The sequence below is a fragment of the Notamacropus eugenii genome, chromosome 3 (assembly GCF_028372415.1).
Source record: "Notamacropus eugenii isolate mMacEug1 chromosome 3, mMacEug1.pri_v2, whole genome shotgun sequence".
In the NCBI taxonomy this organism is placed as follows: Eukaryota; Metazoa; Chordata; class Mammalia; order Diprotodontia; family Macropodidae; genus Notamacropus; species Notamacropus eugenii.
Window position 1 is genome coordinate 275,684,200 of NC_092874.1, and position 72,089 is coordinate 275,756,288.

The 72,089-nt window shown below is 39.9% G+C and overlaps 1 long non-coding RNA gene across 3 annotated transcripts; it reads left to right on the forward strand.

Annotated features, from left to right (window-relative positions):
* Positions 1 to 17,374: 17,374 nt before the first annotated feature.
* On the forward strand, positions 17,375 to 41,817 carry LOC140534491 (uncharacterized). Of its 3 annotated transcripts, XR_011977344.1 has the most exons (5): positions 17,380 to 17,461; positions 24,896 to 25,045; positions 27,644 to 27,705; positions 40,325 to 40,560; positions 41,604 to 41,817. It is a non-coding gene; the product is annotated as an uncharacterized lncRNA (long non-coding RNA). The 3 variants fall into 3 exon arrangements; XR_011977345.1 differs by lacking the exon at positions 27,644 to 27,705; XR_011977343.1 differs by lacking the exons at positions 24,896 to 25,045; positions 27,644 to 27,705 and having other exon boundaries at positions 17,375 to 17,461.
* The last annotated feature ends 30,272 nt before the right edge of the window (positions 41,818 to 72,089 follow it).

The window sequence follows — 72,089 nt, forward strand, 5'->3', positions numbered from 1 at the left end:
TTTTGTCCTCCTCTGAGTTTGGGTTTGGATCTTCCCTGTTGCCATAGTAACTTTCTATGGTCAGGGCTATTTTCTGGTTTTCTACTCATTTTTAAAAGTTGAACTCAGCTCCTGGGGTTCAGGGGGCACTGTCCCAAGCTTCTTGCACTGGATGCTAGAGGTCTGGTCACTAACTTTCTTCACTGGGGCATCTGGGGCTGGCAGTTTGCCTGTTGTGCTACAGCTATGGACCTCACAGTTGGCCTGCTCTGTCACTGATGTGCTGAGCTGGGACTGTTAGACCTCAGCTCTGTGCTCTTAATCTTTGCTGTGGCCAAGATACTCCCACTGGCTTGTCCCTGACACCACTTGCCTTTTTTCCAAGTAAGACAGACCTTTCCTGAAATCCTTCTATGTTATCTCAGGTTGGAAAATTGCTTCCCTCTGTGTTTTTGTGGATGCTGTCACTCCAGAATTCTTTTTGAGGCTTTATTTAACATTGCTTCCAAGGAAAACTGGGGAGTTGCTCAGGCAACTTCCTGGCATCTTTCTGCCATCTTGTCTCCACCCCTTCCCATTATATTTTCAACGAGCATATTCCTTTAAAGTGATGTTTCCTTTGCTGCTGTATTTACACACATAATTTCATCCCTCTTGCCCTAACAGTTTTCCTCTAAAAGAGAGCAGAGCTTAAGGCTTCCCACTGCAAAGCACTGATTGAACTCTGATAGAAATGTTGGTCCTGGTTCATGGCCAAAAAGAATAAACTTTCAGCTTCTCTCCAACGATTTATTAAAAACAATAACTCATCCAGAGGTGTCTATCAATCAATGCCAAAGCAAATTAAACTCTGCTAGGTATAGCTATAAAATAATGGAACTGATAAAAAAAAAAACATCAGAACTTTTTAAATACATGAGTCATATTTGAAGTCACCATGGGAAGCTATATCCATCAATCAACATATAGTTATCATGCATCTACTATGTGCTAAGCATTACGTGAGGCATCAAGTATATAGACAAGATGAAATATAGTCTCTGTCCTAAAGAAGCTTACATTCTATTCAGTGAAGGCTATGTGTGGGGTTTTTTGAGTGTATATATACATATATATGTATATATATGCAAATATAGGTATGTTCAAAATATCTAAACAATTTTCTCCATCAAAAACAATGAGCTACCACATTTATACTTTAACATCCCAGATGTTAATATGATGCCTGAGTAAATAGAAATGCCACCAAAAGAAAAAAAACACTCAAGAAGGGAACAGCAGCTGAACTAGACCAAAGCATGCATATATAAAAAGGTCCACATTAAAGGTCACACAACTTTGAAAGCATAAAGAGATTAATTCTCAACCTGGTGCTGTGGACAGAACTCTGAATTTGGAATCATGGGACCTGAGTTCCAATCCCACCTTCTATTACTACCTGCTAGACTATAGGCAAATTATTTTTCATAAGACTTAGTCTCTTCATGGGTAAAATTATGGAATTGGACTAGATGGTCTAAGCAATTCCTTCTAATTCTAGAAAAAAATAGGAAATTAAAGAAAATTTTAAAATTAAGGGATAAATCATAGATATTTTTGTGACAAAAAAAAACATGACTGGGGAAATATCAAAAATTACTCAGCCAAATACCTACCTCTAATCTTTACAAAATCCTTATGAGAATACTTTATATACATAGCAATTATCATTGATAATAATAACAACATTTAAAAATCTTTTTGGTAATCTTTCAGGTTTTTTTCTTGCAATTTGTCATTGATAATGTGCTATAGCCTATTTATGCCCACCATATGCCACTTTTTAAGTTACTGGAAAATTTTGATTCCTTAGAAATTTATGGTATCCTATCATTTTGATTTTTGTAAATGCTTCATAATTATTCTTCCTGCTTCAAGCCTCTCCTTACTAAAGTCCATTCTCCACACTTTTCCCAAGATGATATTCCTTAAATGTAGATCTGACTGTGTGTCTCCTCTAATTAACCAATTCCAGTGGTTTCCTATTGCCTCTAAGATCAGACACAAATGTCTCTGTTCTGCCTTTAAAGTGCTAAACAACCTGACCCCAAACCCACATATCCAACTTCATTAGGTCTTACTCCTCCTCCTTGGCTCTGAGATTCAGTGAAACTGTCCTCCATATTCTATACAAATAGCACTCTATCTCCAGAATGTGGACTTTTGCATGGGCCATCTCCCTTGCATGCACTCCATTAGTATCTGTGCCTCAAAAAATCATGTTATTCCTTTAAATTAAAGGTCAGGCACCCTCTGCTTGAAGCCTTTCCTCATCATCCCCACCCCCAACAGCTAGTGCATTCCCTCCCAAAGCTCTTTTTATTTAATTACTTTACATTCATTTATATTTATTCACTTTGTGAGTTCTTTTACCTTTCTTTGTATTCCCAGCACTTAGCAGAGGACTGGCACATAGTAGCCATGTTGCAACAACAACAGCAAAAAAAAGCAAGAAAAATTAAAAAAGCAAAAAAAATTATACTTCAATCTGTACTCAGACTCCATCAGTTCTCTCTCTATAGGTGGATAGCTTTTTTCAAAATTAAGAATTAATTTCTTGGATCCAGTGTCTTAGATCCAAATAGCCAAGTCATTCACTGTTGATACAATGTTGCTGTTACTGTGTACATTGTTCTCTTGATTCTGCTCACTTCACTTTGCATCAGTTCATTTAAGTCTTCTCAGGTTTTTCTGAAACTATCCTGCTCATCATTTCTTATAGCATAATAGTAACCCATCACAATCATATACCACAACTTGTCCAGTCATTTCCCCTCAGTTTCCAGTTCTTTGCCACCACAAGGAGAGCTACTATAAATATTTTTGTACATATAGGTCCCTTTCCTTTTTCTACCTTTTTCTTCTTTATTGAAAAGAGACATTTTTACCCATTTCCATTCCTTCAACACCTCTCCCCTCAAAGATTCCTCAAATAATTCTCCAAAAGTCACCAATATTAGTCCAGCCAACACCTCAGCAAATTCCTTCTTTATCCTGAGAGGTGGTTTGTTCAGACCTGGTGACAATTCATTTTGAGCAATTGTATGCTTTCTTACAAACTCCTTTTTATGTCATGCATTTCAAATCCTGATAATCACCTTTGCTTACAGAGTCATCATGGAGATGCAGGCCTCATAGCCAGGAAGATCTGGCCTGGGGCCAATGCTGGGGGGCACCCTGCTCCCCTCTCACCCAGTTGGGCAACCTTACTGACCTTTAAAGCTTTCTTTGGCACTTGTGGGTTGGGGGATCTGAGACCCTCCCTGCTGGGGATTCTGTCCTGGAGACCTGTTCCCATCCTGTTCTTCCCAGTGCTGCAGCCAGTGCTGGGCTCCACTCCACTCTGTGTACCATGGGATAGACCTTTCCTGTCAGCCTTCCAGGTTATCTTTGGCTGGAAATCTCTTTCACTCTGTTGCTCTGTGGCTTCTGCTGCTCTAGAATTTGTTGAGAGTCATTTTGTACAGGTATTTTATGGGCTGTGGGGGAAGAGTTAGAGTATATGCATCTTTCTACTCTGTCATATTGGCTCCACCCCCCAATTTAATTTCCTTTAGAGAAAAAAAGTAGGTACATCTAAGAACCACAGTGGATAGAGTACTAGTCCTGAAGTCAGGAGGATCTGAGTTCAAATCTGGTTTCAGACCTTTATTAGATGTGTGACCCTGAATAAGTCACTTAGAGAAGAAGAAGAAGAAGAAGAAGAAGAAGAAGAAGAAGAAGAAGAAGAAGAAGAAGAAGAAGAAGAAGAAGGAGGAGGAGGAGGAGGAGGAGGAGGAGGAGGAGGAGGAGGAGGAGGAGGAAGGGGGGAGGAGGAGAAGAAGAAATATAAAGGTGCCATTTTCTCCCATCTTCTCATTTCATCCGGCTCCAAGCACACAGAACCATAGAGGATATTTTTGAACATTTGGTTCCAACCTCACTTCTAAAAGCCTTCATGTAACCATTGCTATTCTTAGCATTTATTGCAAGCCTCAGTTCACTCTGCACTTTAGTTTTGCTAAGTTATCCTCACAGGCCCACACATACAGTATTTTTGTATTGTTCTCAGTTGTTTGCCCTGACTTCTATCTTTTTGATACGTCTTTCTGAAATCTGAGCTCCCGGTTGAGCTCCCTGGGTCATCTCATTGATCCCTTTAGACATTTTCTCCCATTCTCATCCAAATTACTCACTTTCCATTCAGTCCAAATGGATGGAAGAAGTTATGTATATGACTAAAACTGTTCTTTCACTCAGGTCTTTGTTCTAATTTGTAATTTCTCAAAAGTCTTCAAAAATCAAAGTACTGTGCCCACTTAAGTCATTCTTTTTAGATGCAGAAGAAGGAAAAATGGGATGCAGGTCTCTATACAATAACTTTTCCCCTAAAGACAAATAACAGTTCATAGAAGGAAATACTTAATTAGGCAGTATATTTCTATGCCAATGATTCTTGTTATATGTATTCCATTTAACACTGGCTAAATACCAACAAAATGCTTATTTTAACTTAGGCCTTCATAACAATGAATTTTGTCATGGAAGATACATCAAAATGTGATATTACTGTCTAAAGTAATCTCACTGGAGGCCCTGACTCACTGCTTTCTCTCCATAATCATTCTCTTGCTAGCATGGTCACTTTCAGCTAGTCATGTCCCAAGGTCATCTAGTTTACCCAGACCTACTAGGGCATTGGAAGCATCTGGTGGTAATGTGCCTAGCCTTCACTCTCAAAAAGCTGCTTCTGGCTGCCCAGAAAGGAAACCTATCCCTCTGGCTTCCAGAGAAGAACCAAATCTCACTCCTCTGGTTACATTCCTTCCACTAACTTCCAGACTCACAAAGGTCACAGATGTTACTTCACATAAATCAAAAATAAATATCCAATTTTCATATGAAACAACACTCCTGATAAGACCAAGATGTTGTTTTTACACCAGGATGTCAAAGTCCTTTGAATCTGTTGAGACACATGATTAGAGGGACTCTCAAGGATTCACAGAAATGAAGTGGACTCTTTAGGAAAACTCTACTGAGAATCAGTCCTAAAAATAGGATAGGTTAAGCAAATACTTTGAAATCTCTAAGAAATGTCTAACACACAAGACATTTCCAAAGAAGATCATGTTTTCTTTTTAATTTTAACCTCCCAAAGATCCTTTTTAAAATTTATTTTTTATTGATGTCTTTTTTATATTATATTTGTTTCTGAAAATATTCCTTCTGCACTCCCCTACCCAGTGAGCCATCCTTTGTAACAAAGATTTTAAAAGAAGTGGGGGGAGGAGTAACATACTCAATAGCAAAACTAACATACTCCATAGAAGGTAAGCTTCTTCAGGGAAGGGGTTATTCCATTTCCATGTGTGTATTCCCAATGCCTAGCACAGTGCCCAGCCTATAGTGGTGAATTAATAAATCTTTTGTGATTGATCAATTGGCCAACAGTATCTAATACTATTTGTAACATTACGCACCTCAATCTACTATTTCTGCAATGTAGAGGGGAAGGTTCATTTTCTGAGAGCTCAATTTGTTAGATATTATTAGAGAAATTAAATCCAATGGATGTTAGGTTTTATATTTATGCAAAGCTACTGGTATCATCATATTTTTTCATCAGCAATTTCATGTCATGGGAAAAAATGCTTGTTTTTCACTTTGAAAAATTCAAAGGTGAAAAGAAGCTATCTATACATGTGTGTATACATATATATGTGTGCATGTATGTGTATTTTAAAATTTTCTGTATGGGTTCCATTTTACTAGTTGTACAATAAATCCAGTAGAGGATAATCTTATTTTTTTAATTAACATTTCAAAGTCCCACAACATGTAAATGATGAAAAAATGTGCTAAAGCAATAGTATCATTTCCAGGAATCACTTCTGAAGGGATTTTTTGGTCATTTCTATGTAATCTAAGCTAGATTTCTTTTCTTTTTGGAATAAATATACTTATTATTATAATAAGATCATAGTATTCCTGTCAGTGTGATTTAGTGAATAAAGCTGCCAATGTACCACTGGAGTTAAGAATACTGAGTTTATTTCCTTCTTACCCATATTAAATGCAGGAACATGGACAAGGCTCAGGGCCCTAGTCTACTCTCTAGACCAGAAGTTGAAGATGAGGGGGTTTCCACACTACAAGTTTCCATATCATATTTTTCACTCCTATGGATCGTCTCACTAAATAAAACCCTTTCATTTTTTCATTAACTTCTGTTATACCACAATTTCCCTCTTTCTGTAACAGAGAATTTGATTTTTTAACCTAAGTATTACTCTTTGTTCCTTTTACATTTTATTTTATTTTATTTTTCATTTAATAGTTTTTTCCCAATAATATGTAAAGATAGTTTTCAACATTCATTTTTGTCAGATTTTGAGTTCCAAATTTCTCTCCCTCCCCTCCCCTTCCTCCTCATGACAGCAAGTAATGTAATATAGGTTACATATGTATAACCATGTTAAACTATTTCCACATTCTAAGCTGGTTTTCTTTTGGGGATGGGGTTGTTTGTTTTTCCTAAAAGGCAAGAAGATTGTCCCTGAGAAGACTGGCCCATAGCACTAAGGCTGGAGTCATTGACCCAGCTTCCTGGTTGTCTAAAGGCATAAAATGGGCCAGTCCAAGAAAAGTCAGTACCCTTCATACTTGATAGATTTCTCCCTTCCTTTAGAGTCACCCAGTCCTGACTTGTAGACCAGACCCATTGCTGTATGGATAAGAGAAGGGCTGAGCCTACCTGAGTCGGCATGATGGCCTTTGAATAACCTCTCTGTGATGTGGCTAAGTAAGCCTCTTTTTGTTACCTATCCGATGGTCCTACAGGGTCTTATTTTTTCCAGTTTCAACCCAGATCACCTGAATCAGGGCTGGCCTCCAACATCCTCAAAAGTCCCTTCTATCTCTATCTGTATAATCATATGTCCTTCAATGTGAGTTAGAAGACCTAGGTTCCATCCTGGGATTCACCACTTATTAGCTATGTGATCATCCACAAATAATCCATTACCCAAAGCTTCAGTTTCCACATCTGTAAAGTGGGGTGATAAAATCTATATACTTGCTATCTATGGTTTTGCTAGGGTAAAAACTTTGTAAACTGTAGGTATTATGTCAATGTGAATTCATTATGACAATAGAAGGCCAAGTATTCCTTGGCTCCAACCTTAACTAGGTACATTCATTTTATTCTTACTACAAAAGGTGTTCTTAATCCTTTTTTTTTATTTCAGTTCAATTTACCCAATAATCTCTATTTAGATGATCTTGGACATCCCGTTTTACCCCTTTAAATCTAGCTCCCATTCATGGGAACATTTTGTAACATCAATCAATACATCCTCAGACAACAAGTTAGCCTAGAGAGAAAAAAGAAACAAATGTCTGAGTAAACAAAGCATAAGAATAAACATGTGATTAGAGCAGCAAGGACCCTTGTATCATTCCAGTATGTAACAGTTTCTTACCAGTTGTTACACAGTATCCTTCATCTTGACAATTTGTCCACCCCAGACCAACAATGGACCAGCTGGGGAAGAGGGTTCCTTAGACATGAAGAGATGCTAGATGCTACCAGGCATCCTGGTTGCAATTTGGCACCTCCACTAGGGTGTGCTCTGCACTCAATGGGCATCCCCTCCCCAGAGTGCTCATTCTATCTTTCTTACAGGAACCCTAAAAGATATAGGCAATGGATAAATGACAAGTTCACAGATTCTGGCATGAAATCATATATCTGGTGCTTACAACCTGTTCAACCTTGGACAAGTCTCTTAACTTCTCTAGGCATCGGTTTCCTCTTTTCTAAATGAGGGAGGAGCAGGGAGTAGATGGCTTTGAAGTTCCCCTTTATCTCTAAATCCATGATCCTTTGATTCTATAACACACTTTGGGTTTGGGAAGTCAGGGCACTGACCTTCTAGTCTTCCCACACATTTTGAAGAGAATATGGGAAAATTTCTGAATTATGATACAACTGAGGCACAGAAGAATCTAAGAAGAGTCTTGAGATATAGTACACAACCCATCCAAAACGCAAGTGTGACTCTCCAACCCTCATCTCCTCCACCTTCCCCCACTCCCAATATACACACAAAGACCTCGACTGTTCTAGAGTCTAGACCACAGTTTGGAAATCTTAGTGTGTCATTGTCAACTGTCATAATCCAATTATTATCCAGTCCTTCCCTTCTAATGTTCCCTTCCATTCCTGCTGTGATATCCCTCATCTCTTCAATGGACCAGTCAAAAAGCATCTATTAAACATTATACTAAGTATTAAGAATACAAAAAAAAAAAAGGAAAGAAAGAAATGAAAGGCACAAACACAATCCTTGCCACCAAGATGGGCATTCTAATGAGGAAGACAACACACAAACAATTCTGTACATACAAAATTAAAATAAGGTAGATGGGAGAGAATCTTTTTGAAGGAAGGTACTAGCAGTAGGGGTGACCAGGAAAGGCCACCTGCAAATAGTAGGATTTGAGCTGAGTCTTGCAGGTAACCAAGAGGTAGAGGTAAAGAGAGAAGGCATTCCAAACATGGGGATATCCATTACAAAGGCATGGCGATGGGAGATGGAGAGCCATGTACAAGGAACAGCAATAAGGTCAATAACACTGGATTATAGAATACATGGAAGGAAGTGTAACAAAATTGAAAAGGTAGAAAGGGGCCAGGTTGTGGGGGGTCTTAAATGTCCAACACATCATTTTCTATTTGATCCTGAAAAGATAGGGAGACACTGGAATTTTTTGAGTAAAGGAGTGACATGGTCAGATGTGCACATTAGAAAGATCACTTTGACCACTAAGTGGAGAACAGACCATAATAGGAAAATCTTAATGAAAGGATACCACCAGGAAGGCTATTGTTAAAGTCTAAGAGGTGATGAGGGCCTGCATCAGGGCAGCATTTGCAAGTGGAGAAAAGGGAACATAAATGGGAAATGTTAAGAAGGGAGAATCAACAGGACTTGGTGACAGACGAGGATGGAGGATGAGAAAGTGAGGAATCAAGGATGACACCATGGTTAGTAATGCCCTCAACGGTAATAGAGAAGTTTGGATTGTGATAGCCTCCCATCTGATCTCATTGACTTACTCTTCCCTTTTCCTGTTCATTCCCACACACCCTCTGAAACATCACTTTCACTGAGCCATGCCTGAACATTCTGTCATCTGCAAGCCTAGCTATACATTCCCCACCTCTAGTCCATGTAGCTTGATTTACTTCCCTAAAGGAGTACACCTGGCAAATACTTTTCAATGGAATTGTTTTCCTCATCTGTATGATACAATACAGGGAGAATGGTCATAACTACTGAATTCTTGTTGTTAGAGCACAGTTGGGGATGAGAGTAATATAGAAAGATGCTTTATTAGTCTAAGACCACTTAGATTTACAATAAGAAAATTTCCATTCAATATAACAACATGTTTACCGTGTGCAAGGCACTGGGCTAGTCCTTGATGAGACAAAAACAAAACCAAAAAAATGAAATTGTTCCTGCCCCTAGGGATCTTACATTGTACTTGGGGAGGGGGAGAATATTTTCATATTTTGATGGATTTGTAATTGATTAGGGATGTGTACTGCTCCCTGGTTCAAACTGCAACCCCTCCACAACTTTTCATCCTGTGCAACCTTCATCTATGTCCTCCTGGAGATCTTTCATGGCAGATCCACCCAATATGCTGGGGACCTTTCTCTAGACCTCTTGACATTAAATATATACACACACACACACACACACACACACACACACACACACACACACATACATATATACACATATATAAATGTATATATATACACATACATATATCAGTGGAGCATATAGACTGCTCATCATTCTTGAAGTAAAAATAAAAATATATTTTATATAGGTTTGTGACTTGATTGGCACTTTACATATTATCTCTTTTGATCCTCACACCAATCCTGTGAGGTATTATCCCCATTTTACAGATGAGGAAACTGAGACTGAGAGAGGTTATACAACTTGCCCAGGGTCACAAAGGCAGAATTCAAACTCAGATCTTCCTGACTCCAAATCCAGTACTTTTCTTTCTTCCTCACACATCTTTTTGTACCATTTCTGCCCATTTCTTTGTTAGTCCTTTAGAGCAGAGTTGGTTCTTCACATTCAGTGGATAAGTATAAAACACTATAGAGTGTGATGAGGGTGACAAGAGAGATCCAGAGAGTGAGCCAGCAAATTTTGAGGAAAGAGGATGCTTTCAGTTTGGAGAAATCAGGAAAGGTTCCCTTGAGGAGGTGGTAAATGAAGCCAGCCTTGAAAGAAGAGAATTTGGGGAGGTGAAAATGTGAGGAGGGCATGGCGGAAAGGGGGCCAGTTTGGCAAAGACAGCCTATGCTAATGCAGTATGACAAATTCAGGTAACAGTAATCCTCCAGTCCTAATCCTTACCATTTTGTAAGGGCCCCATTCACAGGACTGATGAAATAGGCTATGAACAGTTTAATCAACAATGCTGGGGAGGGGGTAGGAAGGGGGAAAGGCGCAATCCCTCATGAAACAACTCCAAAATGTATGGCCTCAGAGAATATCAACAGGATCATCTTTTGATGGGAATGAGGATACATTTATAGCATAAAGAACTAAAAGTGAACTTAGAGTTAACAGAGAGAACCCTCCCTATTCACAGCCCAGTAATTCCCTCAACAAGGCAGAAATAAATTCTTTTTGATGAGAGCTGATCAAAGCTTTTAGAGCTGTTTCTTTTCACATTTTTTGTTTCACACCCAATTCAACATGAAGCTTTGTCTGATCCTGTCTCAGACACTTTCAACCTGTTTGATCTGGACAAGTTACTTAACTTCTTGTGCCTCAGTGTTCTCATCTGTAAAATATAAAAATTGAGTCTTTAAGACCCCAATAACCCCAAATTTATGACTCTATTATCCTCCCACCTATTAGTACTTTCCCCTCACCCAAAATCATCTTGTATCCATTTTGATCTCCACCTCCATCCTTCCACTCCAGCCCCAGATTGTTAAACTCTAGTAGGACCAAGATTGGGTCATTTTTGATTTTGCTTCTCTAGCCCCTAGCATAATGCTTAACATTAGTAGGAGCTTAATAAAATTTTGTTGATTGACTTATTGACTGGATCACCACTTAGTGCACTGCCCAAGATCAAACCTACCATTTCCATCTAGGCTGAAGCCCTTTTTGTCTTCCTGGTCTGGTGTTCATTTCCCTGTAGTTCTAGTGTTCATTTCCCTGTAGTTCTATCTCCTCTCCCTCCTCTTACCTTTAGCCCGGGTCCTAAACTCCTTTATCTTAAGTAAACTCAAAATGCTGCTGATACATGGGGATATCCACATAGATACCATATCCCTGTGCAAATGTCAATGTGCAAATACCTTCATAAGAAAGTAAGTGGGTATCTGTGTATTGGCCCTCCAGGTCTGATCCATAACTATTTCTCTGGAAATCTTTCATGACAGGTCCACCCAATGTACACATTGTCCCCTCCCCCTTTGAAAATTTTTCAGAGAACAAGGAACAGAGTTGTAGCTTTGTTGGTTGTGTCATAGTCTCCTTCTAATGGCCCCTTCTAATCTTCTCTCCTAGAGCAGATTTCCTGAAGACTGGGTGGGGAGGGGGAGTCAGTCAGACTCAACCTCATGGTAGACCAGCATCAGCAATCTAAGGGCTATTAACCCAGCCAATTGCAAGATGGTAAGAACATAAGAGCAGCCCCCATCATGGGAAGTAAATTCATCTGGGCTTCTGGATTCAGCTCAAACATCCCCTTCCATAAGAGGCCTTTCCTGATACTCCCTGCCTTCTGGGCTAGTGCCTTCCTCTTCCCCCACCAAAGTACTGTATGTATTTTGCAAATATTTTATATTCACCTATAGATTTTTAAGCTGTCTGTCCCATAGAATAGAACCTTGAGAATGAGATCTGTCTCATTTTTTTCTCTAGCACATTGGACAGTGCCTTGGCAGCTAATAAACGTTTCTTGATTGATTCATTGGTATTTCTCAGATGGATCTCATAATTATGCCACAACAGAGAAACTGATGAGACATCATGGAACAGGGGTTAGGGGGTGGAACTTGGAGTGAGGGAGACCTGCATTCAGGTCCTGCCTTTAATACATACTTGCTGTGTGATTCTTGACAAATTACTAAGGCAACTAGCTGCCAATAATGGGTACAGCACCTGATGTGTACATGTCAGGAAGATCAGAGCTCAAATCCTGCCTAAGAGGCAATAGCTATGTCTATATTGTAACCTTTCTGATGCCTTTTTTGTCATCTGTAAAACAGACTCAAAGACCTCATTAGTTTTCCATGGAAACTTTGGACTCTCCCATTAGAAATGGACTTAGATAGGTGAGTTTCTGACTTTTTTGGGTGGCTCCTGGCTTCCACCCATCACTCTTCAGGCATTTTGATACTCTCTCTTTCTGGATCCCCTTTATGAACTATCTTCCTTTACTATCATATAAAGTACTGTCTTTGTATTCCTTGAAACTCAGTATAGTATTGGCACATAGTAAACCCCTTATCATTTATTCAGCCATGTGGGTTGAGGGAGTTCCTTCACACAGAGTTCTCAGTTCCAGTCTCCAGTCCTGTCCCTATGTGGAGAGATGGAATGTGTCATGGTGGCTAGAAAGCTGACTCCAAAGTCATAAAGATTCAGTTTCATACTGGTCATGTGATCATGGGCAAATCACTAAGACAGAGCACCAAACTGGGAAGACCTGAGTTCAAATCCTGTCCCAGACACTTACTAGCTTTGTAGCCTTAGATAAGTCACTTACCCTCACTGAAGCTTTCCTTTAAACCCATTTGATGCTCTCTAACAAAACTTTAAAAATACAATAAAATAGGTTTATTAAGGGCCCCACCTTAGATAGAAAGTTTTGCATTTAACCTCACCAGGCTCATCCTACCTGGCTCTGATTCTCAAGCCCATGTTTGCTTTGGAATCCAGCATTTGGAATAATCAACTTTGACAGACAAGAGGAAACAGCAAAACCTCTGGTGCCTAAAGGGAAAAGGTGTGAACTTCCTTCTTTCTTTTGTCTTTGCATGACAGCAAAGCTCCTCTCATCCTGCACAAGGAAGTGTGTGGTCTGAATCTTCTGGAAGGGAACAAATGATCCCATTCCAATTTGAAAATAAAAATTAAAGAGGAGTCAGCAAGAGGGGAAGGCAGAATCACGAGGATACCTATGTTATCCTAAACATTTAGATGATCAGTCAACATTTATGGAACACCTACCATGTGCCAGGTACTGTTGTTAAATGTTGGCGATACAAAAAGAGTCAAAAAACAGTCCCTATTCTCAAAGAGCTTATAGCCATGCAAACAAATTTATACAAACCAAACTAAACATAGAATAAATAGGCAATAAAAGGCAGCGGAATTAAGAGAGATTGGGGAAGGTTTCCTGTAGAAGGTGGGATTGTAGTTGGGACTTAAAAGAAGCCAGGGAGGTCAATAGCTGAAGCAGAGGAGGGGGAGCTTTCCAGGCATGGGGGATCCAGAGTGGATACAGGGAGCCCATGGTGACTCCTCATTTTTCAGGAGTGGCCTTACAGTTACTAAGGCACTTTCATGATCTGAGATGACCCATATAACAACTTTGTAAGGAAGATAGGGTTAGTACTACTACCTTCATTTTTTAGACAAGGAAAATAAAACCCAAAGAGGTTAAAATCACATAACTAAGGGGCTGCAACAAGTGTCAGAATAAGGATTAGAACTCAGATCTTTTGATTCCCTAGTCTGGGGCTCTATCAGCTACAGGACATTGCCTCAAGCAAAAGGCTCTGGTACCCTTTATTCCCAGACGATCTCCACCCAAGTACTAACAAAGGCAACATAAGCCGCACAGTGGATGGAACCCTAGACCTGGGGACAGAAAGATCTGAGTTCACATCTAACCTCATTCACTTACTGGCTGTCTGAAACCCTGGACAAGTCTGCCTGCCTCAGTTTCCTCATCTGTAAGATGTCTATAATAATAATGCCTTTATCCCAAGGTTGTTGTGAGAAAAAAATGAGATGATATTCAGAAAGTGCTTTACAAACCTTAAAACAATATAAATGCCAGCTATTGTTTATTGTTATTAATCATGTCCCACTCTGCTTAGTTTCTGAGATCAGACAAGACCAAATATATTCAGGGTGATATAACTTTAAACATATTTCTTGTAAATCTGACCGAAGAAAATGTAAACATATCCAAGCCAATTGGGGAAGAGGATGGGGATGGGGGGCTGCAGGTATGATCTTACTTAGCACAAAAAATCTTTCCCACTTTGAAGAACATTAGTCAATAATCCAGTTTTAACAATAAGTATTTTTGTGACTGGTTTACTATTACAGATATGGGGGAAGGGAAGGTGGGAAAGGAATAAGCATTTATTAAACACCTACTGTGTGCTAAGTACTTTACACATATTATCACACTGAGGTACACCACCACCTTAGGTCTCTACCATAAGTTTAAGGTTTAGAATTCCATTTTATTTTATTGTTATTTTATTACTATCCTCAGTTTATGGCTCAATTTAAAAAATCCAAAATTCTCTGGAGTACATTGCTTTCTGATTTCCAAAAAGCAATCAATATGATTCACAGTGCTGATTGTTATATCCATAAAATTCTTCTTAATAGAAGTATTTCATCTTCCAACATTGAAAGAATATCAATAATTTTTTTTAAATTAGAAGTAAGTGTACAAGGAATTTCTATAAGGGCAAGAAGGGAACAAGGACCTACTATGTGTTACCACTGTGCTAAGCACTTTACAAACATTACTTCATTTGATTTGTAAGAAGCCAACAGGATCTAAAAGCTTTAAGCACAAACGTCCCCCAAATCAATTTCTTCCTATGGTTTAAAGTCAATAGCATTAGGAGAATGTAAGAATAAATTAGAGTTGGAAATGATTGAGATTGGTTACATAATTAAGAATGATTTTCAAAGTTAAAATATATTATTTTGAGGCTGTGGGTACATCACAATTAAGTGATTTGAAAGGTTCCTACCATGCCCCCAATGTAACATCCCACAGTTATCTATAATTATGTTGACCATAAGCGTCAGATTTCCTAGAACAGCCTCAATTTCAAGAAAAGAAAATGAATTTTAATAAGGTTTTACAAAAAAAAAAAAATAACCATTGCCAGACCATCTGTCCCAAGTTTTAGCTCAGAAAACACAGCTGCCATATATATGTATAATAAATAATAGCATGGTTGCCAAAATAATTGTATCTCTTCACTGGGAAAAGTTTTGTTTTGTTTTGTTTTCATATCAGAACAGGGGAAGGTTCAACTAGTTTTCAACATTCAAAAATTCAAAAATAATCATTTAGCTATTATTTCCACCTGCATACACACCCCATCAGACCCTTTCATCCCAAATCTCTTGGCCAATAGACTATAGATTGCGTCCCCAACTCAATGCTTCTTCAGCGATAATTTCTGGAAGAACGCTCAAAGCCTGGAAGGTTTGTTGCTGGATCATAAATAAAAAATAAAGGAAGAAATTAAGAAAAAGAAAACCCAATGGTGGTTTAAAAAAGAAAACAATCTTGCCCTGTTGGTCTATTTAGCTTTTGTGCTTGTTCAGATACATTTGCATGGCAAAATGCCAAGAATTGAGGAGTCTCAGGGCAGAAGAATGGTTTAATATAAAGAATCCCATAGGTTTTATAGGAAAGCTCCCTCAAAGGCGATCAGGGAGGATACATGGACTGCTAGTTATATGAACTTTTTTAAAAATTAAATGTTTTATTAAAAACTGAACATGGAACATCAAAATAACCAACTAAACTTGCTTAATAACTACTTGCATTTAAATTAATGCCAACATATAAAACATCATGATGTTTCAGTCATTCTTTCCAGGCAGCCTCAGTTTCCTCAACTATAAAAATGGGGTTAATAATAGTATATTGTTGAGAGGAAAAATGAAATCATAGTTATGAAGCACTTAGCACAGTTCCTGCCACATAGTAGGTGTTACATAAATATTATCCCCTTCCTTTCTCTTTCCTTATCACATACAGCTTTTACAGAAGACATCTGTGTATTTCCCTTATATTCTCTAATAAACTATAAATTCCTTGTAGGTAAGGATCACAGGATAATAACTGTAAAGTGCTTACTTAACACGGTGCCTGGCACATAGTAGGTACTATACAAATGGTTATTCTCTTTTCTTTCCTCCCCCCTTCCAAATCAATCAATCAATAAACATTTATTAAGTGCCTACTATGTGCCAGACATGGAGGTAAGTACTGAGAATACAAAAAGAGGAAAAAGACAGTCCCTGGCCTCAAGAAGCTTACAGTCTAATGATCCTGTAAGTCCTCATCAGGAAGCCCAAAATTACTATCAGTTCAGGAGATGCTCTGGACCTACAAACCTGTCCTGAGCTCCTGGGCCATCGGCATGTTGCTTTGGCTTTGAAAAAGGAGGAAGAGGAGGAGGAGGAGGAGGAGGAAGAAATAATTCAGCAAAACTAACCAACATTTTTAAAAAGCTAACTTTGTATGCAGTGTTCCCACATCTCTAACACCCCACTTTTGTGAAGATGCATTGGACACTACCTTCTCATAGCAATTCTTTGGGGTCAAACTTGGTCACAACATTTCATTTCAATTCCCTGGTTTTTCTGGTTCTGCTTACTTTACCCTGCAACAGTTGTTATAAGTCCCCTTATGCTCAGAAAATATGTATTGACTGCTATTGAGGTACCTGCCTCCCTTCAATGGTTCCACTCAAGTACTTTTATGTAAATACATCAAGAGGCAAAGGATTTATAATTTCATCACCATTCCCAGAGAGTTAATGTGGAAACTCCCTCTGGAACTAAGAACCATGAATTTAGGTAGAAAGATTGATAGACAGATACATATGTAGAGATTTTTGGTATCTATTTATAGATCTATATAGAGATCTATTTATCTAGATGTATAGATATCTTTTGATCTAGATCTATATATAAATCTAGGTATCTCTAGATCTACAAATATCTATATATATAATCTACAAAGATACATAGAAATAGATATCTATATTACAGTCATCTTTAGATATATATGTACATGTATAGATATATGCTTCTTGTATCAATATCTACATATATGCATTTATACCCATTTATATTGGTAACCAAAAGCTTTGAGGCAATAGCTTAGAGATGACTCCTAAGATTTATTCCAGCTCAGACATTCAGTAATCCTAGAGGAAAGGGCTGCTGTGCCCATTTCCAAGTGCAGTCATATTATTCTTCAGACCCTCCATTATTAGGTAACAGTTGAATTCTGTGTCATTTCCTGAAAAAGATCAGGAAGCAGGTAACTCCTTCAGAAAGGAGCTTTACAGACTGGAGACCTTTATGGAGAATTTTGAAGTGATAGACAAAAGAACAAAAATGTAAGTTCTCTGCTATTCAGAACATTATAGCTAAGGATTCCCCCTTTGAATGGCATCCTTTGTCCAGCCATTAACCAGTTCAGTTAGATGAGCTGTGAGTTCAGTGAGTTGTGCTCAGATGGTAAGCCAATGGGTTTTGAACTAAATGCAGTTTTCATTTGGTTTGTGATGTTTGATAGATCAAGATGCAGCTTACGAAAAGAACCATGGCTTAGTGTACTATGTGTATTTGTGACTCACCCTCATAAATGGAAGAAAACACTCCTGGCTACAATGGTTACCTAGGTTTCCAGGATTAGCAGTGATCTGAGCAAAGAGCATTTCCTTGACAGGTGGAGGATAGATCCTTCAATCTGTGGACAAGGCTGTCCTGACTCTCGTGCAAATGTCTTCCTCCTTTTCGGTTTGGATTTTGTGTGTGTGTGTGTGTGTGTGTGTGTGTGTGTGTGTGTGTGAGAGAGAGAGAGAGAGAGAGAAAGAGAGAGAGAGAGAGAGAGAGCAGAAAGAGAAATCAAGTGTGAGTACACTCAAAGAGAATCCTCCCTTGTGTCAAAATAAGGCAACACATTGGCAATATCTGAAAGTCTTATTCTGCCCCTGCTCTGCCCCTCTCTCTGCCAAGAGGCAGGAGATGCACTTTACTACTAGTCCTGCCTCCATCACTTGTACTTCCTATGAGACCTTAGACAAGTCACTGCTCCTCCATAAAATGAATGGAATAAACTAGATGATCTGTAAGGTCCCTTTCCACCCTAGATCTCTGACGCTATTTATCATATTGAATCTTTTACAGTTAAGGTCTTTGAGGAACTGGGATGCAAATGGAAAACAAACAGAGAAATCACTTTAGGAATTTTCTTGGCATGAACATCCCAGGGAGAAGAAGGGAGAAGGGAACACCCTGGATCTTCCCTTCATCCCTCCTATTTCCTGTAGCAGTGGGGTTTTTTTCACTCTTTATGATTCATGGGAATAGCTTTTGAGACACCATCAACACATCCACATACTTCCTCTGACCTTGCTACCCATCAGGAAAAACCATTTTATGTCTCTAAAATGGCAAAGTTGAGACTGGCTACTAAGGGCACTCAGTGCTCTGGTTTCTTAGCTAACCTAGAAGAGTTGACCTTGCCATCACAGCTGGTCCTGAAAAAGAACATTATTCATTCACCTTCGCTATTCAAGGAAAAACGTCTCAGTTGTTCACCCAGGTTTCCATTTTCTATCCGTTATACCTTGGACAAATCACTTAACTTTCAGCCAGTTTCTTGATCTGTCAAATGTTGAGGTCTTTTGGTCTCTTCCTATGATCCCTATGAGTTTTTTCCTGAGTTAACATAAAATCCCAATGTCTTTCCTGTTCTCCTTGGCAGGGGAGGATTTCCCTCAAAAAATTTCATTCAAGAAATGAAAGATTTTGAAGAGATATTGAACTTACTATGTTTGGCCCCAGGAGTCAACAAATCAGTCAACAAGCATTTCTTAAAAGTACCAGGTTCTTATGCTAGGCACTAGAGACATAAATAGAAAAAATAAGATAGTCTTTCATCATTCCCATCCCCACCTCCCACTGGAACATTGTCCTATGGAAAAGGGATTTGACAACTGCTTCTGCAGGTTGCTGAATCCTCTTCCCCAACAGCAACACAGCTATCGAAATCTGGGAAAACAAAATTAGCATGGTCAAATGATTCAACAGCAAAAACATATGATTTTAACATGTGAAACAACATTTTTTAAAAAGGCTTCACCATCTGCTCTGCTGCTGTACTCTAAGGACATTTTGATCTGATTTGAGGGTGAAATTTCCTTTGTATGTTTCCATGTCCATCAAAATATGAGCTGCTTAAGGGAGGGGACCATCTCTGCTTTTCTTTTTGTACACAAAGCTTTACACATAGAGCATAAGAAATACTTTTTCATTCATTCATTTCCTCCTTGCTAACATTTTCCTGGAAGGTGAAGGTTGTGGAAAGGCACATTTCAGTGTGATATAAAAGAAAACTTTCTAACAATTGGAGCCTTCCAAAGTTGAAGGGACTGCCACAGGACACAAAAGGCTCCCCCATCGCTACTCCCCCATCACTACAAGTCATAAAAGAAAAGCAGGATGTACAATATACATGTACAATGTACAATGTACCTCTTGGGTATATCGTAAACGAGCTGTTGGTTCAGCTCTGGGTAAGGATGGATGGTCTCTGAGCTCCCATCCAGCCCTGAGATTCTATATTTCTCTGAATAAGTTAAAAAGAAAAACAGCTTAAGGAACAGAATTGAAAGATGCCTCACTCTCCACTTAAGCTGCCATCTTTCATGGCAACCACCGTTTCCATAATCAGCAGCTGAGTTAAGCATTTTCTGTGGCCCTAATTCAGAGCTAATTGATGTCTAAAGCTCCTACGAAGCATTAAGTTGTCAGCATCCACATATCACACAGTGTATTTTTAGGCTATTAAAATGGATTTACACTCTTTACAATTTAGTATTGTATGAACATTAAAGCATCTTCATCTATGCATAATGAATAAATTGCTTATCAGTTGTGTTTACCACAACTATAATAGCCTAAAATTATTCGGCAACCAAGGTTTTTTGAATTCAGAGGATCATGAAAAATTCAGATTTAGAGATTAAATACTGGAAAGAACAAGTATGTCTCCATGCTGAAGGTCAAAAGCTACACAGAGACTTTATCTAATGAAGACTGGTCAATTATCTGGTCCCCTGCATGGATTGTTCACTCACCAAACAGAAGTCTAATGTGAACTCATCTGGCCCCCAGTTCAAGTCTCACCAGGCTTTCCACACTGCAATAAAACTTCAATAATATAAGTCATTTTGAGTCCTATAAATGAGGATGTCAGGGTCTGAATTATCTCAATGTAGATATCAACAGGCATGAAATCAACTATGTAAGTGCCAAATTTCTATCATGTAGTCTGTACATTGAATGATAAAAAGCCCAGTATAAATATAGAATATGAGTAGCTGTTCTCCTTGCCTGGAGTCTAATATTTATTGTCAAAGTTCCTTGGAGATTTAAGGGTAAAGCTAGTGGTTATAAATAAGAAGGTATCAAGAGCATACAGGTCATGGAGAGCGCTGGTGGCTTCATTAGTCAACAGCAGTCCTTCCTGGGCCTAAATCTGTGATCCAATGACTCATAATTTTTGAGCCTCATTTTCATTTGTAGTTGTACTTAGAAGCTGATTTTTTTTTCTGATCTATCTCTTTCCTAAGTACCTGTGGCATGGGGCATTGGTGAGAACTCAACACCCCAACCTCTACCCTTTTCTTCTTCTTCTTCCTCTATCATAGAATTCTCATCACATTTATATACCACAATGTGTTAGTCACTTCCCAGTTGTTGGGCACCTACTTGGCAACTGTCCTAAAAAGTAATTTCCTTTTTTTTTTTTTTGGACTCTACCAATAATTTCCTGGGTGTAGAGAACTTTGTCCATCAATGTAATTATTGTGCTAGAAAGTTGCCTGGAGACTGAGAGGTGGTGACATGCCCAGGATCACACACAGCCAGTATGTATCAGAAAAGGGATCTGAACTATGTGATATTCTCTATGACTACCTCATAATGCTGCCAAAACAGGATGCTTCCATAGAATAATGCCTGGCACATAGCAAGCACTAAGAAATGTTTGTTGATTGATTGAGCTTTGTATTCATTATCTGATTTGACTTTCATGATCATACTGAGAAATAGACACCCCTGGCATTGCTATCCAGTGAGATAATATATGTAAAGTACTTTGCAAGCCTTAAAGTTCTATGTCAATAGAACTTTAATAAAACACAAAACCAATCTGCTGCTAGTCACAAAGAATGCATCCATCCAGGCAAACACATGTATTTTCTGGCTCAAAGTCAGGTGTTCTTTCTACTAGTCCACAGGGCTTTTATAACTTTAGAATTAGAAAGAAGGAGGCTAAAATGGTTCCTTCCAAGTTCTTCCTTCCACTCTTAACAGTCCTCCCTTCTGACTTTCCCTTTGGTCTCTCTCCAGGTCTCCCCACCATCCTCCACCTACACCTTCAAGTTCAGTGCCATCTTCAGTCCTTACAGTCACTCATCCCACATACCTCACGTAGGAGGCTTTCTCTTTGCCAAGGAGAACCTTTTTTGCATGCACAAGTGCTCCCATTTCATCCTGTCTTCTCCAGCAAATTGTCTCCTACCTCATCTCCACTCTCACCTTCAATCTCTTCTCATCTACTGGCTGCTTCCTCACTGATTATAAACATGCTCACATCTCCTCATCCTCCAAAAAAACCTCATTTGATTCATCCCTCCCTGCTAATTATCATTCTGTATCTCATCCTTTCTGTGGCTAAACTCTTTGAAAATGGCTTACACATTAGGTGCCTCCACTTTCTTTCCTGTCACAGGAAGACTCTTTACAGTCTGGCTTCTAACTTCATCATTCATCCAAAACCATTCTCTGCCAAATCTCAATCTTCATCTTTGGCCTTTTCTCAGTCCTCATTCTCCTTGACCTCCTTGCAGCTTTTGATACTATACATCACCCTCTTCTCCATGATATTTTCCTCTCTCTGGCCTTTTGTGGCACTGCTCTCTCCTGATTCTTCTCCTACCTCTCAGATCTCCACTCCTCAGTGTCCTCTGATGGATTTTTATCAAAGTCACACCTACTAACCTTAAGTATCCCATAGGGCTCTTTTCCTGGGCCCTCTTCTCTTTTCCCTCTGTACTATTTCACTTAATGATCTCACCAACTCCTGTGGATTCACATATCATACCTGCTGCTGATGAGTCCCAGGATCTACCAGGGGTGGGGAACCTGCAGCCTTTAAGGTCAAAATCAGGAGGCACAAGGAATGCTCACCATGACCCAAAGCAAAGATTCTTAACTTGGGGTCTATGAACTTGTTTTTAAAATATGTATTTTGATCAACTGTATTTCAATGCAGTTCATTTCTTTAATATTTCTTCAAAATATATTTTATACACTTTTAAATATTTTGAAAAAATGTTGCTAGGTTTTAGCAGACTGACAAAAAAAGGTTAAGTCATATCATTCACATGACACAGAAAAAAAGTTAAGAACCCTTGACCTAGAGTGAGGTCACCCATCAAGGCTCCAAGCCCAGTGATCAGAAAAGTTGAGTCCAAAGAAAAGATGAAGCTTGGGGTATTAGCTAGTTCACAAGCCCCTACTCTTTGATCTAAAGAGCTTGTTTTCTAGAGCTGAGAATCTGCTGTTGGAGATAAGAGGCCTGGACAATATTTCTAAGAGACCAAGAAAAGAAAGGCTATTGGCTTATCCAAGGCAAAGATGACCTTTCCTAAAAAAGCTATTTTTTAAAAAAGCCTTTGGAGAACACACATCCCCATACTTCTTTAAATAGGTACAGATCTGTCAGCATGGAACATTGCATATTTTGGTTGTATTGGTGAGTTTTGCTAAACATTTTCCCTTACTCATTTTAATCTTTTGTTATAAGGAATATCTCCTTTAAGGGCTAAGAGGAGGATACTAGGGAATGTTGGTTATAAAAAATCATCATATGTCAACAAAATTTTATTTTTAAAAAAGATCTCTGTCTGGGGACTAAGAGAGAGCATGGCAACACCAATTCTTCCCACAAGGTAGAGAGAGGTGAGGGTTATAGATAAGCTGGAAGCTGAAAGTATATAGAGATAATCAGTGATCACAGGTTAATGAAAAATATGGAAGAGACTATATAAGTCACATCTAGCAGAGACTTTATATCCAGCTTAATAGTATTTGTAAGAGACTATGTGTTCGATGGAAACTAGAAAGTGTAGCATGAAGCCATTATCAGGAGATATCACCAGCTTCTCATTATCAGAGACGTAAATTGTCTTTCTTGTGTGTATTCTGTTCTCTGAGTATGTGCCCTAGCTGTATCTGTTTCCTACATATGTCAGTCTAACTCCAGATTATGTATTTTGGAAAGAGTGTCATCATTTTGGGGACAGGGGGAAGGGGAAATGGTTTATTCCTACTTTTATTTAAATAAATAACATTTATTTTATTTACCTAAATAAATAAATTTTCATTTATTTCATTTAAATGCTTTCATTTAAATGTCTCTTTTAAAATGTAATTATATTTAACTTTAATAGGCCACCTGGAAGACACATTAGTGAGGACTCACAGACAATGATTTGAATGAATGTAGACACTCAATCAAAACCAAAATGAAGCAATTTGAAGAACTCTAGGTTCTAGGACTCTTAAAATGAGGTCACTTGTTGAATTCTTCCTACTCAGCTCAATAAATAAAATTGGTGGCAAAAGCCTCTAAAATAAGTGACTATATTATAATTCAGAATCTGCACTAAGGAAAAGGAGAAATCCTAAACATAAGACTTATACATGCAGTGAAATTTATTAAAGTATACTCCATACAGTCAACTAAGGCCTCAAGAGAGCTGGACGTAAGGGGGAATGCTCCGGTTGTCCATAGCTGCATTCTGTTTGGGGTGGCAATTCCCAAGATTACCCCTGTCTTTTACTTTTTGTACAGGATGTGTTCCCATCTCTGACATGTTAGGAATACTCTCCTTTTCAAGGGTTTTTGGACATTAATAAGTAGGTCGTTAAGATTACTTACACTCTCCAATTTCAGACTTATGGCTTATGATCTTTGGGAATGATAACTAGTGGGCAAATAGTCCTTACATGTACTTGGCTGAGGAGGATAAGAATCAAAGGGATGGAATCCCATCCCATCTCCTCACCCGCATCTATATGAGATTAACTAACAAGGCAGATATAAAGAATTTTATCTTATGATACCAGGTACTATAGGGATATTTGTATCCACATGAATGCTAATGTAGGAAGTTATGACTAGGGAGACCTCCCATGGATTTTTGGCATGAGAACCAAAAATAAAAGAACTCATTAAACTACATAGGTACATGGAAAGACTTAGATGAACTGATGCAAAATCAAATAAGCAGAACCCAGAGAACATTGTACAAGTAACAGCGATATCATATGATAAGCAATTGTCAATGACAACTATTCTCAGCAATATAATTAGATCCAAGACAACTTGAAGGACTTATGATGAAAAATGCTCTCCATCTCCAGAGAAAGAGCTGATGGAGTTCAAATGCAGATCAAAGCAGACTTTTCTTTTCTTTATTTTTCTTGGGGTTTTTTTTTGTCTACGTTTTCTTTTAAAATACGACTAAAATGTTTTGCATGATTGCATATATATAAGCTTTATTAAATTACTTGCCTTCTCAATGAGGGGAAGGGGGAAGGGAAGGAGGGAGGGAGAGGATTTGGAACTTAAATTTTTTTAAAAAACAAATATTAAAAATTGTTTTTACATTTTAATTTATATTTTACATTTAATTTATATTTTAATTTCCCTCCAATTTACAATTTATAATTATTTTTTTAAAACTACATAGGTATAAGCCTGCAGTGATGAAAGCCAGAATCTATCCACTAGGACAGACCAAGGAACTATGTCCCTCCTGCTGATGGGAAGCCAGTGTGCTTTCTCAGTGGAATATGCATAGCTCCGAAGCTTCGAGTTTTCAGCAGCCTTTTTGGCCTTCGTGAGTCATTGTAGATCCTGGAAAATGAGCATGCAAGATGTGTGAGATGAGATGACTTTAAGACCAGAAAGCACCACTGCTCTGTAGATAGTGTGTCTGTGATAAATGTTGCACTGAGAAAATGGCCTTGCCTCAGTGAGCTTTGGGGGTCCCCTAACAGCAGTGTATAAAACATATGCTTGGAGCTCAGAAAGAAATGGAATTTGAGGACAAGCATTTCAAAGTACACAAGAATGAAACTACCATATATTCTTTGCAGCACTAGGAGTATCAGAGAAACATGAAGTGATGCTCTGTCACTTCTCCAATAATCAAAGATACCTGTTTCTGGATGGGGATAGTAGTTACAGAAAATGCACTTAGCATGGTACTTAGGACATAGTATGTGCTTAAGAAATGCTTTTTCTTCTATTCTGAGATTGAGATTGTTCAGATTTGAACTGTTTGGGCCCAGTGTGGTGGCAATACCTGTCTTCTCTGCTGCAGGGGTGGCTGAGGTTAGAGGACCACCTGAGTTCAGGAGTTTTGACCTGTAGTAGGACTAAAGCCAATCAGGTGTTGGCACCAAATCTAGCACCATTATGGTGAGCCCCCAGGATATGAGGGCCACCTGCATTGGCCTAAAGAGGGGCAAACCAGCCCACGCTAGAGAAACAGAGTAGCTTAAAACTTCAAAGCCTATCAGTATCAGATTGGAGATGAGGAGAGGGGTAAGTCACTCAGGAATTTTTGCCCTGTATTTAGAGTTGAAACAAGCCCTCTGCCCACCCCCCCTCCAGAAAACCAAAAATCCTCTTCCTTCAATTGTTTTATTCAACGTCCTTTGACAATGTCACTAACCGGACCTAATAAACTTTTGCTACTTTCTAAGGGGAAACTTTGGATCTTTTGTGGCACAGATTTTCCCTTGATTCAAGCAAGTAAATGGCGATTTTTCCATAGAGCTTATAACTTAAAACTATTTTGAAAAACATATTTTTAGAAAAAGACATTGGCCTTCAGGGTAGTAATCAACTGATAAAGGTAGGAGTCTTCCCAAGAGATTCTGCCTCTAACTTCTTGGGTGGCCTGGTCCAGGAGCAGGACCTTAAATTGTCTTCTGAGGATCAAAGGATTAAGTGATGCAAATACATATAATTTATCCCCCTGTGCATTCTATATGTGAATATTAACTCACATTCTACAGGGGAGGTGGAAATAAACCTTCAAAAAGTAAGCATTTGTGATGATTACAACGGTGAGTAAGAGTTAGTAGGTATGTAATAGTTGGAGAACTGGGCAGGGGAGGCCCAACAGGCCTAGTTTCAAGTACCCATTGACACATAACTGCTACATGACCCTAGATAAATCAGTTAACCTTTTAGTACTCTGGGCAACTCCCCAATACTATAAGGTACAGTGTACGTGATAGCATAGTAGATAAAGAACTTGCTTATATTGGTCCAGAGTATTTTCTCACCTGGACTTCCCTATACCACTTTAATCAGAGGTCCAGTCTCCAATCTTATCCTTCACAAAGGTTTTCACTAGATTAAAATGAAGTTATGGCAATTTTTGCATGAAGTTTATAATTTAAAACCATTTTGAAAAACACATTTAATATTTTTTTTAAAACAGGTTATCCAGGAGAGTAGCCAACTGATATATGAGCATGAGCCTTCCCATTAATTTTTGACTCTAACTCATCTCAGCTGTGCCAGGAGTGTGGCTTTGGGTATCTTCTCCTAGAATCAAAGGCCAACTGATAGGGTCTCAGCCTATACGTAGAATTATGTATAAATGTACCATATGTATTTTTCTATAAAGCAGTGTTAATTAATTTTCATTCTCCAAAGAATGAATGGCACATGTATGTAATTACAAAATTTATGACTTAAATGCATAAGTAGCATCACAGAAACCACAAATCAGATGCTATGAAATGAATTGCAGGAGTCACAGCTTAATGGACCAGATGCATGAAGTACCCTGAACCTGGCTTATGTATCTTGTTTGTACATATTTGTTTTCATGTGTCTCTCCTGTGTGATCTCCCCAAGGGCAGGAACATTTTGCCCTTCTTTGTACCCCCCAGTACTTAACACAGTGCTCAGCACATAGTAGGCATTTAATATATGTTTATTGGCTGACAGACTGACACAGGAGGTCTACAGAATGGTGGGCAACTTCATTATGTGGGGAAATTTTGGAGGACAAGAGCAAGATGGGAGGACCTAGGCAGGTTCTGACATGCAATGCTAAAGGAGCAGCCACCCGCATGGATGAGAACGGGAATCTATTAAACAACTGTCAGCATTTGTAGTAAAGGAGGACAAAATACACCCCAAACCATCGAATCTAGAATTGAGAGGAAGAAGACAACCACATTGTTGTGTAATCCAACCTCCCTCGTAGTGTTAAAGTCTTTCTACCAAATCCCTATCAAAGGACTGTCCAGTCTCTGCTTTGATGCCTCCAGGTCATCCATTCCATTGTCCATCCTTCATCTTTTCCCCTTTCGTGGGCCCCAAAACTTCCTCTTTGAAAGTTCCTCCTAATGGCCCTAGTTTTGCCTTATCCATCCACGTAGAACAAACCTGATCAACGTCTCTTTTACAGGGATATTTTCCAGAACGTCCAGGTCAGACAGACCTTTGACTGCGTAAGCCCTTAAATGACAGGTAATTCACGACTTCTGAAAGCAGCCAGTAAGGATGTGGCTGGCTGAGGAGGAGTATCGGATATGGAGTTATAAGACCTTAACAGCCACGTAGAGCAGTGGATAGGGCAATAGACTTGGAGACAGGAAAGACCTGAGTTCAGATCCTGCATCAACTGCTTCTTATCTGTGGACAAGTCGCTTAATTTCTATCTCCATTTCCTCATATGTAAAATAGGGTTGATAGTGCCTACCTCACAGGGATGTTGTAAGCATAAAATACGTAAAGCGCAGTATAATTACTATTATTATCCTGGCTCTGCAACTTAATCCTTGGGTGATTTTGGTCAAATCATTGACTTTTTTTGGTCTCAGTTTCCTCATTTGTAAATAACAATAATTTTTTTAAAAATAGCTAGCATTTATATCATACTTTGAGGATAGCAAAGCACTTTACAAATATTATCTTGTTGAATCCTCCTAACAAGTGTGAGAAATGAATGTTAACTTCATTTAAAGATGAGGAAACTGAGGCAGGCAGAGGTTGAGTTGCTTGCCAAGGGCCACACAGCTAGTAAACGCCTGAGCCCAGATTTAAACTCCAGTTTTCCTGACTCTGGATCCAGCACGCTATCCATAATGGTGCCATCTTGGTTACCTCATTTGTAAAATTAGGAAGTGAACTAAATGACCTCCAAGATTCTTTCCAGCTCTAAATTTATTGATCTGGGATCCATTTTGGAATAGTTTTGTTGATAGATTTAACATTAAACTAAAAATAACAATAGTAATAATACCTAGCATTTCTACAGGACTTTGAGGTTTGCAAAGCTCTTTATAAATAGTATTTCATTTTATCCTCACAACTCTAGAAAGCAGGGACTAGTACTATCTCCACTATACAGATGAGAAAACTGAGGTAAGCAGAGGTTAAGTGACTTGCCAAGGGTCATAAGCTAGTAAGTTTCTGAGGTTGGATTTGAATGTGTCTTTTTTGACTCCAGATGTACTACTTTGAGACAGTTCAAAGGAAATGCAGGATACCCAAATTTAGAGTATCCACCCCAAGTGTTCACACAGACTATTTGTGCAGACCTGTATTGGAGCATTCCAAGCTTGTATTGGCCTGATCGTCCAGAGTCGGACATGTTGAAACTTCACCCTAGCATAGCGATGCCATTCTGGTCCTGTTTGAGAGCAAAGGACAACAACCAACTAGTTTACCCTTTGGGGTTAAGAATTCAAGATTTTGAGTAGGAATTTTCCCCATCCCTCTAGAAGCATCAAGGGAGAGTTAGAATTCAAGGCATACAGGTTAAGTTCAACGTGGAAATGGTTTAGCAAGACCAGTAGAAGCCCAGATGTATCCACAAGGGATTGGCTGTAAATCTCTTTCTTTTTTCACCTTCAAAGTGCAAAGATTTCACAAAGACAGCAGGCCTTGGCCTCCCATATGTCTAACTGCTCCAGGGATTCTAGGAAAATAGACCCTTCATCTGAATAACATTGTCAAGACTCCCAAGACCAGGGCTTTCTTGGCTGCCAAAGTATATTCTCACTCTTTGCAACTTCAGCTCTTTCTCTTGTTTATCATACTTGTTTACTTGGTTACTAAACAAGTTACTGTTTCCCTTGACAGTCTAAATCAATTGCTTCTCTGTCAAGTACCATATAAGTGCGAGCTATTACTGTAGGAGACTACAGCTAGGTGGCACGGTGGAGAGAGTGGCCAGGCCTGGAGTCAGGAAGATAGACTTGAGTTCAAATCCAGCCTCAGACACTTACTTGCTGTGTGACCTTCGGCAGCTCTCAGTTTCCTCACCTGTAAACTGAGCTAGAGAAGGCAATGGCAAATCACTCCAGGATCTTTCCCAAGAAAATCCCAAAATGGGATGGCAAAGAGTCAGACACAACTGAATAACATAGGATATAGAGTCAACAAGAAATAAGTGTCTGCTATGTAACAGATATTCTGCTAAATTCTGAGAATACAACAAAGGAGGGGTAGAAAGATAAAAGACTCCCTGCCCTGAAGATATTCACATTCCAGTGGGGGAAAGCTGTTTCCCTCCAGTTAAATATGTACTACCTATGAAAGAAATCTGAAAGGGAAAGACAATAGCTAGGGGTCCAGGAAAAGCCTTGCCCTGGATTTGGAATCAGAAGATTGGATTCAAATCCTGGCTTTGCCACTTGCTAATTGTGAGACCATGGGGAGATCACTTAAACCCGGTGTCTCAGTTTCTATATTCACAATTTGGGACTAATAATCCTAGCCCTACTTCCTGCCTGGTTTATTCTGATGCTTATTTGTGATAATGAAGTGTGATATATCAGTCTTTTTATATTAATTTTATTTATTTTCAGTGTTCTACAATCACTAGCATATAACTTAGATTTTTTTCCTCTTCCTCCTCACTCCCTCCCTGAGATAGCATACAATTTTATATAGGTTCTACACATACATTCCTATTAGATACATTTTCACTATAGTCGTGTTGTGTAGAAGAGTTAAAATGAATGGGAGAAATCATGTAACAAACCAAAATGTCATACAAAAGAAAATGATCTGCTACATTCTGCGATTGAATTCCATATTTCTTTCTCTGGTTGTGGAAGGCATTTTGCCTTAAAAGACCATTGGGAATTTTTTTAAGTCTTTGCATTGCAATGAAGTTTCAAGTCTACCAGAAAAAACTCTTGCACACTCTGGTCGTTGCTGTGCACAGAGCTCTCCTGGTTCTGCTCCTTTCACTCAGCATCAGTTCATATAAGTCTTTCCAGGCCTCTCTGAAATCTTCTTGTTCATCATTTCTTACAGCACAATAGTATTCCATTACATTCATATACCATAATTTATTCAGCCATTCCCCAATTAATGGGCATTTCCCTGATTTCCAGTTTTGGGCCACCATAAAGAGAGCTGCTACAAATATTTTTGTTCATGTGGGACCCTTTCCCATTTTTATGATCTCTTGGGGATACAGTCCTAGAAGGGCTACTGCTGGGTCAAAGGGTATGCATATTTTTGTAGCCCTTTGGGCATAGTTCCAATTGCTCTCCAGAATGGTTGGATCAGCTCACAGTTCCACCAACAATGAATTAGTGTTCCAACTCTCCCACATCTTCTCCAACATTGATCATTTTCCTGTTTTGTCAGGTTAGCCAATCTGATAGGTGGGATGTGTTACCTTAGAGTTGTTTTGATTTGCATCTCTCTAATCAAGTGATTTAGACCATTTTTTATGACTATATTTATCTTAAATTTCTTCCTCTGAAAACTGCCTGTTCATATCCTTTGACCATTATCAGTCTTTTTTATCAGCAACCTTTCCAAATTCCTGAGTCTCAGCCCCCCCAAGTGTTACTTTAGAATTATCCAAAATATGAGAATATTTATACCATGGGTGTTTTCCAAAGTGTAAGTCCTTCCAAAAGATAACCCTTAACATATTTTGAACACAGCTATGATTTCTTCCCATCCCAAGCCTCTTATCCAAGCTAATCACCCTCTTCCCCTCGCCCCCAATTCCTTTAACTGCTCCTCATATGGCATTATCTAAAGGTTCTTCACCATCCTGGTTGACTTGCTTCTAGACTGATACCCCTACCACACAGGCTTATAATTTTGTAGACATTATGCAAATCTTATGTAGATATTATGACTCTCCCTACTTCCAGCAACATCAAGGTCATAGTAAACCAAAAAAAAAAAAGAAAAGAAATTATCAGGGACTAAGTCACCTTCAGAGTTAGGTGCCCCCTCACCAGGCCCACAGGCTTCTGAACTTGACCACAGAAGCCATCCATTCATTGGTTCCTCTCATTTGAGGGCCACTCAAAGTTGTAAGAGTTCTTATTTCCTCTGTGTCCGATTCATGTCCCCCAAAAAATGTCTCAGACATACAAGACTTGGACATAGAGTATCCAGTGCCTCAAGCAAGGCATTTAATGGAGCTGCTGGACACTATCGCCTGGGCTTCCAGCTGTCCTCACAGCATTTGTTTTCTACCTCCAAGGAGACAACCCTACCCCAGAGGGTTACATTGTCAGCGGCTGTCCAACTGTAATACCTTATTTGGCATGTTCCATCAGCTGCTCATGGACAATGGCCAGAGTTTCTGCTGGATTCCCCAGGAGCAGGGGAAAGGGAACTATCTGAGAAGGCAGCAAACCTGTCCTGTCCATCCTGGGCCCAGGCAGGGGGGAGACCAGGAAGGAGCTCAAAAGAGCAGCAGTCAAGAGTTTTCCAAAGTCCTAGACGAGGCATCTTGAAGTACCGGGCCACAGGGTCCAGGAACAATTGGCTGATGGGCATTGGAGAAGGGGCAGAAGCTAGAGCTCATCCTTAGCCAAGAGATCTGAAGATAATCAGTCAGAAAAGTCAAGAGAAAGCAGAGCTGAAGGGCACAAAGACCCAGAGGCAGAGTTTGAGTACAGTCAAAGCAGTAATTCAGTGAATCCGGGAACAAGGCAGATCAAAGCAGACTCCAAGCAGGGCAAAGAGCCTACAGAAACTTGCTCTACTCAGCTAAGACTATCTGTGGCCTTTTAAGCTGGGGTGCAGGGGGTTAACACTCCCTCCGTCCCCATCTCCCTGATGGGCCTCCGCTGTGGGAGGTGTTGGCTGACCTCCCCATCCTACTAAATAGGAGGCAGCTGTGTTAAGATTGGCAGAAACAATTAACTTATTTTCATTCTTGTCCCCACTTGTAATTATTTTTCTCACAGTTTGTGCTTAACAGGTCCTTTCCACTGGAAGTCTATGATCCCATGAAAGAAACCAAATTGCACTCTCCTTAAAATTCTGTGGTTGAGACTTCTCCTAGATCCAGAATGCTGCCCTCTTCTCTCATTTTCTCATTGATTGCTTTAGAAATTACTTTCTCAGTCTTCCATAGGCTCCCTCACTTACCCAGTGCAAACAGAGATTTTATGTCTTTATAACAATGTCAGTATAATTTATTTCACATTCTGATTCTTCCTGGGGGCAAGAGAGAATAATTCAAAGAACTGGTGAGCCGGTAACATTTTCGAGTTTGTTTTGAAGTCGGGCTTGTGCGAGGACAGCTATGTTTGTTTTTAAATTGAAAAGATGAAAATCTTGACACCTACCCCACCCTTCTCATCCCATTTATAGGGCTTGATATATTTTTTTAAATGCCTTAACTGGGGGGGAGGGGGGGAGGTTGATACGCTGTCTTGCCTATACTAAGTTGAAATAACTGTTGGATGTATGGTAAATAAAACATCCACTTGGAGACTTGAGGTGTTATTGAAGTTACGATGATGGATTTATACTGATCCATGAACACTCTCTCACCTTGCCCCTCTTATGGCCAAGTCATGTGTTGGTAAGATTGTTTGCCAGGGTGAAGAGGGCAGTCTGGGGCCAGATCTGATGGAATCTGATTGGTCTATAAGAGTAAAGCCACCTGTGACCTTGGCCTCATTAATGTCAAAGTTTAAGCAGCTGAAACAGGTCATATATAATAAACTTTTTAACACAACTACACAGTAAAATTTTGGCAGCCAAATCTCAGCATAACTGCCAAAACTTTCCAGTTTTCCTTAACAAATATAACCTATTCCCTAGCATTTTGATCCAACAGAGCTTAACATCTTGTGGACACATCTATAGATATTTTTTGAACAGTCAAAGAGACTTACAAACAACCAAAGTACCTGAAAATCAGCAAATGTCAGTGTTCCAAACGGAAAGAATATTTAATCCTTTTGTAAGAATTCACCTAAGAGAGGAAGGCAGTGGAAAAAGGTTCATTCTTTCAGTGGGAAGACATGGGAACAAATAGCCATTTACTCTTGGTGTGAAATCAGACAAATAAAAGCTCTCTGAGGGCAGGGACTCTGATATTTTTATTTCTGCCTTTCCCTAATATCAATCCAAACTCCTCAGGATCCAGTTAAGATCATAAGATCACATCCAAGACAATTCCAAAAGATCCATGATGAAAAAGACTCTCCACCTCCAGAGAGAAAACTGATGAACTCTGACCATAGATTGAAACATACTGGTTTTTTAAAATTTTCTTTGTATTTCTTGCTTTTTAATTTTTTTTACAACATGACCAACATGGAAGTGTGTTTTATGTGATTTCACATGTATAACTGATATATTTCTTACTTTCTCAATGAGTGGAGGAGGGACAGGGGAAGGGAGAAAATTGGGAGCTAATTTTTTAAAATACATATAAAGAAATATAGAATCCTAGATTTGGAGTTTGAAGGAACTCTAGAGGTCAACTAGGCTAACTTCCTCATTTTAGAGATGAGAAAACTGAGGTCCTAGGAACTGATTCTAAGCTCCCCCCTCAAGAGAAAGGGATTGTTTTAGGTTGGTTTGTTGCATGTAAATCCCCAGCCCAGTGCTTGTGACCTTGCTGGTGCTTAATGAATGTTTGTTGAATCAATGAATATATTCTGTACTGCCCTGGGTTACACAAAGAATAGTCTTGATTTGAACTCAGATCCTGTGACTCAAAATCTAACAATCTTTCCATTATACCAGGTCAGCTTGAAAGTATTTTCTACTCCATAATGCCTCTAATCACTCTATCCCACTGACCTCTCAGTCTTGCTGAATCCCAATACACCTCCCTCTCCAGCCTCTCAGTCGTTAATCTCATGCTTTCTTGTAGTTCCTCAAAAGCAACCCTGTCTCCTGCTGTCATCTGGATAAACTGAAGGGCATGGGCTATCTTGAAATTCTTCTTTTATCTCTCCTCCCACTCTGCCATTGTGACAACCCCCCAGGGAGTACAATAAATACTTACAATCATAGATTTTGATCAAGAATAGGGATCTCAGAGACCATCTCATTCAATTCCATCCCTTTTGTTTACAAATGAGGAAACCAAGGCAAAGAAAGGTGAATTGACTTGTCCAAGGTCACACATTTACACAAGGAAATGGTGGAGCTGGAATTTGAACCCAGCTGTAACTCCAAATCCCATGTTCTTTCTGCTATGCCACTTCTAAATGAAGTTGAAAAATGACTTTTCCAAGTAGATGAACCCCTTTATTAGACTATATGTTGTTTCTGTTTTTGCTGGAAATAATTCTGAGACACATTTTATTCCCCTTCTCTATCCCCCAACTCTATGAAATACTTTGAATAGCTATAGAAACCAAAGGAAATAACAAAACAACCCACAAAAATGTCTTGTTAAACTTGATGTAAATTCATGTGTGATCTCTTTAGGGAGGCAGGATCACACTAAGGTCACTAGAATAGGAAAAAGAAAACAAGTGTCCCTACTTACACCCCCAGCCCAGACCATACTAGCTTGGGTTGAAGGGAGTTTGGCATAAGCCTCCTTTACATATTATAAAAATTATATATTATATGATATCATATGATATATATCTCATATATTATAAGAAGACACTGAAGCGTAGAAAGGATGAGATTTGCTCTTGGTCACCCAGCTAATAAGTATCTGAGGCAAGATTTGAAACCAGGTCTTCCTAATTTCAAGTTCAGCATTCTATCTACTACCCCATGCTGATTCTCAGAAGGATTTTTGTAGAAATGTGGTATGAGCAGAGAGAGGGAAGCGCTTCAAAGCTAAGGTGAGCTCAAGGGAATAAAAATGACCCCAAGAATTTGTCTTAGCCCTGAGTGGAAACTCATTCATTCAAGGATGCAATGGATCTGTCATCATTTGATTGGGGTAGAGGGAGAGAAGGACCCTCCTACAGGATACAGCAGGGCAAGGCAAGAAAGGAGGAAGAAGGAAGTGGCTCAGTGGGCACAGAAATATATATGCGTGTCTGTGTGTGTATTATATGCATTTATGTATAATATATGTGTGTGTGTACATACACACAAATGGAAGGATAGCTAGGTGGTGCTGGCCCTGGAGTCAGAAGACTCACCTCCCTGAGTTCAAGTCTGACCTCAGATACGTACCAGCTGTGTGACCCTGGGAAAGTCACTTACCCCTGTTTGCCAAAGTTTCCTCATTTGTAAAATGAGCTGGACAAGGAAATGGTAAACCACTCCAGTATCTTTGCCAACAAAACCCTCAATAGAGTCACAGAGAGTCAGACAGAACATATATAGAGATATATAACATAGATATCATGTCCCAGAAGTCTTAGTGCAGTTTTAAGTCTTAATAGTTTAAAACTGCACTACCATTATTTTTTGGGATATTCTGTAGGTAAATCTCATATTTTTAATCAATTAATATCATGTTCCCTTGTAACCAAGAAAAACCAGGTAAGACTCTGTATCCTGTCTCCTGCCTGCTCTTTCTGAATCCCCTTGATTCTTATTTAAATTCTTATTATATTTCTTCTATATTATATTTCTTATATTTCTTAAATTCTTATTATATTTCTGTCGTTTATGTTTACCTGATGTGAGCCATAAAAATATGATTGACTTTTCACAAACCCTGCTGTAGGGACTCCCTGGGCTGAGTCCGGAAGGCTACTCCTCTGGACTAATCAAGGCAATCAGTCTTAAAGCACCACGTGCTATGGTCAAGTGAGACCACTGTAAAGATCTCAGCACTGTGCCTGGCCCATAGTGGATATTTAATAATTGTTTTTCTTCTTCTCTCCTTCTCCCCACCCCCATCCCTTACCCTCAGTGGTATTTTAATGGGGGTATAACCCAAGCCCTGAGCACAGCCAAGTCAAGTTCAATCTTGGGAGTTTCTCTCTTTCAATAACCTTTGTGCCTCAGCTTGTATCTAAGGCCAGGCTTAGAAACATCCGATTTTGGCTTGTGTCTCCCTAAAGACCCTGTTCCCCTGTAGGCCCAGAGGTTGACAAAACATTACCAAAAGAACAAGTTTATTAGAGAGAGTAAGAAAAGAAGGAAAGTATTAGAAGGTTCCTTTCCAATGATCTCCCTTCCCTGTAAGTTTAGTACCAAGGCCCCATTCCCACCTAGTGAGAAGACCTGAGGACCCCAGTGATGAGGCAGTGCCATCCTGAGGCCAGCCTGTAGCTTCTAGGATGAGTTCTTCTAGCACTCAGGGTAGTGTCTGGCACATAGTAGGTGTGTAATAAATGTTTCTGATTGATTGATACTGGTATCCTCAGGTCTGTGGAAAGATTTCAAGGAGTCTCTGTGAATTTGGATGGAAAAAGAAAATTAAATCTTTATTTTCATGAACTTCTATCTGAAATGGAGCATTTCCTTTCATGATGAACTTAGGCAGTCAACAACATGCCTGTGATTTTGTCAGAGATAGAAATCACAGATATTTTCATATCACATTATAGTTGTTGCAAATATCTCAAAATACTGTCTACACTCATCATTACTTTGAAGTTACAGTAGTTATTAGCCCTGCCATTAGACAGATTCCTATATCCCAAGTTATTCCTTAATATTTTGAATTAAATTTAATATATTTTATTTCTATATGATTGGTTTTCTTTGTAATGTATTGTATGCATTTAAGGAGATTATGAAGGGAAGGGCCTCATAGGCTTCATCAGATTGCCCATGGGGTCCATGATACCAAAAAGGTTAAGGAGCCAAGCTCTATGTACTGGTCCGCTCCCCTCCTTTCTGCTCCTACTGCTGCTGAAAGCTTGGATCTCTCTCTCTCTCTCTCTCTCTCTCTCTCTCTTTCTGTCTCTCTCTCTCTGTCTCTGTCTCTCTCTGTCTCTCTGTCTCTGTCTCTCTCTGTCTCTCTGTCTCTGTCTCTCTGTCTCTGTCTCTATCTCTCTCTCTGTCTCTGTCTCTCTGTCTCTCTATCTCTCTCTGTCTCTCTCTCTCTGTCTCTGTCTCTATCTCTCTCTGTCTCTGTCTCTCTCCCTCTCTCTCTCTGCTATTCCAGCAGCCCCCAGCCCTCCGTCTACAATCTCTCATGACAGTAAAGGCAATTTCAACAGGTCAGATGCCATCATGGCCTTGCAGTAATAAAATCAATTGCCTCAATCTGGTTCCTGATCAGCTCAGTTCCATTCCCACTCCTGGAATTGTGTATGCCTGGGGACTATTTCCATTCCACAGGAGGGGAAGGACTCAAGCCCCCAGAGCTATCACTAAAAAAATATACTTGGAAAACAAGGAAACAAATTGCCTCAGGCTTAGTTTCTTCATTTGACCAATAAGGGAGTTGGACCTGCTAGCCTCTGAAAACCCTTACAACTTCAGATCTGTGATAATGTGGCCTTAAAGAAATTAGCTGAAAAATAAAATCTCAGCCTCTAAAGTCAGAGAATCTGAGCTCAAATTCTAACTCTGATACTACTTTTGTCATCTGAGGCAAATTATCTGGGCCTCAGTGTCCTCCTCTATTCATTTAGGATGGTGGATTTGATGGGTTTCCAAAGTCTCTTGTAGTTCTAGATCTGTGATAAGGCAGCCTAAAATAAATTGATAGATTACCTAATAAATAGCAGAATAGTAAAAGTAATAGAAAGAGATTGGGGCTCATACTGAACTCTAGATGAGAGTGAGGTTACTTTTAGGGAGACCTTAGAGTCTGGGGAATCAATCCTAGGCCTTCTCAATGTGTTCACTCAAGAGAAGGATTTCTTTACTTTCTTTGGTTCATAACCAGGCCCCTTTGGCAGTCCGGTGAAGCCCCTTCTCAGAAAAATGCTTTTTAATTCATAATTGAAGGAAATGCTAAGTTTCAGTTCGAGGTTAGTGAAAATAAAGACATAGTTCTTTTACCTTCCAAGTTCACAGACTCTCCGACGTCTCTCCACAGACCTGATTGGAGAAACCTCTGTTCTCAGAAGAAAACAAGGCTGTTTTGCACAATTAAAATCAGCTAGTTTTTCTTTTGGAATTTTTCTTGGGGATATAATTACCATGTCAGTCTGAATATATCCCCTCCCTCTCCCCCAAATGTAGCTTGCACAAAACCCTGAGTGCCTCCTAAAACTGGTATTATTTCCATTCCATATTTAATGTTTGGTTTTTTTTCCCCTTTCAAAGTGAACTGAACAGACAGTAAGTGTTAATGCCACAGAACACAGCACTAGGCTCTCTCTTTTCGGATATCTAATTTTAGGAATCCAGTCCATATCTGGAGATGACAACCTATTTTCAGAAGCATTCATTGTATAATGGGAAAAGTCATGACATTGGAGTCAAGAGAAAGGCAAAGGATGAAGCACCTACTATGTACCAATCACTGTGTTATGTGCTTGACAAATATTATCTCCTTTGGGCCTCACAACAACCTGGGGAGGTAGGTGCTATTATGATTCCCATTTTACAGATGGGGAAACTGAGGCAGACAGCAGTTAGGTGTCTTACACACCTAGTAAACCTCTGAGAATGGATTTGAACTCATGGCTTCCAGATGCCAGGTCAAGCATTTTATCCACTGTGCTACCTAGCTTCACACCTGTTCAAAAAGGGAATGTATAGCCATATATAGATAGACACACATACACACATAGTATATATCTATGTGTATACATACATACATATATATGTACACATATATACATGTGTATACATATATACATATGTATACATATATGTATATGTGTATGTATGTATGTTGTGCACATGGTCCCAGACACTTCCTAGCTGTGTGACTCTGGACAAGTCACTTCACTCTGTTTGCCTCAGTTTCCTCATCTGTAAAATGAGCTGGAGAAGAAAATGGCAAACCACTCCAGTATCTTTGCCAAGAAACCCCAAATGGGATCACAGAGTCAGACATGACTAAATGAAAAAGATTAGGCAACAGCCACATATGTGTCTATACATATATGAAGACAGCGATATACACATTTATATATGTATGTGTATGTGCATGTGCACACTGATTCAAAATTAGAGTGTTTAGCTAGTGCAAGTCCTAGCTGAGATATCCTTTGCTATAAAAAAAAAAAAGTTAATGGTAGGGATACTAATTTTATGCAGTAGTCTCAGTGATTTCATTGGTGTAGGTCACATGAGTGGGGAGCTTGCAGCCTCAAGGCCACATGTGGCCCTCTAGGTCTTCAAGTGCAGCCCTTTGAAGTCAAACTTCATAGAACAAATCTTCATGATAAAGGATCCCTGCAGGCCACATATTGACTTAGTTTTAAAGTGTAATGCTACCTATGTTTTATGGCATCATTATTTGTTTGGTTAAATATTTCTCAATTACATTTAAAATTTTGGTTCTGACCACACCTGGGAGCATCGTGGAGCACATGCAGCCAGTGTTTGACATCTCTGCTTTAGAACATAGCAGTGCTCTAGTGATTTGTTCGTGTGAATCTGAGGCAGGATTTGAATCTAGGTCTTCCTGACTCTAGAGCCTGTCCTTGGTCCACTATTCTACTCTCCCTTCCCAGGATAAAAAAGGAAGGAAAGAAGGAAGGAAGGAAGGAAGGAAGGAAGGAAGGAAGGAAGGAAGGAAGGAAGGAAGGAAGGAAGGAAGGAAGGAAGGAAGGAAGGAAGGAAGGAAGGAAGGAGAGAGTAGCTAGGGAGGGAGGGAGAGAAAGAGAGAGAGAGAAGGAAAGAAAGAAGAAAGAAGGAAAGAAGGAAAGAAAGAAAAGAAAGAAAGAAATTGGAAAAAAGGAAATATTTTTTCTTGTTGGATAAAGACTTTTTTAATAGCTAACTACTAATAACTGGAATCAATTACCCAAAAAATTAAGAAGGATGCACTGATTGAATATTTTCCTTGCTCATGCAGGGATTTTGATTTGCTCAGCAGGTTTCCCTCTGTGATAGGAAATTCGATGAGCACTACCAGAGAGAAGTCCATTGGGCTCCATGCCTGATGATGAGTTTCCTACTTGAAAGTTTCCAAGCAGCAATGACCACACAGGAAGAGTGGTACAAGCTACTCTTCTGGTCAGCCCAGAGCCTCCCTCAAGACAGGATTATGGGTAGGAAACTACAGGAAGAGACTCATCCATAGCTTCCCAGGTGAGCAAGAAGTTTTATGAGGAATTCTGTCCAAAGGGCAAATAGTCAGTGATTAGGTGTGTCCCTTTAGCAGGGGGTCAAAGTCCAAATCCTGGGTCTGAGCGTATAATCTCCATGCTACCTAGGACAAAAGGGATCCCCCCTATTATATCTCTCCCGGGCACCAGGAAAATAAATTATTCAAAAATGAAAGAACATCTACAACTCGTTTTCCACATATGGGACAAGGAGATGTACTCTTTTTTATCTGAAAACTGAAAGTTTGGTTTCCCGCCCAGTTATATGATCATAAAAATAAAAATAAAAGATTAAGTCTGAATCTAAGCAGTCAGAGAAAACCTCCAGGCAGTTGATACTAAAAAAATAAATAAATACTGAAATTAATTAAAATGCCCAATAAATTTATTAAGGCTTTTTTTCTAGTTGTAACCATAGTAGTCCTTTGCCCCTATTCTGAGTACTGATTAACAAGATGTTTTTTAGATCCCTGCTCCATTTAAGAACCCATACTATTATTTGATCAGGACTGTTAGCTTTAGAGTTAGGAGGGGTCTTAAAGGCTATTTGGTCAAATCTCTTCATTTTAAAAAGGAGAAAACTTAAACCCAAGAAGTTAAATCACTCAAAAATAAGTGTCCTTCCTTTTATGTAATGAATATATTTGCTTTGAAGGACGTGGGGTTTCATTGAGATGAATGTTCCCTTTTCTGACACAGATCACAACCTCCCCCCATCTCCCCACCTCCAGCACACACAAGCCTTCTCCTCTTGGGCCACCAGAAATTCACATTTAAGGCTTCAAAAGTTCTTTGTTTAAGGCCCTGTGAGAGCAAATGTTATTAACCCCATTTTACAGATAAGGAAACTGAATCTGAGATAGATTGAGTGATTAGCCCAAGGTCACTCAGGTAACAAACAGTTAATACTTTTTTAAAAGACTTAAAATTTTTGTCACTGTGGCTATGGAAACAGGCTACTCTTCTTAAAGGAAAATGGTCAGCCTATCTGTTCCATTTCTCATATGTTTCTTTTCCTTTTTCCAGGTTCTTCTACAAATTCTCTCAGGATGATCTGACTTAGTTGGATCTCAGGCTAAGCTGAAAGGAGTCTTTAAAAGCTAACATGTTTGCTTTCTATTTTCTGATGTAATACTGCTCATAATCTCCTGTTACTTCCTCTGTAGTGTTTTTACAAATGAACTTGGCTTCTTAAACCCCTGTTGGTCTTGACTACCACATAAAGACAAAGGAAACAAAATGTTTGCCATCTGGAATCTTTTTGCCTTTTGGTTGTCGCAACTATTTTGAATAGGTTGAACTTTTCTAAGAAATGATGGTATTCTGATCCAATATCTTTATTTTTATCTGTTTCTCATCTTCAGAGCCAATAACTTGTTTAAACAGGTCAGATTGTAGCTCAAGAAATGGTACAAAACATAGCATCTTCCTACCTTTATTCTTTCTTCTAATCCAGCATTTATGTAGACTTTAACCTCTATAAGAGTGAGATGACCTTTATTCTGACCAGTCAGAATGATGGGTGACCTTAGACCTTTCAGAATGAAGGCTATATGGTACCATAATGATCATTTGGTGTTTTTACATTTACCACTTCCAAAATTTCTTCTTGAAAAGAATCAAATATTTCTGATATGAATCACAAGGTTTCTTACTCTTCAAGTTCTGGGATTCTTTTCATTTATTGAAATGTTTCTCTGACTTCTCAGATCTATCATTTCAAGAAGAAATCGTGTTCGTGGTGTTGGGTGCCCATTTTAGAGAGGAGGAAAGCAAGGTCCAGGAGATTAAATGACTTTTCCTTGGTCACACAGCTATTAAGTGATGGGTAAAAATTTGAACCAAATTAATCCTGACTCCAGGTTCAGGAATAAAACCTTATAAATTGAGTCATCCTAGGATGACAGATTTTGAGCCCTGATATTACAGCTGTCCCTTGTTCAAGATCATGCAGGGAGAACCAGAACAGAGTTTTGAAACAGTTCCCTGGATTCCTGCCCCCCCAACCCCTTATAAGGCAGGTGAGGAAACCAAAGTACTGAAGTGACTTGCCCAAGGTCACATAGGAAGTAAATGGCAGAACCAGGATTCAAACCTAGGTCTTCCGACTCTAAATCCCACTTTCCACTACACCACAGTCAAATTTCCCTTACTTCAGGCAACAGATCAAAATCACCCCTTCCTTGGATTAGCATGCCTGTCTCCTTCAAGGAATCTGACTTGTTTCTGGAGACTCTCAATCCCTTTTCTTTCTTCTCCATACAAGGATATCCACTTTTACAAGTGTCCTTAAACTCCTCCACCTGCAGAATTTCAATAGTCCTTCACCTTTACTTAACTGGGGTCTAAAAGGCCAAGTGACAACACAGCGTAGGTTGTTGTTGTGGTTGTTGTCCAGGACCAAAATGACATCACTCTGATAAAGTGAAATTTCAGTGTGTCCCACTGTGGCTGATCAGACCAATACAAGCTCAGAATGCTCTACCACAGGTTGGGCACAGATAGTCTTTTTGAATATTTGGGGTGGATATCCCAAATTTGTGCATCCTGCATTTACTTTGTGCTGTCTCAATTCTGCTTTGCTCAAAGAGCACAGCACCCTTTCTGATGTGGGCATGCCATGCTGAGCGGTCCTGTTCCAGTATCTTCCATGCTGCACAGTCAAATCCAAAGTTCTTGAGAGAGACCTTGAGAGTATCCTTGTATCGCTTCTTCTGACCACCATGTGATCACCTGCCCCATGCAAGTTCTCCATAAAATAGTCTTTTTGGAAAGTGTTCATTTTGCATTCAAACAACATGACCAACCCATTGGAAGCTGGGCAAACTATGTGCTCTCTGAAGCATAGTTTGAATACGTGAAAGTTCAGCTCCAGCAAGGACTTCAGTGTCTGCTACCTTATCCTGCCAAGTGATCCTCAGAATCTTCCTAAGACAGTTCAAATGGAAGTGATTCAGTTTCCTGGCATGGTACCAGTAGGGTTGGGTAGGGTAGAATTGGGTAGAATAGGCTTGGATAAGATAAGGTGGGACAGTGTAGGGTTGGGTACAGTAGTATACAATAGGATAGGGTTGGGTAGTACAGGATTAAAAACGGTAGGGTAAAGTATGGTAGGACTGGGTAAGGTAGGGTAGGATAGAGTAGGATTGGATAGGATAGTATACAGTAAGATAGGGTTGTACAGGACAGTAGAGGATAGAGTAGGATTGGGTAAAGTAGAAACATATAGTATAGGGTTGGGTAAAGTGGTATACAGTTGGGTAGGATAGGGTTAGGAAGGGTAAGATTAAGTAGGGTAGGGTAAGGTATGGTAGGATTAGGTAAGGTAGGGTAGGATAATATAGGGTTGGATAGGGTAGTGTACAGTAGGAATGGTAAGGTTAGGTAGGGTAAGCTATGATTTGGTAAAGAGTACTAAAACTGGAGTCAGAAGACCCCCACAGTTGACCTCCCTCTGACACTTCCTAGCTCTGACAATGGGCAAGTAACATAACCTCTCTGAACTTCATTTTTCTTAACTGTAAAAGAGAGGTGGCACTGCCTGTATTCCTTCCCTCACGGGGTTGTTGGGAGACTCCAGAGGTGATAGTTGTAAAGTGTTTGTCAGCCTTTAAGTCTGAAATAAGAATCAATTATCACTGAGTGTACAGCAAACCAACTCCTTAGCAACAGACTCTGGGAGGGGTATGGCTCACATGGAAACACACCATTAGTTCCCTCATTAAACTATCGCATGTATCTTTCAAGTTGTATGAATGACCCTTAAAGTCCTTTCTAACTTGAAGTGCTCTGATTCATCTCCATGGGTCACTGCTAAAGACTCCTTCCCTAGCTACCATCTCCATTGTAACCTTTCCAGCAAACAGTAGGGCAAAAAACCTTTGCATTCAAGTGGGTAAGATCTAGCTCCTAGGGAGACTGTCAAGAACCCTACCATGGGAACCATAATGCCCACAAACAAATTCTCTTTCCTCCATATCTGTTCCTATTGCCTACAGCTCCAATTATGGTAAATTACAGTCTCTTCTGAGCAAGAAGAAAATACTCCACATGGAGTCAGGGGAAATCCCTGCTTCCTTTTAGTCTCAGGAAGAACAGAGGAGAGTTCAACCCAATTCGGTTCCACAAGTACAAAGGAGCTGTCTCTAGGTGCCTAGCATTGTGTGTTCTGATCGGCTGGCTTTGGAGATATAGAGATTGCAGTTATGTGATTGATGCCAGACGGAAAGAAACAGCAGTAAGACTTTGGGGTCTATTGATCATTACATTATAGCTTTAGATCTGGGAGAGGATTTAGATGCTATCTATGTGCATCGCACAATGCCTGGCACAAAATTAATGCTTCATGAAGGATTATGGACTAACACCTAGTCCCCTCCCCTCATTCTACAGATAAGAAACGTGGGACTCAAAAGATAAAGATAGAAGAGGGGAAAGGAATTTGATTCAGAAATGAAATCTCCATGCAAACTTTAACAAGGGCTGCTGGGGAAGAGGAATTTCACCAAAACATAAAAAACTAAACACTTAGAGGCTGCCTTTACTTTGGCATCCCCTCAGAGAAGTCTAATGAATCAGAGCAAAGAGAAACCCTGCTGTAGACCATAGTTTTATATCAGCATTCATTTTTAATTACTCTCCCTCATTGTTGCTGCTCAAACCTCAGTCCTATCCAGTTCTATGTGACCCCAAAATCCACAGGGTTTTCTTGGCAAAGACAGTGGAATGGTTTGCCATTTCCTTCTCTAATGTGCCCCATTTTACAGATGAGAACCTGAGACAAACAGGGGCTAAATGAGTTGCACAGGGTCACATAGCCAGTAAGAGTCTGAGGGTAAATTTGAGCTCCACTCCTCCTGACTCCAGACCTGGTGCTCTATCCACTGCACCACCTGGTTGCTTCACACCCACCCAAAAGATATGATAATACCAATTTGCAGACAAAGAAATTCAGGAAAAGAGAGAAATCCACTCTGCTCCAGCCCAACTAGCTGACTTGTCAGTTTCCTCCCTTGACACTCCATCTCTACCCTCTGCCTCTGTAGACTATCCCTCCCACCTGGAATGATCTCCTTCGTCTCCTCTATTTCTTGGAGTTCCTAGCTTCCATTAAGGTTCAGGTAAAGTGCAACCTTCTTCCAGGTGCTGTTACCCTGACCCTTCTCCCACAAACCCTCAACACTTTGCATCTACATTTTATTTTTCACTTACTTTCATGATCAAGCTGCATGCCTTCAGTACAATGCAAAATCAAGGGAAAGGACAGTCTCTCCAGCACTCAGTAGGTACTCAAAAAGTGTATTTTGATTATGTGATTGACTATTGACAGTAGATGAAGTCATCTATCCAAGGTCACCCATTGAGAAAGGAAGAGGATTGCAATCCGGCTCCAAGTCTGTTCACCTTGACATATCCTTCCATGGTACTCTGCCCACTTGTACATCCAAGCCAAGAAAAAGAGGGAACTGTTGTTTTGGTTAAGAAAGGAATAGAGGCTGGATCTGTACCTTCACTGGCAAAGGAAACCCTCTAAGTCCTCAAGTGCAGGCTTCTGACTGAATCCCAATTTCACAAAACTGGATTCAGTCAAATGACTGTACTTGAGGATCCAGGAGGGCCATATATATCCTCAAGGTCACAGGTTCTCTATAGGCAAGCAAACTCTCTCTACCAGTGTAGGTGGCCACCTTCTCTGAAATTTATGCAGAAGTCTAAGAGAGTTGCCAAAAGCCCTGAAAGTCTGTGACTCACCCAATGTCACAACAAGTTTAGATCATAAGTAGGGTTGAATCTATTATGCCATCTTCTGAACTTATAATTGGAAAGAGTTGCCTAGAGCACTGAGAGCCTTTCAGTTGGATAGTCAACCAGTATTTATTAAGCACTTACTCCATACAAGGTACAGAGTAGAAACCAGTCATATGAAGGCCACACCAAAAAAAAAAAAAAAAAAAAAAGAACCAGCCCCCAAGGAGACACATTGACGAATTGAAATGAATAAACTTGTCTAAGTTTCTTGTCCAAGGTCACACAGCTGGTAGATGTAAGGGACAGGACTTGAACCCAAATATTCTTAACTTCCACAGTTAGCTTTTTATCTGTTAAACACATTGCCTTTTGTTTTGTATCCTATTTAAAAGTCAATCCAAATAAACTCACCTCTGGTAGTATCTAGTAGTGAAAAGAGCTTTCTGCTTGAACTCAAAGAATACAGCCTGGTCACCTACTGTGTGACCTTAAGGCAAGATCCTGTTTCCTCTCTTGGAAAAAAAGGGTTAATCACAGCAGGAAAGCCAGGTCTACCTCCCAGGGTTGTTGTGAGGATCAAAGGAGATGACCTTCTGTGAAAACACCATGCCCTTTCAAACTCGAGTGAGTTTGTGTCATTATTGCTTGTTATAGAAGAATTCACTAGAAGAAGGGATGCATTCAGGACACAGAAGCCTCTCTGGATTGGGGAACGGCCTCCCTGTCAAAGTCACAAGAACAATGTCTATGATGGGCCAAACCTGCCTCAACACGCCCAGCTCCTCAACTGGCACCCTGCTTCGGCACATGATCAAACACACTTACTGGGGCCTTACACAAAGAAAGAGAGGATGACCTTTCCTTACCCAAGGACTGGATGAAGTCCTGCAGAGAAGGACATCCGGCCTGCCTCTCTGAGGCCTTGTGCTTAAAGTTTATGTTGTCTGTCCCTCCTCTTAGGAGAACTCTAGGCCTTCACACCAGCCAAGAAGGATGCTCACAGCACCCTCTGAAATGAGAAGAAAGCACCACATGCAGTAATAGGAGTGGTTTGGCCAGTAATTCACTGGTTCCTCTCAGTTCTCTCCCCACTCCCATGCCCTCTTGCTTCAAAAAATGAACCCCACTATAAACCTTGGCAAAGTCACTTGAAATGCAGAATGAAGGTGACGTACATCTTCAGATACAACCGGTGTGTGGTGGGTTTTTTGCTTGCTTATACTTATTTCTTATAAAGTAGAGTGAGAATCAGTGAAAAATGATGGTAATATTTTTAAGGGTATCAGGAAAAATATTTTTTGAAAGGAAAAATTAGCAATTTGAAGAAATCAGGAAAGATCTCATGCAGAAGATAGTCCTTTGGTTATGCTTTGAAGGCATCTAAGAATTCTAGGAAGCTAAGATCCATGAAGCTTTTTTTATAGTGTTATTTTTTTCTTAATTTTTGGAATAAAACAAGCATTTCTATAACATAGTATAAAAAAGATGGCACATGAAACTGTAAATCTATTATATATAATTTGCTATTCCTTTAAAATATATAATAAAGTTACTATGTAAATTTCTTATTTTCTTCCCTGCCATCTCCTTTGTCTAGAGATGGCTACCATTAGATACAAATAAGTGTGCGTGTATATGTGTGTGTGTGTGTGTCAAATAGTCAAAATGACTTATTTGCTCAAGTCGTTGTTAAAACAATTGAACTGATACGACCATTTTGGAGAACAATATGAAATTATGCTCAAAGTTATTAAACTGCCTATATCCTTTGACTTAGCAATACTACTACTACTTCTAGGTAGGTCTATTTCCAAAGATGATTAGGGAAAAAAGAAAAGACCACACAATCCAAAATGTTTACAGCAGCTCTCTTTGTGGTGGCAAAGAACTGGAAATTGCAGAGATGCCCATTGTTTGAGGAACGGCTAAACAAGTTGTCAGCATATGATTGTGACGAAATATTACTATGCTCTAAGAAATGATGAGTTCAATGATTTTAGAAAAACCTGGAAAGACTTGCATGAAACAATGAAATGTGAAATAAGTAGAACCAAGAGAATACTGTATATAATAACAGTAATTATGTTTTAAGAAACTTTAAAAAAATATTAATGTTCATTCTGGAAAATGTTGGGGATCCTCTGAAATAGACTAAGAATGTATTTCACAACTGCAACAGAGTTCATGCAATATGTTTTCTTTCACAATGAATTATGACTTAAGTATAATAAATATAATCTTAAGTAGGGGACAATCTGAACCCAGTGATTCTATTCAGCCAATGCTACTACTAATACCCAGTGAAATAATGCCAAGTAAAACTCATTTTCTCTTAACTGAATTTTAGGACCTATTGATAGTCACAATGTTTATGTACCATCTTTCTTCGGGAAATATTATCTGCTAGTCTCAAAGAGGACCATGACATCAAGATGATGACATGACTTGCAGATGACTTGGATTTGAGTGAGGGAGGGCTGTGCAAGATCACCAGCCTCACTTTCTTCTCCTGAGCCATCTGGGTGCAGTGACCTGTTATTCATCAGGAAGACTGGAGATGGCCCAGGATGCAATGGGAGACCCTGGCCCTTTCAGGCCAAGGTCTTATCACAATCTTACTTTGAGTGATACACCCATTCAGTGAGTAGGCTTCTTTAAGTTACTCAAGGGATGGCCCCTTTAATCAAAAAAAATATATATATCAAACTGAGAGGGAAAGACCATCAGGTTTCCTGGGTAAAAGAGAAAGAATTACTATTTAGTTATTATATTCACTCTGTGCTAGGTGGGTACTTGTTGTCCAGTCTGTGAGTTCCAGAGTGAATTGGGTTTAAGGCTTGATCTTTGAGCAAGAAATGCAGCCAGTAAACCCTAAATAAAAAAAAAACTCAGCTTTTGGCCATGAAGTTTACCTTCCCCTGGGCAGAACACAGGAAGAGATGAAAGGGGAAGAGAGGAAAGGGGAAGAGAGGAGAGGAGAGGAGAGGAGAGGAGAGGAGAGGAGAGGAGAGGAGAGGAGAGGAGAGGAGAGGAGAGGAGCTGCTACTTACCCACAGCTTATGTTTGTCCTTCATTCTCAAAGAGGACCATGACATCAAGATGATGACATGACTTGCAGTTCACTTTGATTTGAGTGAGGGAGGGCTGTGCAAGGTCACCAACTTCACTTTCTTCTCCTGAGCCATCTGGGTCCAGTGGCATGATATTAGTCAGGACGACTAGAGATGGTCCATGAAGGCAAGGACTACACCGATTGCCAACAAAGAGCTACAATCAACAATTCTTATACTGGGGCAAATTCCATCACTAAGATGGGGAGAGAAGCATTTCAGGTAGTGCAGGAAACAATCCATACCGAGTGGTCTCACCAACCTGCCCCAAAGAAAGTGAGACCTGTATCCCCTTGGCATGGCTAATAGTCCCCCAAGAGGTATTGGAAAGGAAAGACCCAGAAAAGGAACTCCATGGCACCTGTGCATAAATTAATAAGTGCAAAGCATATGCAAAATACAACAAAATAATATCAAGAAGCAGAGACCTTCTGTGGCTCAAAACAGAACCAGCCAAACAGTTTACACAAAGATCACACTAATATACAAGAAAATAACATTGAAAGATTTCAGAATACCAATCAATATTACGGCTAATCATGACTTCTGAAGGTTGGTGTTTAAAACTGTCTCCTTCATTTCTGGGGAGCAGCAGTCACAGCATTCAGAATGACCCCTTATAAGGTAAGAGAATAGTGTGTCTTGGAAGCAGAATACAATACACCCACATCAGCTACCTGAGTCAAAGCCCTAGTCACAAGATTATAGCCCATGAAATCAGAGATTTAGGGCTGAAAGAGATACTAGAGACTATCTAGTCCAACTTCTTTACTTTACAGTTGAGGAAACTGAGGCCCAGAGAGGTTAAACAACTGATCAAAGTCATATAGCATATGTGTTGTGTAAGTCTGAACCCAGATCTTGTGAGTCCACATCCAGCACTCTTTATAGGCTGGACAACAAGTCTTCACCCACCTAGCACAGAATAGATGTAATAGCTAAATAGTCATTGGTTTTCTTTTACCCAAGAACTTGGGTCTTCTCCCAGTTTGATTTTTTTTTTTTATTAAAGGGGCCCTCCCTTAAGTAACTTAAAGAAACCTATTCATCAAATGCCTGTATCTCACTCAAATTGAGATTGTGATAAGACCTTGACCTGAAAGGGTCAGGGTCTCCCATTGCATCCTGGGACATCTCCAGTTGTCCTGATGAATAGCAGGCCACTAGACCCAGATGGCTCAGGAGAAGAAAGTAAGGCTGGTGACCTTGCACAGCCCTCCCTCACTCAAATCAAAGTCAACTGCAAGTCATGTCATCATTCTGATGTCATGGTCCTCTTCGAGAATGAAGGACAAACACAACAGTACTGAACTAAAGACACCCAAATACTGGGTTGCATGAATTAACAGCTCTAGCTTCACACATGGAAAATGCTTAATGAACGTATAAGTTCAGCCCTCAGCATACAATACCTTCTAATCAAAATGGTGATTCTCATTTTCTGTCTTCCTGTCAGTGATCCAGGGGTTCTGTTTTGCCTGTGTCAGAGTTCCCAGGAGTAAATTGTATATCCAAGAGCAAAAGGATGATTAAATGAGTGTGTGCTAAAGACTAGAATGGTTCCATTTGCATGTTTCAAAATAATGAAATTCCCACCTATCAAGAACATAGCAATGGGACTCAGAATCATGGAGCTATTAAATATTTATATAGCAAGCAACCTTTCCTCTTGAGGCTGGTCACTCACTGTCTCTTACTTCCCTCACTCACCTGACTTCTTGGAAACCAAAGGTTGGATGGGACCTCCAGAAATCACATAATCCCTGCCCCTGGTTCCAGAAGTGTTTCAAAATCTAGGAACACTTTACTCTAATTTTAGTAACCACAGATAGAGGTTAAACAATCTCTCAGTAACCTTTCCCAGTGCCTTACCTCCCCTATTAGAAAATCAGAGAATGAAGGCACCTCAGAGCTTCCAATCTGGAAGGTGGAATAGATATTAGCAATCATCTAGTGACTAGATGATAGACTAGAATTTCTAGTCTAACCCAGGGGCAGTTAGGTGGCATAGTAGATAGAATGCCAGTCCCACAGTCAGGAAAAGCTGAGTTCAAATCCAGCCTCAGACACTTCTTAACTGTGGAACCCTGGGCAAGTCATTTAACCCTGTCTGCTGTTTCCTCAGCTTTCCTGAGTTGGAGAAAGGAATGGTAAATCCACTCCAGGATCTTTGCCAAGAAAATGCCAAATGGGGTCATGAAGAGTGAAATATGAGTGAAACGACAGAACAATAGACAATAAGACAAAAGTCTAATCAAACCCACTACAGTCCAGGGACAAGTAACTTGCCCAAGGTCACACAGGCAGTAAGAAAAAGAGGCAGGATTTGAACCCAGGGGCTCCAATTCTAGAGCCATCCTGTCTTTTCCACTATAGAGATTATCACCCTTAATAGAGGACCAAAGCCAGACCTCCTAAAACATCAGAGTGAAAGCCTGTCTTTCTTCCCTACTGACTACAGAAATGAATTCTAACTAGCCATAGAATTAACAAGAACTGCTTTCTTTTAGCAAGAGTGCCTTACATAGGGTGCTTCATTTCGAGTGCTCAACATTGGGTACCATCATTTCAGAAGAACACTGGTAAGCTGGAGAGAGTTCAGAGGAGGGCATTCAAAAGGGTGTGAAGAATCAAGCCTATGTCATCTGATTATCAGTAGAAGGAACTGGGGTAGTTTATATGGAGGACAGAAAACTCAAGAGAGTATATCATGGTAGCCCTCTTCAAGTGCTGAGCCAACTAGGCAGCTCAGTGGATAGAGCTGCTGGGTCTGGAGTCAGGAAGACCTGAGTTCAAATCCAGCCTCAGAAACTTACTAGTGGCATGACCCTTGGCAAGTCACTTAACCTGTGTTTGCCTCAGTTTCCTCAATTATAAAATGTAATAGTAATAGCACCTAATTCCCAGGATTGTTGTGAGGATCAAATGAGATAATAAATGTAAAACATAGTGCCTGGTACATGGCAAGCTCTATATAAATGTTAGCTATCATTATTATTCAAAGGATCATCTCACAGAAAAGGAATGAGACTAGTTCTGATTGGCCTCAGAGGGCAGAAGAAGGAACACTAGGTGAGACATGTAAAGAGGCAAATTTTGCATTGATATCAGAGTTGAAGCTGATTAAATTAAATTAAGCCAATTAGAGCTATCCACAAATGGAACCAGTTACCTTGGGAAGTGGGTTCATTCTGGGGGTTGGGGGAGTCCTTCAAGCATAAACTGTATAACTACTCATAAGATACATTTAAGAAGAGATTCTTTGAAGTATTGGTTGGACAAGGACACCGGTCCTTTCCAGCTCTCAAAATCATGTGATTTTGTAGCAATGAAATAAACATTAAAATAGACAGATATGGTAGCCATGGGATTGTTTCAGGGTATGGTCTAGATTGGTGATTAGATCAGGGAACTTCCAGGGAGGAAACTGGCTGTCCCAATGCATGTGTTCTTTTGGTAAAGTCAGCAAATGTAACCATTATATGCCAGGCACTGTGATAAACATCCAGTGATACAAGGAAAGGGCAGGGGGAGGGGGAAGCCCTTGTTCCTGAGGAACTCATAGTCTGGCAGTGGAGATAACATGCAAACAACTACGTACATACGAGAGAGATAGAAGATAAATTGGGAGTAGTCTCAGAGGGAATACACTAAGAATAAGGAGGACTGGGAAAAGTTTCTAGCTGAAGGCAGACTCCAGCTGAAGGATCCAGGGAAGCCAGGAAGCAAAAATGAAGAGAAAGATGGTCTTAAATAATTGCCTGGTGCTATGAATTTCTACAGAGCAAAATAAGAAGAACCAGTTGAACAATTTATACAATAACACTGTAAAGACAAATAACTTTAAAAGACTTATGAACTCACATTAATGAAATGCTCAATCATGAATCTGGAGGAATAGTGAGGGAACATGCTACCCACTGTCTGACAGAGAAGTGATGGACTCAAAGTAAAGAATGAGACATATACTTTTGGACATGTGGAAATTTATTTGGCTTCATTATACATATTTGTTGCAGGGATTTTTTCTTTGAAATTTTAGAAAGCAGTGGAAAAAATAAATGGTCATTAATTGAAAAAATAAATGATTTTGTAAAAAGAGAAATGAAGAAGATGGCGGAGTAGAAAGATACGCTAGCTCTGAAACCCACAGCCCATAAAATACCTGTAAAGAAGAACTCCCAACAAATTCAGGAGCAGCAGAAGCCACACAACAACGGAGTGGAGGAGATTTCTGTTCCAGAGAGCCCTGAAAAGCCAATGCGAAGGGTCCATCGCACATCAGACCCGGAGCAGAGCCCAGCCCTGCCTCAGCCGCGTGGCACCAAGAGGGGCAGATCCGAGCAGACTTCAGGGACAGAATCTCCAGTGGCCATGCAGGTCCCTCCACCCACAGGTGCCAAAGGTCAGTGAGAGGGTCTTTTCAGCTCCCCAAGAGGGGAGCGGGGTGTCCCCATAACTCAAGCCTCCTAGGGAGGCAGCAGCAGACAGGGGCTCCCAAAGCAGGCAGGAGCTCAGATCCATGGTTGAAGGTCTCAGCATAAACCCCCTGAGGGAACTGAGCCCTGTGTGGCAGCCCTGCCCTCACCTGACCACCTGAACTTAATCTCACACTAAATAGCAGCCCTGCCCCCGCCCAAAGCCCTGAGGCTGGGGCTGGGAAGCAGCATTTGAATCTCAGACCCCAAGCACTAGCTGGGCAAATCTGGAGGTGAGGTGGGTGTGGAAAGGAAACTCAAAAGTCAAGTCACTGGCTGGAAAAATGCCCAGAAAAGGGAAAAAAAAATAAGACCATAGAAGGTTACTTTCTTGGTGAACAGAGATCTCCTCCCATCATTTTGATGAGGAAGAACAATGCTTACCATCACAGAAAGACATAGAAGTCAAGGCTTCTGTATCCCAAACATCCATAATTAATATTCAATGGGCTCAGGCCACGGAAGAGCTCAAAAAAGATTTTGAAAATCAAATTAGAGAGATGGAGGAAAAACTGGGAAGAGAAATGAGAGAGATACAAGAAAAGCATGAAAAGCAGGTCAACACCTTGCTAAAGGAGACCCAAAAAAATGCTGAAGAAAATAACACCTTGAAAAATAGGCTAACTCAATTGGCAAAAGAGGGTCAAAAAGCCAATGAGGAGAAGAATGCATTAAAAAGCAGAATTAACCAAATGGAAAAGGAGGGTCAAAAGCTCACTGAAGAAAATAGTTCTTTCAAAATTAGAATGGAACAGAGGGAGGCTAATGACTTTATGAGAAACCAAGAAATCACAAAACAAAACCAAAAGAATGAAAAAATGGAAGACAATGTGAAATATCTCATTGGAAAAACAACTGACCTGGAAAATAGATCCAGGAGAGACAATTTAAAAATTATGGGACTACCTGAATGCCATGATTAAAAAAAGAGCCTAGATATCATCTTTCATGAAATTATCAAGGAAAACTGCCCTGAGATTCTAGAACCAGAGGGCAAAATAAGTATTCAAGGAATCCACCAATCACCTCCTGAAAGAGATCCAAAAAGAGAAACTCCTAGGAACATTGTGGCCAAATTCCTGAGTTCCCTGGTCAAGGAGAAAATATTGCAAGCAGCTAGAAAGAAACAACTAAAGTACTGTGGAAATACAATCAGGATAACACAAGATCTAGCAGCTTCTACATTAAGGGATAGAAGGGCATGGGATATGATATTCCAGAAGTCAAAGGAACTAGGACTAAAACTAAGAATCACCCACCCAGCAAAACTGAGTATAATACTTCAGGGGAAAAAATGGTCTTTCAATGAAATCAAGGACTTTCAAGCATTCTTGATGAAAAGACCAAAGCTGAAAAGAAAATTTGACTTTCAAACACAAGAATGAGGAAAAGCATGAAAAGGTAAACAGCAAAGAGAAATCATAAGGGACTTACTAAAGTTGAACTGTTTACATTCCTACATGGAAAGACAATATTTGTAACTCTTGAAATTTTTCAGTATCTGGGGAGTTGGTGGGATTACACACACACACACACACACATACACACACACACACACACACACATGCACACACACAGAGAGACAGCACAGAGTGAATTGAATAGGATGGGATAATATCTTAAAAAATGAAATTAAATGGTGAGAGAGAAATATATTGGGAGGAGAAAGGGAGAAATGGAATGGGGCAAATTATCTCTCATAAAAGAGGCAAGCAAAAGACTTTTTAGTGAAGGGAAAAAGAGGGGAGGTGAGAGAAAAATATGAAGTTCACTCATCACATTCGACTAAAGGAAGGAATAAAATGCACACTCATTTTGGTATGAAAGCCTATCTTACAATACAGGAAAGTGGGGGAGAAGGGGTTAGGCAGGGTGGGGGGGATGATGGAAGGGAGGGCAATGGGAGGAGGGAGCAATTTGAAATCAACACTCTTGGGGAGGGACAGCATCAAAAGACAGAATAGAAGCAATGGGGGGCAGGATAGGATGGAGGGAAATATAGTTAGTCTTACACAACACAACTATTATGGAAGTCATTTGCAAAACTACACAGATATGACCTATATTGAATTGCTTGCCTCCCCAAAGGGAATGGGTGGGGAGGGAGAGATGAAGAGAAGTTGGATCTCAAAGTTTTAGGAACAACTGTTGAGTATTGTTCTTGCTACTAGGAAATAAGAAATACAGGTAATGGAGTATAGAAAGTTATCTGGCCCTACAGGACAAAAGAATAGATGGGGACAAGGGAAGGGAGGAATGATAGAACAGAGGGCAGATTGGTAATAAGGACAATTAGAATGCTTGGTATTATGGGGTGGGGGGAGGGGACAAATGGGGAGAAAATTTGGAACCCAAAATTTTGTGAAAATGAATGTTAAAAGTTAAATAAATAAATTTTAAAAAATAAAATAAAAATCCTCCAAAAAAAAAAAAGAGAAATGAAGGAAAGGGGCAAAAAAACAATTGACAGAATACTAGGAGGTAAGAATGACTTGCCCAGCCAATATGTTTCAGAGGGAGAAGCTTGAATTTTTAATGACTTCAAGGCTGACTCTGAATTCCTTACATGGACATGGTCCAAGGCTAGAAGAAACCTTTGGGGTCCTCACAACCACATCCCCATTTTATAGATTAATAAACTAAAACCCAGAGATTGACCAGGGTCACACAGCTAGTAAGAATCTGAGATAGGTTTCAAACCTAGTTTTTCTGGATTCCCATTCTAGCACTTGTATATGCCTTTGGCTGTATTAATAAAATATTTTCCACACAACAAAGTAGTGGCCTCATTTCTAGTGTGTCCAGGACAATATCAAGAAAAATGAATGTCCATGGTTCCTTCTTCATGCATCATTAGTGTGCTGAACATAGGAATGAAGTGTGTCCCAGGAAATTATACGCTAGTGACATTGTGGTATGTCAAGGGAGAAAGCTGGAAAGAAATTCATTGCATTAAATTTTCATACATCAGTGCTCTCATGATGAATTAAATAACCATACACCAAATGAAGGAGAAACATGAGTGCCCAAGAGAGAGGAATATCAAAGTAGGGTTTGTCAGGTGTATGGTACGAGCCCAACACTCCCTCTTTAAAGGTATGTTTCAGCAGTTGTGACAATAAATGGCCTTTAATAGACATGATGGAGAAATGGGCAGAAGGGCACTATGACTATTTGTGAACAAAAGTAGACTATCCATTCCTAGCATGCCTTAAGAGCAGGTAATGCCTTAAAATACCTAGAATACAATAACAACTTTCCTGCTTGCCCTATAAAAAATAAAAGAGCAGCTTACAAGAAGTAGGATGGTACTTTGGAACAATTGCAACTTAGAGTCATAGATTCTGCTTCCACTATGGAAATTCCCTTTTGACATGACTTTTATTGACCTCTGGCTTCACAAAAACTTGTCAAGGGAGCAGGGCCCTGTTAAAGACACAGAGATAGAGCTATAGATGATACAAAGAGATGATAGGAAGAAATAATATATGGACAGAAATGATACATATATATATATGTATATATATATATATATATATATATATATATATATATATACATATATATATATGTAGAAGATAGGTAGCAGATATTATAGGCCTCTTCCATGACACTCAGAAGGAATTTGTTTTGTTTGTAAATATTTGTTTGTTTTTTAAGGGTTTTGTTGTTGTTGTTTTTTAATTGGGGAAAAGAAATAGAGATAAGATTTTTTTTAAAAGATGAAAGAAATGGGGGGCAAAAGCCAAGATGGCAGAGCAGAAGCACCCACATGCTGTAGCTCTCCTCCCAAAGCCCTTAAAATACTTGTAAACAAATTCTAGAGCAACAGAAATCACAAAATGACAGAAAAAAAAACAGATTTCGAGCCCATGACAGCCTGGAAGGCCGATAGGAAGGGTCTATTATACCAGACTAGGAGTGGAACACAGACAGGACCAGAGCAGGCTTCAGGGTCCTGAGTCACAAGCAGCTACTGCAGGTTTCCAGATTTCTCAACCCACAAACACCAAAAACAGCTTCAAAGGTCAGTGAGAAAGCTCTTTCATCTGGGTAAAAGGGGAACAGTCTGGCCCCAGCCCCAGCCACAGGGAGGTAGCAGCCACTGTTTAGCAGTTGCTTCTGGAGCTCTTGGCCTACAGACCCTGGGGAAATTGAATGGCTGATCTGGGTCTCAGTTCTGAGTGGCAGTCCTGTGATGAGGAGGAGTACTGGCGTGGCAGAGCTGGTGGCAGCTGTAGAGAGGGAATCCTACTGGCAGATCCAAGACAGAAAAAATTGCTTGGGGTTGCTCACAGACCAAAGTGCAGGCCAGGAAAGGAGTAAGCACCTTTCCCTTGACTATGCCACATTTGAGGAACTAAGAACTTAAAGGTCTGTAGAGATATTTCAGAGAACAGCTGCACAAAACTTCTGAAGCCTGGAGTAGTATATCCTCCACTTGACAAAGGTCTCAAAAGTCAGGTAATTGACTGGGAAAATACCTAAAAAGGGGGGGAAAATAGGACTATAGAAGGTTACTTTCTTGGTGAAAAGGTATTTTCTTCCATCCTTTCAGCTGAGGAAGAGCAAAGCATACAACCAGAGGAAGATCAAAGCATACAAATGGAGGACTATGGAAACGTTAAGACTCCTCCATCCAAACCCTCCAAAAAAGGCCATGGAAGAGCTCAAAAGAAGACTTTGAAAGTCGAGTAAGAAAAGTGGAGGAAAAATTGGGAAGAGAAATGAGAGTGATGCAAGAAAATCATGAAAAAGGAGTCAACAACTTGCTAAAGGAGACCCAAAAAAATGCTGAAGAAAATAACATAAATAGACTAACTCAAATGGCAAAAGAGATTCAAAAAAGTCAATGAGGAGAAGAATGTGTTAAAAAGTAGGACTGGCCAAATAGAAAAGGAGATCCAAAAGTTCACTGAAGAAAATAGTTCTTTAAATATTAGAATGGAGCTGATGGAAGCTAATGACTTTATGAGAAATCAAGAAACTATAAAAGTAAACCCAAAGAATGAAAAAGTAGAAGACAATGTGAAATATCTCATTGGAAAAGAATTGACCTGGAAAATAGATTCAAGAGAGCTAATTTAAAAATTATTGGTCTACCTGAAAAAAAGAAAGAAATTATTGAAGCATTTTTTTAAATGCATAAAAGCGAACAGAAGGAAAGACAGAGAGGACAGATTCAAAAGTTACATATTGAATTTATTATATTTTTTAAAAAGCAAAATATACATATATGTGTGTATATATATATATATATATATATATATATATATATACATATATATATTAGTGATTCAGTTTCCGTTTCACCTATAATTCCCTTTTTCCATTTGTAATGTTAATGTAAGCTTAATGGGGGGGAAGAGTTAAAGATCTTCCCTGCCCATTAAATACTTTTTATTATTTTCCATTGAGTCACTGGGTCAGAGGGTCATGCCTTCTAACTCTGAAAAGCTTATAAATACTCTGAGATGAGGTTTTATTTTGGGGCTTACTCATTGGAAGTGTTTGTTTGACCAGATGAGACTTTGAGTAGCCACTAAGAAGTACCCTGCTTTGAAAACCCAGATGTTGGTATTTTTCTCTCTGTTGACTATGTATGTATGTTATGGTCAGACAGTTGAATCTGTCTGTTGATCTGTGATATATGTATTGCTTATGATCAAACAGTTGGAAGCCCTGTCTGTTGGTTTTTATTTCTCTCCTTATATTTTCTCTGTTGGTATATATGTTGATTAAAATGATTGTTGACCCCTCAAAAGTTGCTTTCCTTTTAGAAAGGTAGACCTAAGAACCTGTACAGTAGGCCCTCCTACCTATACCGGGGTCCTTGATGTTACACAATTCAGTTGTTGTTCAGTCATTTCAACCGTGGCCACCTCTTCATGACCCCATTTGGAGTTTTCTTTTTTTTTTAATTATTTTATTTGTTTTCAGTGCTCTACAATCACTTCCATATATCTTAGATTTTTCACCTCCCTCCCTCCCTCCCTTCCCCCCTACCTTCCCACTCCCTCCTTAAGACAACATAGTTTTATATAGGTTCTACACATATGTTCCTGTTAAATACATTTTCATCTTAGTCATGTTGCATAGAAGAATTAAAATGAATGGGAGAAATAATAAAACAAAACAAAATACAAAGGAAAATGATCTGCTTCATTCTGCAATTGAATTCCATAGTTCTTTCCCTTGATGTGGAAGGCATTTTCCCTTAAGAGACCATTGGGAATTATTTAAGTCCTTGCATTGCAATGAAGTACCAAGTCTACCAAAAAAATTCCTCGCACACTGTGGTTGTTGCTGCGTACAAGATTCTCCTGGTTCTGCTCCTTTCACCATCTGGAGTTTTCTTGACAAAGATGCTAAAGTGGTTTGCCATTTTCTTCTTCAGTTCATTTTATAGATGAACTGAGGCAGAGTTAACTGACTTGCCTAAGGTCACACAGCTAATAAGTATCTGAGGCTGGACTTGAACTCAGGGAGATTTTTCATTTTACAATATAATTAAAATACTTATTTCATTTGCTGTTGAAGTTCATGAGAAAATACTTAAAAATAAAAATCCTGCAAAATTGAACTGTGAACCAAGTTTCTTTCTGAAAAGAAAACAAAACAAAGGTGTATCTCCCTTTGACCTTGTGACATAAAGTCATAAACACCTAACCATCTAGTGTTCTCAGTGTCCAAGACCTCAGGCAATGTACTACACAGCCTAATACACAAGAATCTCATAGGGAATTATGCAATCACAAAGGTATATCTCTCTTTGACCTTGTGACATAAAGCCACCAACACCTAACCATTTAGTGTTCTCAGTGTCCAAAACCTCAAGCAGCTTGCTACATAGCCTAATACACAAGAATCTCACAGGGACATATGCAATCATATAGGGAAAACTATCCAGAAACACAGGAAGAGGTCTCATTTAGCTCTTTTGTTCTCCCTCCCTTTTAAAACAATCAACTCTATAACTTCAGTTTAATGAATCATTCTATTATACATATTTAGTTTTATATATGCATATCCTCTCATTTTATAAATGAAGAAACAGGCACTGAGACATTAAGTGACTTGCCTAGAGTCCCACAGCTAGGGAGTATCTGAGGCAGGATTTGAACCCAGGTCTTCCTGACTCCACATTCCACCTTCTATCCAATCTACCTTTGGGCATTCTCTTTGCTCCCACAGAGAGTGCCTCCTAATATCTGGCAGGAGATCCAGCTCTCCCTGGCTTGCAGTTTTAGTAATGTAATCCCAAGCCAGGGACCTCCTTCCACTGTGACCATTCCCTTTTGACATGACTCCTGCTGAACTCTGGCTTCCTCAAAGTTAGTCCAGTGTCATCCTTCAATGTTAAAAAAATTCCAAGTCACCAACTGAAGGTTCTAAGATGGTAACTACAAATTTTGACACCTTTTCTCTTTCTCAATATTTGTAAAACAAATAAACACAGTGAGTACTTCTTATCCTGTACCCTCTCCCATGCACTCTGTGATCCGGAGACAGTCCTTGCTATTCCTGAACATACTGTGGCTCTTCACTGACCATTCCCCACAGGAGCAATGTCCTGCCCCTTCATTGAACCTTCTTAGTTTCTCTGGCTTCCTTCAGAACTCAGCGCCAGTCCCACCTTCTATAAAAAGAAGCCTTTGCTTGTTGCCCCACAGCACCCCACCCATGCCTTCCCCCGGACGTTAACTGCATTCCACCCAGTTACACCTCTTGCACGCACACATTTGTTTGCATATGCTCCCCCACCAAAGTAAACTCCTGATGCTTACTACCTATGTAAGCATAGGAATAAGTGCACTTATGCCTACATAGGTAGTAAGCATGCTACTAGGGTAGAGTAAATACCTTGTATTTGCCTGTCTTTATATCCCTATCTTAGTGCCTTCAAATAGTAAACTCCTAAAAAAGGTTTATTGACTGACTATCCCCAATGTCCTGAAGACTTCCCAGAATACTATGACTAAGCAAATGCTGGCTGATTGATTTCGAAGTTGGCATTCCTTTCCCAGTTTGCATTGGAAATTCTAATATAAGACCCCAGGGTCCTTCCAACTCTAAAATTCAATGATTCTGGGATTCTGATCCAACAATTTCTCATGAATTCTCATTTTTTTGTTTTCAGATTACAAATGACAAGATAAATTTAGGAGAACATTTGCCCAGGGTCCTGCAAGTCACCTTCAGAACAGCTATCAAGGCAATCTTCTCCCAGCCACTGGCAAGATTCTTCAGGCAGCCCTCAGAATCACTGCATAACCACTTCCTCCAACCTCCCTCCCACAGCCCCCTCACCCTTGTGGTTCTGTTATCCATACTTTACAACACAAGAAACTGAATTACAAGTACTTCATTGACCCCCACAGCAACCACCTCCCACCTCCCGATTTAACAACATCACAGGATGGCAATAAGGACCTTTGTTTTCTGACCTGGTCCCGAAATCCCCAAACTGCCTGTTGGGTGGATAACTTGCATGGACTATTTTCACCTTTACCCCTGACTCCTCCTGTGTTATGCCACAGATTGGCTTTACAATCCCTCCAGGTCGCTGCCAATGCCATTTCATTTACCACCCCATCACAGTCCTGTAAACAAAGATGGGGGCAGAGAACCACCTCTAATGGTATAATTTGCATAAATTTATGCTGAATCTCAAGAATTCAAAGCTCTAAGCAAATAGATTAAAACAATTATGCCAAGTTCCTTCCTGACACCAAATGTCAAGCACATATGAAATACCTTGCAGGTCACTGATAATTATAGGTTACATTTATGGGATAAATTAGGTTTTGTAAAGTGCTTTCCTTACAGCAACCCTGTAAAGTAAGGAGTAAAAGTGTGATTAGTCCCATTTTAGAGAGAAGAGGAGAAGCTCAGAGAGTTTTAGTGACTTGTCCAGAGTAGGCAAATAGCAGAAATTCTATTCCTGAACTAAAACACTGGAATTTTTAAATAGCGAGGCGAGGGAGAAAAAAGTATCTAAGGTAAGATTCAAACTCAAGTCTCGTGGTTCCAAGTCCAGGGCTCTACTGCCAATGACATAACTGCATCTCAAAAGATAAGATATGAGAGATAAGACTCAGGCTTATATTAGACGTAGGGTATAAAGTAAGTCACAACAACTCTATGAGAGGCAGGGAAGGCTTTTGTTCCATTTTACAAATTAGGAAACTGAGCCTCACAGAGGTAAAGTGACTTATCCAAGATTTTATTATTGTTTAGCTATTTTCAGTCCTATCTGACTTTTTATGACCCTATTTGGGGTTTTCTTGACAAAGACACTGGAGTGGTTTACCATTTCCTTCTTCAGCTCATTTTACAGATGATGAACTGAGGCAAACAGAGTTAAATGACTTGCCCAGGGTCACATAGCTAAGATGTATCTGAGGCTAGATTTGAACTCAGGTCTTCCTGACTCCAGGCCCAGTGCTCTATCTGCTTCGCCAACTAGCTGTCCTATCCAAGATTACCCAAATCTTCAGATTCATAGGATCCTATCTCTAGAGCTTGAAGGCCAGTTAGTCCTAAAGTCCTCATTTTACAGATGAGAAAACTGAGGACCTGAGAGGTAAGGTGAGTGCCTATGCTTACATTGGTGGTAAGCCAGGACTCTTTCAAGTTCATCGGTCTTCCAGGTGCCCCTTTGCCCTTCAAATATTACTAATACTATATGATGTTTTACAGCAGAGGTATCAAATACATTACAGGCAAGACCCAAGGCAGTAAACAGTAATTAGGAAACATTTAACAAAATTAATAAAAATACAGTAGAAGACAGATAATGGTAATATGTGGTTTTCTAAGTCAATATGCCACCAGCAGGGATCCTTATGTGTTTAATGACCCCTTTTCTATTTGAGTTTGACACCTCTGTTTCACAGGTTCAAAGAACTTTCCTAAAAATCACTTTTTGAAATAATAGTACAAGTATTATTACTTCATTTTATTACTGAGACCCAGAGAAATGGGTCTAACTACTGAAATAACAGTAGTTAGCTTTCCTTCCCACCTCCTCACCCCCAGTAATTACCTTGTAAATACTCTCTCTTTAGTAGAGCCAGCCTCCTTCGTAGAGAGACTGCTTGCCTCTGAGTCAGAAAGGCACAGTCCAAATCTAGTCTGTGACATATATTAGACACAGGACTGTGCGAAAGTCACTTTACACCTTAGTACCCCAAGCAGCTCCTTACAGCTATTAATACACATTTAGTATAGGCTAACTTTATAAGATACACAGTACTAAACATAAGAGATTCAAAGACAAACATGAACTGGTTCCTTTCCTTGAGGAGCGTATATTCTAATGTAATGTATAAATTGACATATACAAAAAAGGGCAGCTAAAGAAAGTCAGGAAGACTCATCTTCCTGAGTTCAAATCTGGCCTCAGACACTTCCTAGCTGTGTGACTCTGAGCAAGTCACTTCTCCCTGGTTGCCTCAGTTTCCTCATCTGTCAAATGAGCTGGAGAAGAAACTGGCAAACTGCTCTGGTATCTCTGCCAAGAAAGTCCCAAATGGGTTCATGAAGAATGGGACACAACTGAACATAATGCACAAAATAAATATAAATTCAACACACAAGGCAGTTTTGAAAAGGGATGCCCAAGTATCTTGGGGACCAGGAAAGGCTTTCAAGAAGAAGGTACCTCTTAGGCTGAATCTTAAAGGAAATCAAGACTCCAAGAGGAGGAGGGAACTAGGGCACAATCTTGGGGTATGGGAGTCAGCTAGTGTAAAGCCCTGAGGATGGAAGATAAAGCCTTGGATATGTGGAACATCAATGCATCCGGGAAGTTTCCACACCAGGTGAGTAGGGGAGTAAAGTGAGATTAGATGACTGATTTGGAGTGGTTCCTGTCAGCCTGGTTGCAGGACTTCCACCATCTCTGCTCAGCATCCCACGGGCTGGAACAGAAGAGGAAGAGGTGGGAAGTGATAGAGGGGGCGTGGGGTCTGCAAGGTGTGAGGAGCAACTGAACAAGAAATCAAGAGATTGAAGAGAAGAGAAGGGAGTATAATGTTGAACAGTGAGAGATGGGAGAGCTGGTTCAAAATGTGAATGAATTCACTTAGATCTTCTCTGTAGCCACTGGGAGCTTTATTGACACAAAAGCAGGGGGCCTGAGACTTAGCAAGGAGCTAAACAAAGGCAGTGATATAGGAAAAGGACCAGGCTAAAATCACAGGATGATTTTAGGGTTTCCTTGTGGGGGTTGGAGATCTAGGGTAAGTCTTGCAAGATAAAGGCGCAGGGTGAGGACTATGAAGGACACATGATAAGGAAATCCCATTCCCCAGGATGAGGGGTGGGGACAGGGAATGTTATGGTCCAGGATAAGGGGAAGTTGTGGAAAGGGGAGACTTTAGGGCACCAAGGTCTTCACAAAGTCAATCAATATTATTTTAACTGTTAGGGCACTGTTTCTATCCATATCATTTCCCCACTCAACCACTAGGTAGAATTCTTTCGAGGGAAAAAGGGAGAAGGTCATTGTCTTCAGCAGCTGCTTCCTGCTGAACAGGGGTGAAGAGTCCACTTCAGGGGCAAGAATAGGTTGGGGGGAAGGTGATCAGCATGGGGTACAGAATGCAGTGCCAACTGAGTCAGGGTGGAGAGAGGCAAAGCACTGGGATTCATCAAGGGCAGGGGCTGGTGCCCTAAAAGTTGCTGTCAGTGAGAAGACCCAAATCCAAGCAGGAGGTTAAACAAGCACAGACCCAGTAAGAGAGCGAGTCAAATGACCAATAACAGGGTCACAATGAGGGGAAAGAAGGGGGAGAAAGTATGACCCCCAGGAGGAGGTAGGGGGAGATATCAGGCTGGAGTGGCTGCCTGTAATATCCTGTGAGTGTTCAAATGAAAAATTCCAAGCAGAGTCTTCAGGGAGTAGGGGGAGAGCTATGGGGAGTAAGCCAGTATCCTGGGCATGATGGTGACACACCCAGCAATCATTCCCCCATTTCAATTAAGGCATTAGACTTCCAGTCCTGAGGAAGCAGACCTAACCCTTGGCATAGGGCAGAAATCAGGAATCAGATGGGCTAGGAACAGAAGTGGTTCAAGGTGGGGCCCAGAACACAAGTCCCCAAGGTGAGGGGCTTCAATGCACAGTCTTCCTTGATGGTTTTTCTGGCTAGTCATGCCCTGAATCTTATTTCACATCTCCCATCTAGTCTCCTGCTTGCTTCTCTGTCTCAGCCATGCTGTCTGCTTCACCATCCACCCAAATGCTTTTGGGAGAGGGACAAAGGCACTGTCCCTTCCTGGGGATGCGGGTAGAGGGAGGAATAAAATGAAGCTGAAGCAGCATCCAGCGGATGAGAAGAGTACAGAACAGGTCTCATGACCATCTGCAGGTGAACAGCATAGTCTAGGAGACACAGATCTGACAAACAAGTTCAATATGCAGGCCCCAAATAGAAGGAGCATTAAAAGTGAAGTCAGAGAAGATGAAAAACAAGGAAACCAAGAGCCCCACGATATTATTTTTTTACTTTTGGCATACGGGATTTTCTGATCTTGTTATTTTCTCAAAAGTTTTCATTCCGACTCCAATTCCTTTAGGAAGATCAGATGCTATTGAGGATCCAACTCTATACATGTAAATATAAGTAACAACGCTTCTCAGGTAGTAGCTTTCTATCCTTGAGCTTAATAGTTATACAGATGAATTACTTGTAAGAGACTGACTTTAACTCCAGTTATCATGAAAGACTTGGGAGGATCTATAAGGAATTAATTCCAAAACAGTGCATATCAATAAGTTGCTTATAGTAAAGCATGTTTGTACCACAGAACACCGAACACACAATATAGACAGGTATCGTTTTCACAATAGTAACAAACTTTGAATGAAGTTGACTTTTCCATTAATACAAAAATATACCATGTTACCTCCTTCTGTCAAAACTGAAATTCTTCTCTTCAAACTGAAGATGTTTCTGATCTAGTTTCAGTAATTAGTAGAATAGCAGGTAGGTCCCTTAATCAGTTGCACCAATACTCAATTATTTTAGCACATTTTAAAACATTTAAGCACCTTATTCCATAGAGACATAGATCTAGTAACAGGCAGATGGCTAGGCCAAATATCCTCTTACTAAGTTGTTTAACATATAAAAAGGAATATAATCTTAGGCTGAATAGCCCAGTTCTTAAACACACACTGTAATGTGGTAGCTCAGATCTATCCCAGCCTTAGTCTATGGGAAAAAGATTCAACACCGTGTTTGTACCTTTGTTTCACAAATTTCTTTTCCCTTTGTCTAATTATTTCCATATCATTCAGAACAAATGTTCTACTGCAGGGATTTAATTTTTCACACGGCTCTGAAGTACTAATTTACCCAGCTGGGGTATAGAACTCATTCAGATTGACCATTTGCTTTGATTACAGAAATTTGTCATAAAAAGGAAAAGCAAGGACACGACTAGATAGAACATCACAGTTCTGCAAACATGTAGTATCAGTCCCAACTCATAGCCAGACTCAGGAATACTCAGGTGGGAAACATTTCTTTTCGAAGGAATGCAATAGTGAAACTGAGCCAGGAGGATCCCATCCTAGGCAGAGGCTAGAATTGTCCTCTTAGCTGTTCCAGAGGAAGATCTCCACCTGTAATGGTCTCTGAGTAGCTTGTGGCATTTCTCTCAGATGGTGAATTACTGACTATTGATTATTGACAGATCTTTATGATCCATCAGATAACTCAAAACATCGTTCATTATAGTCCCAAAAGCTTTTACCTCCGATGGCAAGTTTCACTCATCAAAAATTTACCAGGACTCACATCTCAAATTTTAAATTATTCCTGGTGCAAAAGCCAATTACTAGAGATCATTTGTATATATTTTCAAATTCTCACCAAAATAAGTTACTTCTTTAGGAACTCCATGAAACAAACAAGTTCCTTAGAGCTGCTGGGGCTGTACTTATTCCTTTCCACACATATGTACATAGTGTACCAGCTTTAGGTTTTAGCATTAAAACGATAACGGGCAAACTTAAAATTTTCATAAGGGAGAACCAAACTGTTTTGGCTGCAAACAGAAACAATAAGTTTCAGATGACATCAGTCGCATTTCCAGATCATATAAAAATTATAAGGATGAGCTCTCTTACCAAGTGCAGACAGTGACTGGCTAGCTTCTTTTTCTTGACCCATCCTCCTTCATTCACCCTCTTGACTCAAGGGAAGGGAGTGGGGTAAGAGAGTGACTGGGATCATAAGGAGGTGTTTCAAAACTCCTTCACAAATTTCAAAATTCCTTAATGATCAATGGCCAAACCTCCAGAATCTACTAAGATTCTAACTTTTCACCTTTATGTTCAACTATTAAAAAACGAGAATAGGGCATTGAACCTTTCAACCCGACATTCACAAGAGTGCCCTTTCTTAGGATACCTGAAGCTTAAACCAATGACTGTTTCTCTGAAAGCACCTATTTAAAGACCCAACAAACCTAGGAGTGAAATTTTTAAAACTCAGTCGGTTTGGATACAATTGTTATCAGTATCAAGTAATCGAAACAAATTAGCTTGCAATGGAATTTAGCAGGCCTTTAGAATCACACAAAGAGCAAAAATCTTTGTAAAAAGTATTTCCCTTTCCAAAAAAGCTCACAATTCATCCCTACGCTAAAAGGAATGATGACTAAACTTTCATGAAGTAAATTAAGGACTGGGATTTATGGAAACCAAGTTGGTGCAAAATATCTTTTAAATATCACAAATCCCCAAAATGCCATAAGACCAAAATTCTCAATAATCACAAATTCCTAAGTACTAAAGGTGTTTTACCTTGGAGAGGAAGTTCAGTTTTTTTCCTAAGACAAGAGCATACACAATCAAACTGGCCATAAAGTCACGTTTTTGCTAACCTAGGGGCAAGGAAGTCCTGCTGAGTCCAGTTGCAAGGATCTGGCGACCAATAGGTCAGGAGAAAAGGGTGCTCCTGGAGGCATGGGCTTGGGAGAGGGAGTATTGGGGTGCAGAGGGAAGGGAGCACCTGTAGTTTTCCCAGTTCCCTAGTGATGAGAGAAATGAAGGAATAGGATTTACCCTTCCAGATATGGCTTTGGAAGGTGTGTCCAGGTCTATGGCCTCCAACCACTGAACCCAGAGCCTTCCAGTCTTGGCTGGAGAGGAGCTGTAGTTCCTGGTCTCTTTTACCTTTGAGGCTTAGACTAGAAAATGCATTTCCTTCAGGAAGGGGAAGAAAGGTGTGTGTGTGTGTTCATCCTTCGTTGCCAAAGAAGACCATGCCATCAGAGAAATGATGACATGACTTGCACTTGACTTTGTTTTGAGTGAGAGAGGGCTGTGCAGGTCACCAGCCTCACTTCTCCAGAGCCCTCTGAATCCAGTGACCAGATATTCATCAGGATGACTGGAGATAACCCAGGATGAGGCAATTGGGATTAAGTGACTCGCCCAAGGTCACACAGCTAGTGAGTGTCAAGTATCTGAGGTGAGATTTGATCTCAGGCCCTCCTGACTCCTACACTGGTGCTCTATCCGTTGCACCACCTAGCTGCCCCACATCTAAGCAGTAAACCAGGCACAGAGGCCCACAGGGCACAGAGACCCTGAAACCAGGGTACAGGGACCCTCAAAGAAAACCAGGGGCAGAGGCCCACCTACCACCTCTCCCCAATGTCCCACGGAACAGGGGAAGGAACAACACAGGGTTAAAAAATCTGCTCAAGCAGGGCAAGGTGCCTTTTCTTTAAGCTTTGGAGACCAAATTTCTTACTAAGTTTGTTTTGTTTAAAAACCCCCTTCGCTAATTACTTTTCTAGATTATATCGAGATCTGGCTGTGTTACAATGGAACACGTGTAGCTTTTCTTTAAGATCTCCTCCCCGAATTCCCCTCCAAGCAGCTTCTCACCACTTTTCCCAGTGTCTCAAGAAGAGGGGAGAAAAAATGGGACTGACCCAGCCCAAGGGCGACCCTTATACGAGGGTCCACAGTCCGACTGAATGCTCAGAAGTCAACGGAGCTACAGACTCGGCTGGTAGTGTGTGGGCACTCCAGGGGTCTCGCTGCTAGGGAAACAGTGGGAGCAGAATGGTTTGGGAGAGAGAACAAAGAAAGGGGTGCTTACCTCTTATCCTGGTGGCTAGGAGATCATCGGAGTCCAATTAATATTTGGACTCCCAGGTTTTGGCACCATTATGTTGAAGAGGGAGATGGGAGAGCTGGTTCAAAATGTGAATGAATTCACTTAGACCTTCTCTGTAGCCATTGGGAGCTTTATTGACTCAAAAGCATTGGGCCTGATATTTAGCAAGGAGCTAAACAAAGGCAGTGATATAGGAAAAGGACCAGGCTAAAATCACAGGATGATTTTAGGGTTTCCTTATGGGGGTTGGAGATCTAGGCTAAGTCTTGCAAGATGAAGAAATCTTGCAAGATAAAGGCAAAGGGTGGGAACTATGAATGGTCCCAAGATAAGGAAATCCCATTCCCCAGGATGAGGGATGGGGACAGGGAGTTTTATGTTCCCCCCAGGATGAAGGGTGGGGACAGGGAATCTTATGGTCCAGGACAAGGGGAAGCTGTGGTAAGGGGAGACTTTAGGGCACCAAGGCCTTCACAAAGTCAATCAATATTATTTTAACTTTTAGGGCACTGTTTCTATCCACATCAAGAGGGTTGAACTGGCTCCCTCAGGGATCAAAACTGGGAAAGGAAGAGAATAGATAACCAGAGCAGAGGCAGCTAACAGTCTGAGAAAACACTGAGATTGCATTGTGAGGAATACGTAAGGGAAGAATGAGCGTTGGAGAGAGACCCAGTGAAAGGAGATTATAATCTGGCAAAGGAACTTTCAAGAGCATCTGCCAATCTTTATTAATAGAGGGAGTTTCCTTATTAGGAACCTAGCTAAGTAATGCAGTAGACAGAACACTGAGCTTAGGGTCAAGAAGCCCTGAGTCCAAATCCAGCTTCAGATACTGGCTGTGTGACTCTGAGCATGTCTTTTAACCTCTGCCTCAGTTACCTCAGCTGTAAACTGGAGGTAAATAATAGTACCTTCCTCTGAGGACTGTGTGAGGATCAAATGAGGTATTTGTAAATCACCCAGTGCCTGGTATTGAACAAATACTGTTTCCTTCCCCCTTTCTTTCCAAAGAGTTTTTGTGGCTGATGAAATCCCAGGTCCAAACACATGCTCCCACGCAATTTGCATAGTTTATAAATCTACACATAAATTTCTATAGTTATAATTTTTATATTTACATAAAGTTTATGATTATAATTATATATTTATGTCTAAATATATAATTATAATTTACGTATTTACACATAAACTTAGAGTTGCAATTTATATATTTACATGTAAATTTAAAAAGTTGTAATTGACATAGTTACATATAAATTTCTAGAGTTATAAATTACATATTTATATATAAATTTACAGTTATAAATTATATATTTACACATAAACTTATAGAGTTGTAATTTATGTATTTACATATAAACTTACATAGTTATAAATTACATATTTGCATATATATTTACATAGCTATAAGTAATATATTTACTTACAAATTGATATAGTTATAAATGATATATTTCCTTATTTGTGTACAGGTTGTGTAACATTCCTAAAGTATTAGTTCTTTGAAGGCAGGCAGTCTAGCATAGGGAAGGTGTTGAATAAATGTTTGCTAAATTGCTTTGCATTTATCCAGTCACACTATTAGCAAGTGACAGAGTGTAGACTCAAATTCAGACTTTTGGCTTTGACAACCAATGCTCTTCTCAGCATGTATACACACACACACACATACATATATATATACATACACATACATATATGTATGTGCATGCATATGTTATATATATGTATATGTGTGTATGTATATGTATGCATATAAATGTTCTATATCTCTCCCCTATACCTCCTCACCAGTCACCTCCCTCCACCCCCAACATAGAAGTTTCTAAGGGAGAAGGATTCAATGACCAGCATCTATCATCAAGGACAGAGGCTCATCAACTCTCCCCATCTCTCTCTCAATCTCTCTCTCTCTCTCTCTCTCTCTCTCTCTCTCTCTCTCTCTCTCTCTCTCTCTCTCTCTCTCTCTCTCTCTCTTTCTCTCTCTCTCTCCCTCTCTCTCAAACTCTAGTATGGGACAAAGGA